This window comes from Vipera berus, assembly GCF_964194415.1.
Source record: "Vipera berus genome assembly, chromosome: Z".
NCBI classification, from domain to species: Eukaryota; Metazoa; Chordata; class Lepidosauria; order Squamata; family Viperidae; genus Vipera; species Vipera berus.
The window spans coordinates 41186738-41258116 of NC_138205.1; the positions used below are offsets into that span (position 1 = coordinate 41186738).

At 38.7% G+C, this 71379-nt stretch overlaps 2 protein-coding genes across 4 annotated transcripts; both read left to right on the forward strand.

The window, feature by feature from the left end:
* The first annotated feature begins 788 nt into the window (after positions 1–788).
* On the forward strand, positions 789–15064 carry GOSR2 (golgi SNAP receptor complex member 2). Of its 3 annotated transcripts, XR_014028646.1 has the most exons (8): positions 789–891; positions 4738–4802; positions 5541–5649; positions 6179–6311; positions 6615–6755; positions 10191–11693; positions 12721–12790; positions 13994–15064. XR_014028646.1 is itself a non-coding variant. In XM_081345532.1 (6 exons), the coding sequence occupies exons 1-6, from the start codon at positions 863–865 to the stop codon at positions 10350–10352; spliced, it is 639 nt and encodes a 212-aa protein (XP_081201658.1). In that variant the 5' UTR covers positions 789–862; the 3' UTR covers positions 10353–15064. The 3 variants fall into 3 exon arrangements, 2 of the variants coding, with proteins under 2 accessions (XP_081201658.1, XP_081201659.1); XM_081345532.1 differs by having other exon boundaries at positions 10191–15064; XM_081345533.1 differs by lacking the exon at positions 6615–6755 and having other exon boundaries at positions 10191–15064.
* Positions 15065–33098: 18034 nt separating this feature from the next.
* LOC308678959 (la-related protein 6-like) lies at positions 33099–37148 on the forward strand (the record flags this gene model as incomplete). Its single annotated transcript, XM_081346190.1, has 3 exons — positions 33099–33232; positions 35283–35493; positions 36138–37148. The coding sequence occupies 3 exons, from the start codon at positions 33099–33101 to the stop codon at positions 37146–37148; spliced, it is 1356 nt and encodes a 451-aa protein (XP_081202316.1).
* Between the last annotated feature and the right edge of the window lie 34231 nt (positions 37149–71379).

A 71379-nucleotide genomic window follows, 5' to 3' on the forward strand; every position in this document is an offset into this window, starting at 1 on the left:
GGAGTCAAGCTATTTTCAAAAGCACCTGAAGGCAATAACGTTGCCCTAAAGGTGGGCTATTAGTCCGACCAATGTGCAGGAAAGCTTCAATGAGGGCTAAAGGTAACCCAGTTACAGTAATAGTTACAGTAGCAGAATAGAGTTGGAAAGGACATTGGAAGTTTTCTGGTCCAACCTCCTGCTTAACCAGGGTACCCTATACCAGGGGTAAGCAACCTTGGCTCTTTTATGACTCGTGGACTTCAACTCCCAGACTTCCTGAGCCAGCCATGCTGGCAGTTGAAGTCCACGAGTCATAAAAGAGCCAAGGTTGCCCACCCCCGCCCTATACCATTTCAGACAAGAAGTTGTCCTATGTCTTCTTAGAAGCCTCACGTGATGAAGCACCCACAGCTTCTGAAGGCAAAGCGGTTCCACTGATTTTTTTTTTCACTGACAGGCCATTTCTCCTTAGTTCTAGGTTGCTTCTCTTTAACGAGCGTATCGCAAATACAATGCGCTCGACTAGCCTTATTTATAGAGAAAGGCAGAAGATCAGTATACTGTAACTTAAATTTAAACTTAAGAAGCAAAATGCCGCATCGACTAAACTTTATTGAGATCGGGGGCCACTACGTGTGACGCATTCACACCCTAAATCAAGACAAGTCAAAACGCCACGTGTAACAACAGCAGCGCAAATCCGCCGCGTTGCCCTGGTGGCAAACGTTCACTCAGGCAAGAGCGTAGACAGCCGGCTGCGGAGGCGTGACACCATACGAAGGACTTCCCTTCACAGGAAGCCGGAAGTCCCGGCCTTGAACCAGCTGACGTGTTATAAGAGGCGCTCCGATGGTCCCAGAGTGGCGGAGGAATAGTCGGCATGGAGGTTCTTTATCATCAGACCAACAAGTGGGTGTGAGAGGGGCAAGCGTGGAAAGCTCTCCGGAGCGGGGAACAAACGCGGAAATAAATTGGGAAGCGACGGGAAGGCTCTGGAAGAGGAAAGGAGCGGGAGGCGGGGGAACAGAAGGCGAACGAGGACAGTTGCCAGCAGGCACCAGCGCCAATAGTCACGCTTTTATAACTTTTTAGATATTTACGTAACATCTCCACGATCTTACAACCTTCCCCGTGGGAATGGGGGACTCGGCACCTCCATATGTTCTTGATTGCCTTTCTCGGTATCCCCCGTTGGCCGTAGGCTCCTGTGGGGCTGTGGTGCAGCAATTCAGAACCGGGAGGACCCCTGCTTCTTCCGCTCTTTTAGGGGAAAGAGCCTTCTGGATGAACAACAGCAGCTTTCGTAAAGCCAGTTACTGAATTTATGATCGAAGAGGGATTTCAGTTTGAGTAAATGGTGTCTTGTTTAATCATCCTGGCTATCCAATAAGCGAACCCTTGCTTAATTTGACAGACTAATAATTGGAATGAAACTCGCTTTGATGTCCAAAGGGTGGCTTTGATTAATTTCATGCTGAAACGGTGGACCAATACAATATATTAATTACAATAAAACTCTCCTTGCTGTAGAAAGGAGGCTTTGTTTAATTTCATACTGTTACAATTGAACAGCACAATATAGTCAAACAATACAGTTCAATCAAAAGATTAACCAATAACAGGAACTACCCTGAAGTGAGATGTAATTCATAAAAATAATACTTGGTCATTGGATTTCTAATGTTTTTTAAGTCATATGTTCTAGTTACAGCAAATTGGATATTTCAGCCCAACATTCTGTACTGAGAATTTTCAGTTGAGGCTCGGGCAAGAGCCTCTGAATTCTTGCTTTGTTTGAGCAATACAAGGCATCTATGATTTCTCATTTAAAAAAATTAATTTTACGTTTTCTTAGTGATATTCTATCTACAGAGGACTTTTAACCCTCAAGATAATTAAAGATTTCGAAAAAATTTCAATATGTTAAATAAACTTCATAATTAAGAAAATTATGAAGTAGATTAAGAAGATTAGTTCTGTTTGATTTTTCATTGGAAGAAATTTGATAATTTCAGGTGAAAATTTCAGGTGAAAAAGCCTTGCAATTTGTCTCTTCATCCTCGTAAAACTTCAATTAGATAATCCACTCCTGCTACTAGGAAACAGAGGTTGAAATAGAGTGAGTCCTTTTTCAATAATATCATGAATTGATCTGAACTTTGGTCTCCCTCGTCCAGCTATATACTTGAACCAAGGTGCAAATTTCCCTCATATTGTATTACATATGCCTACACATATGGCTCTCTTGTGAAACTATGATCCTAAAATTTAACAAGATGGGTTCTGATTTGAAAGTGAAAGAAACTGTATGAGAGGTATGGGAAACTGAAACAATATTGATAAGTCAGTCGTAGCAGTATGAAGAAGTCTAATGGACCAACTACATGAATTCATTTTAGCTATGATGTGTTCTTCTTGTCTAAATGTAGCCTTTGCTTTTTCCAATCCAAGGACAAGCACTAACTTTATGTACCAAGTTTTGATTGCCTAGTTCTGACACTACTTAATTTTGAAAAGGTCAAAATGATAACTTTGTGTCTGATTAAAATACTATTCACTGTCACATCCAACCCTGGCTGAGCTTAGTTTTTGTTCACTAATGGTCTGGTATGTGTTTAGATTCTTTCTTAGCCAATCCTAACCCTTGCAGAAATGTGTTAGTTTTTATAAAATAAAATGAGAGTAATATAAAACATCATATAATACATATTGAAATTAACAGCATCAAATATTAGTTAAGTCTCTTGCTTCATAACTTGGTAAAGTGAGATTGGATTTATCTGTTCGATTCATCCATATTGTAGTTGAGAAGACACTGATGAATGTGGTGACACTACTACATCCATCAGAAACAAACACAGATACACTATCCAACAATAATAATTATGCATGATCAAATTGATTTTAATAACCACATAAATGTATTTTTCTCCATGAATATAATAATAATAATAATAGATGAAACCTGGCATATATAACACAATTACAGATGATGTCAACTCCTAAATCAAAGATATTCTGAAAAAATGTTAATTGTGAAAAAGCATATCAACTTCTGATGGGAGGGGATTTTATTTGAAACTGCAGGCATCCCATCAAAAAAATAGTGCCTGCAGACCTCTCCCCTCCCCCTCTGACATAGGAGAATTGGGGGCCTATTACTACTACATGCTGGCTAGATCAATACTAGCTCAAAGAAATGTTCCTGTTAGGACCTTGGATTGCATTCCTCTTCTTTTTCCTTTTCTATTTTTTTTCATTCTATCATTTTCCTGACTTTCTGAAAAATAAAGCTTGCTGTGTTATTCTTATTATTCCTAGCTTATGTAATATATTAAAATTGTAAATCACCGGGTCAGTTGGCTGGGATGAGCAACTATAGAAATCGTATAAATAAATAAATAAATAATTTTTCTCTAGTATAGACCAATTTTTTGGTATCTAGTTTATAAATGATTTAAAATGAAATATTAAATATTCCAAATTTATTCTTTTGCATTTTCAGTTGGATGGAGAATAATACCATACTCCGCCCTATCTTCTTACCAGTGGTCGTTTTTTTTTTTTTACAGATCTGCTCCATTCTTTCCCTACTTTCTAATTGCCTTTTCTCTCTCGTGGTGTGATGCCATCATTTTTGTGCCATATATTCATTTCCAGGAGATGTTGTGGGGCAGAGCATTCTTCCCCTCCTTTCTCCACTGGATCTCCAGTGTCCTGTCACATTTTCTGTGCCTCTGGCATGATTTGTTCTGTTTCCAAAACAGGTCTTCCGGTTGGCAAGGCTGTTTGTTTTGGAGATGGTCCTTAGGAAATGTGCCAGATAATTAATGAAAGCATCACAACTCCCAGTTTAAGATAAACTAGAAAGCACAGACCCATCAACGTTCTCATTTTATTAGGAATGTGAAAGTTTTGAGAAACTGCTTGAAGTGGAAAGTCTCCTATGCTTAAATTGATTTAGGTTTTTCTTGTAGCTAAGATAGTTAAATTAAAATATTGAAGTAAAAACCGTGTGAAGTGCTGTATTCTAGCAAAGATTGGGTTGAAATCTGCTTTTTAAGAATATTAAATAGACAACTCACTATTAAGACTGTTTAGACTGGAATTTATTTGGTTGAGTGCACAACTTTTGAGGAAGACTGATTTAGCATTTCGTGATGTGGGATAGGAGGGGTAGGAGCATTAAATCTATGTAGGGGAATATAAAAGTTTAATATATGCTGATTTTATAATTTCTTGATTTATTCTTTCAATTGCCTGATGTAACCAATGACAATTCAGAACACCATGAATTTTAAACAATTGTTTATAAAAAGGAGAAAATGACACTTTTTCCCCCTTTTCTATAACTCTTGTCATCTCAGTTTTGCAAGTAAGGCAGTGATAGTTGGTAGACTATAAGGCTACTGTATTTACTCATGTCTGATGTGAAAAGAATCAGTTTGACTTTCTTGGTCATCTGCAGATGGTGCTTAGTCTCTATAATTGGGGAGACAAATGGCTGCTTATAATCCTGCTTTGAGGTTGTATAAAAACTTACCTAAACCTTTATGGGGAAAAACTTTAATGCTTATGGAAAGTAATGTATCGATATTAAGAAGTGTAGTTTAACAACCTTATAATATTCTTTTAGTTGAACAAAAAATTATTTGGAGAATCTCTTACTCTGCTTTAGTGTCTGTTCTTGAAAAATTCACTTTTTCTTTTGGAATAGCTAGTAGATTTCCTGCTTTCCTGCTTTCTTTTTAATAGGCAGATCCACGAAGTTCAGTCGTACATGGGCCGCCTGGAAACCTCAGACAAGGAGTCTGTTCACTGTGAGTAATTGGCGTATAAAAGTAACATGTCTGTTGGTTTAATCTAATGCCACAAGCATTTTGTCCTCTAATAATATCTGAGCCTCTTTTTGTTCAATTCAGTGAAAAATAGATAAAAAAACATGATATAAGAAATTTACTATGACTTATCAGTTTGTTTAAAATGCTTCAATGGACTTTAAAATCTGTATCAATTGTGAAGCCATACCATTTGGATCACAGTACAATACAATACAGAATAACGCAAATACTACTTTATTTGGCCAAGTGGCCTTGTGACATACAAGGAAGCTCTCAGTGTACATGCAAAGCAACAGATCATAAAATCATAATCATAAAAATAATAATAGCAGTTAGAGGGGGTAATAAAGAAGATAATAAGGATAGTGATAATGCTACAGCCATATTACATGGGTAAGTATATCTAGACATTAGTCCTGTGAGAATTATTACATAAATTCTCCAAGATATTTGAGACTCATAGTTCCTGTTCCTTTTTGTATTATGAAACTATGGTTATTTTGACTTCCTAGCTCCTTTTCGTCTCATATGAAGAGAGGAGCAAAGTAGGTTTAAAAAAGGGCTGCTGTAGATTGGTGCCTTTTAAAGCAATAGCTGATGATGTTAACTTGACCAGCATAGACGGCTGGCTCACAAAAGCAGGCATCGGGTCAGAAAGAAAATGTTGTGCATCTTAAAGCAGCGAAGAGAACTTCTTTTATTTGTCTCCCTCTGTAGTGGTGGAAAATGAAATCCAAGCACGAATAGACAGAATTTTTAGCAATCTAGACCGGTTGGAAATCTTCTGCAACAAGGAACCTCCAAACAAACGACAAAATGCCAAACTGTGAGTGATTATCCTTCTTAATGTTACCTTAAGACATTTAATGTGTTACTTTTATGCTGACATTATCAGATGTTTCCCAAACCAAATGAAAAGTGAGAATAAATGCTCCGATTCAGGTAGATTTCTTTGTTTCTGTAAAGTTGTAACTAGCATTGAGAAAGGCTTTTTGCAGTTATCCTTGTCTTTTTTTTCTATGAGTGTTTTCTCAGCAGATCTCCTGGACTGGATACTATGGGAATAATAAGTCCAATTGGAAATCTTGGTAGAAAGAATATTGGAAAAAATTCCCACCTGAATCATGAAGAGCTGATTTTCAGCTAAAATATAATATAATGGCAACTAAAGAGCTGCTTTGTACATCTATATGTATGTGGCCAAAGGTATACCACTGCTAGAGCACAGATTTTCTATAATTACATGCAGTGTTTCACTGAACAAAGAGAGGTTTGCTTTAGAACACTCCTGCAGTCTTTTCTCATTAATTATTATCTTATTTGGGGAGAGCTTATTATCTATTGCCTCTTTTCAGCCGGGTTGACCAGTTGAAATACGACATTCAGCACCTGCAGACAGGATTGCGAAATTTCCAGCATCGTCGCTATGCACGGGAGCAGCAGGAAAGACAACGTGAGGAGCTTCTGACTCGAACATTTACCACTAATGTAAGTCCTGCCCTTAAAACCAGAGAACTTAGGCTTAAATTCGCTTGCTTTCTGATTTTGGTCCTCAAAATTTTATAGCCACATTTTTTTTTAAACTAGTTGTTGTTCACATAGTTTTTTACCCAAAAATTAAGTGAACAATACACTTGAGAATGCACTGGGGCTGCCTGGGGACTGAGGTGGGAAAGAATTTGGGAGGGCAGGAAGTTTGAATTTCATGGCCATGGCTCATTGTTGACTCTGCAGAGGCTTTGGGTGAAGAATGTTGAGGAAAGATAACCATTTCCTTCCCTCCCCCTGCAGGATTCTGACACCACCATTCCAATTGATGAAACTTTACAATTTAATGAATCCCTTCAAAATGCACACCGTGGCATGGATGATCTTATTGGCAGCGGAACCAGCATCCTACAGGGCCTGAGGGATCAGAGAGTGACATTAAAGGTGGGCATAGGGTGGGACCTTCACCTTTTTTGTTTATGGTGACTAGGCATCCACTATATTTGAAATTTGAATATCAGAAATTTGTCAGAACAGTTCAAGTCCCCCAATTCAGTCATTCTGGCTATGAATTACATGAAATCTAAATCTATTCTTGTTATATCTTTGCTCTCCAAGCTAGCTGCAGTACTTGCATCTTTGGAAGGAATTGGATGTTTTCTTAATATAAATAATTCAATTATTTGAAGATACCTGTTATTAAAAAATAAACACAACCATAGAAATAAAAGAGAATTTTACAAGTCTGCTTCTGGAAGAAGCTCTTGTGGCTCTTACGACTTGGACTGTTCACGTAGCAAGTGCTTTGCATAGAAGAGATGATGATTCTCCAGTTTCCCAGTTACAACTTTCCAGTGATCATTGATGGGAAAGACTCATGAATCCATAGAGAGAGATGATCAGTTGGATTCAGCAACAAACTGGGTTAGATAGGCAAACAGTCTTTTAAGCTGTGTGGCAACTTCCTTGAGTAAAGTAATTGAGCTTAAAAAAAACCCCACCCCAATCTGATGGTTGTCTCTTCCATTCTAAACTATTGAAAGTGGATCCTCCATGCCAGTGGTACCTAAGGAAAATATTTGCATGAGATTTACTTCAGCTTTGTTTTCTTTTTAGCTCTTCCTTTTTTCCTCTTCCTTGCTTCTTTGCTGTTCCTAAGAGGTCCTGCTTATAATCATTGCTGGCTCTGGTCTCATTTCTCCAGTCATGCCTTGTGTATTTGTTCTTCTCCACTTTTCAAGACTGTCTTAATATTTTCCTGTGTGATCTACTTTTACTGTGTATTCTACTGTTATCAGCATGTTATATCCTTAGTACAAAGCCCTTGCTGTTTCTAAATTATGTAAACCTTTTCTCCTCACCTTATCCTCAAACGTCCCACAGCTTCTTCTGTAGTGGTTAAAAAAATAGCAGTGCTTACTGGTTGCTGATGCAAAGAACAGTTTGGAACCTGATGCCTGTTTTTATTCTAACCCTACTCTGTTCTTCAGGTAATACTTGGAAGAGACTAGGTTGGGCAAGGGATGTGGGCCTTGTGGATATAGCAGTTTTCCATGTTTTGGAAGTAGAAATATCTTGGAATGCAAGTAGCCAATTCCAGAAATCTTTGACAGATAAATAAAGTGCCTCTATTAAAGAAAAAAAATAATTGACTGAATATTTACAAATATTCTTTTTCCTAATTTCATAGTAAAAATACTCAAATACTGGTTTTTGTTCATTGTTTAACTACACAGTGCTGCTTTGTAGTTAGGTATGTGCGTAGCATACCGTTCTGGAGAAGTCTACAGCATTCCATTTGTCCTCTTGCCCACATAGACTGCCTAACTATCACCAGAATAGCCAGATCTGTGAGATCTGGAAGATGGCAGGAACATTCCAGACTTCTCCAGAATGTTCTGTACGTGGGACAGTGAGTTTTACACATTCCAGTTGCATTACTACTGTTCTGATAGCTTCAGGCATATTCTTCCTTGCTGTTAAGTGGTTCTTATTAGCTGTGTCTTATTAACTTGGTATGTTTTCAGCTTAAGGATCTGACCTTGATATACTCAGTATATGTCAAGGTATTTATATTGTTTAACTACACAGTGCTGCTTTGTAGTTAGGTATGTGCGTAGCATACCGTTCTGGAGAAGTCTACAGCATTCCATTTGTCCTCTTGCCCACATAGACTGCCTAACTATCACCAGAATAGCCAGATCTGTGAGATCTGGAAGATGGCAGGAACATTCCAGACTTCTCCAGAATGTTCTGTACGTGGGACAGTGAGTTTTACACATTCCAGTTGCATTACTACTGTTCTGATAGCTTCAGGCATATTCTTCCTTGCTGTTAAGTGGTTCTTATTAGCTGTGTCTTATTAACTTGGTATGTTTTCAGCTTAAGGATCTGACCTTGATATACTCAGTATATGTCAAGGTATTTATATATCTGTGGTTTTGGCCATTTTTTGCTACCTTGCATATGCATAAAATTGTGGATAGGCTTCCATGACTATGTAAAGTTTTTTTTTCATATAAAGAGTTAGGTTGTCCATATAAATGTATTTGCTTCTCCTGTAATTGTGGTGGATCTATTTGGATCAGTCTAGCCACATAGTTCATGTGACTTCCTTCTGGTTGCTGGACTTAATGCAGTGTGATTTGCTTAATTGGCAATGGAGAAAATTGTATCAGTGTGATGTGGCTTATGCTAGGGTTCTCTGCTGTTCACAGAGGAGGGAGGGCTATCCAGATAGTAAGCATCATATTGCCAGCAGAGCAAGCCCCAAATAATCTGTAGACAGCAGTGGAATCCAGTGGTGCACAAGTAGTGAAACAGCCCTAAGGAAGACAGACACCAAGAGAGTTATGTGGTTCTAATGGGACAGCTTCTTTAATCACCACCAAGCAACTTAGTCAAAGAATAAAAAGACTAACTGCCACAAGGAAGTCACCTTTGAAGTGGGTGAACTGAGGAAAAAATACATTGCTGAGATGATCTCTGTAGCAGAAAAGAGCAAGTGCTTGTGAGAGAAAGATAATGACCATAGGTTCAAGATGGGCTCACTTGCCCACCCCATTTCATGGTCACATTATTTTTTATTTTGTTAGTTATAGTTTCCTGGAACAGAACCCTTGCAAATAACAAAGACGACCTATATTGCTTTATGGCTGGGCAGATTTACATGGGAAATGTACAAAATATGGAGCCTAAAGCTTATTATCAAAAATAGTTTCTTAGTTTGTGATTGCAAACTGTATATAGGGAAGTTATGTAGAACAGTCAAGAGTAGCCTGTGTTTTCCAGTAGCAAAATAAGCCCCTCTGTGGTGAGTAAATCATGATCCACAAATATATTGCCATTTGACCTCATTTTATTTGCAAGAGAGCTGATAATGCCATTTCAACAGTATACATTTTAAAATATCCTTCTATTGGATTGACCAGTGATAGGGGATAATTTTGCAAGCAGAAAGCTTACTGCTAAGCTTGTAAGCCGCCCTGAGTCTTTGGAGAAGGGCGGGATATAAATGGAATTAAAATAAATAAATAAAATAGAAAGGAAATATTAAATAAAAATAGAAATTACCACTATTCGGGTCCCCTCCTCCCAAATTATTTTTTAAATTTTTAGGTGACCTCAGACACTTACAGAAGGCATAAGAATTACAATTTCTGAAGAGCAAAAGATTGGTTGGAAAGTGAGAGTGGGTGAGGAAAAAATGGATATGTAAAATAAAGTGATTCACATGTCATTGTAAACTATGCATGCTGTTTCTGGAGAGACTGAAGGCTCTGTAGGAAATATCTGAAGAGGAGTACCTTGAAAGTCAAAAGACCCTCTCTGACAACTTTTTAAAAAACTAATATTGTCACTTTTTTCTGTTACTTTCAGGGCACCCACAAGAAAATAATGGATATTGCCAACATGCTCGGTTTATCTAATACAGTCATGCGTCTCATTGAGAAACGTGCCTTCCAGGATAAGTACTTCATGATTGGAGGCATGCTTGTGACATGCATAATCATGTTCCTCGTAGTGCAGTATCTTACTTGAAAGGCTGAAGAACACACTACCAGACTGAGTTAGCGTTCCTTTCTACACTGATTTCCAGCATAACTGTGAATCTCCTGGATTGGCTACAGCTGCCGTGTGACTCATATGATGCTCAAGTTGAGTGGCTTATATAGATTCTGCCGTTGGTGTGCAGGGATGCTTATCCACACAGCACTCATAATTTTTCAGTCATATAGTGGGCATGTTGCCCAGGTGACTCTCAGGCTTAGTTGACAAGGACAGGAGCTGTCTCCTTTAGTTCTCTGAGTAATCCTGGTATAAGTTACAAAGCCTCTCAACAAAGTGCCCAATAAAGTATTACTATTGGATCTATAGATTTCATAGTTCCTCAAGATCAAGATATATACGTCTACAAACACTGTAATTACTAGTGAAAATGAAGCAGCCTGGCTTAACTTATTGCAGGTGTGGGACATAGGGAGACTGTCTTGTTCCCAGGATTGATTAAAATAAATAGAAATCCTTTAGTCCATGTGCAGTGGAGATGGTTTTTGTTAATTATAGATTCTGCATCTATCATGTATCTAGAGTAAACAGACTGTGAAAACTAGCTGAACTACAGTGTAGTAACTCATTTTAAAGTAAATAATAGATGTGTTAGGGACCATGATAATTTAGATACATGGGCTAATGTAACCTGTAGCAGAATCCTACTTTTAGTATTGGGAAAGAAGTGTGGAACATGCTGCTTACCATTCAGGGGAATAACAAACTTCCTTACAAAATGGATTTATATGTGTATTTTTAAAAATTTGTATGTAGAATCACTGGTTCACAGTGTACCCATTGTGTTTGTCACAGCAGTGTCATCTTTTAATCCCCTAGCTTTTGTGTATTCAGTTACTTCTACTTTTCATGAATGCAAAATTTATTATTTCTGCAATTTTATGCTGCACGGTTCCAAAAAACATTTATACAGTGAGATTTAACAAGATGAATTTAGCCACTTTTGAGTCTAAAGTATATAATTCTTAATGGATTTTGGGAGGGGGAGGGGGGATTTGAAATCTTGTGCAGATCTCCTAAAGAACAGAGTTAAGTTAAAAACTTCCAGGTAAATGCATATAAACCTGTCATTTGATATCTCAGACCTATTGTCCTTTGTTCCAACTGGACCAGTATTATTGTTTTGTTTGAAAAACCTGATTGTGAATAGATGAATAGCATAGATGTTATTCCATATTACAACAAATTATGTGTGCTGTTCTATACTGTAAATCTCCAAGATTTCAAGAAATCCTTACAGCTGATATAACTTGTGTTATGAATTTTCTGTTTGCAAATGGTGCCTGGCTGTCCAACTATGCTGGGTCAACTAAGGTATAGTATCAAAGTTTAATTGTCTTTTTCTACATCCCCAAATTCATTAATACAACCATATGCTGAAATAGACATCCAAGCATCATGTACAAATTCCAATCTGGCTATGTTCCTGATAACAGTTTATTTGATTCTTGCTTCATTTTTACTGATAAGGATAATGTTTCAGTAAGTTTAATTGGATTAAAAATTCTTCCAAAGCAGATACGGAAAATATTCAACAGTAATTATAGTTTCATTCTGTTTGGGTTTCTCCCCCCCCCCTCTTCTGTTGTATTGACCTACTCCTCCAAATTAAAGTTCCCTTTTTCCTTTAAGGAGTCACATGCTTTGCTTTAGAGGAGGTATTTAATTGAAATAATGGCTAGATGTTAAGTTTATTGTCATGCTATACCATACATTTTTAAAAGTTAGAATGTGAAGCAGGGGTTTACATGGTGAAAGGCATTTTTTTAGGATGTACATCCTAAAAATCTCATAGGGATACTCTGAGAACAAATTATATTAGATATTGGGAAGCCCTTGAATCATAATTTTCAAATTAATGTCTCTTTAGAAGCATTCAGTCTGCCTTCCCAAGCCCTTAGTGTTGGCAGGTATAATACAGTATATATGTCCTCTCCCCAGTAGTTCCTAGAGTACACATTTTAAGGTGCAAGCAGTCTGTTTTAGATTGACAAGATTTCTTTCTATAAGTGAGGAACAATAAGAAAATTACTTAGAAGGATCTCAACTTATCTTTCTTTCTTGGAGCCTGACAAAGACCTATTCCATATCAAGAAATTCTCAGTATACTTTACAGGATTGTGGTGGGGAAAAATAGAAGAAAGTGCTATATATGTTGCTAAATGAAAGACATAAATGAAGACATAAATAACTTCCATACCCAACAACACTTTGATTTAATGGATCTTTCTGGGAGGAAACAACCCCTGATTGTCAATGAAATCCAATTCATATCAAGTTGCCTTTTTAAAAATGTTTGTAATGATGTGCAAATTATATGGGAATATTTCATTTCACCAAGGAAGCAGAAATCAGTGTCTTTGGATCTGTCTGATGACAAAATAGAAGATTGCTACTTGGAATATAAAAAAGTAAGTGGATTAAGGAGCATGAATTAATGAATGGAACTAAGGGAAAAAAACAGGTAAGTTGTATGTCTTTGGAATCAAGAGAATAAACTGGAATGGAGTCTACAGTGGACCTGGAGGATGGTGACCTAATCTTGTAAAGGGGAGTTGAGAATATATGCAGGGGAGTGTAGTTATAGTTCGTGGTCTTTTCCTCATTCCCACCCATCCATTCATGCCATCTAACAGACTTATTTTCCCCCATGAATATTCACTCATAATGTTCTATAATATTTCCCAAGTCTCATCTTTTTATTTATTTATCACAGTTCACTGGAGCGTAACATACCAATATCAGCAGCTGGCAAATCCTACTTTTCATTTATATACTCAGTAACCAAGATAACACAAATTCATTCTGATAACTGCACATTTTTATCTTTTCATCCACAATGGGCTATATTTTGAGCTTTTCAGAGATGTAAAGATGATGTTTGATGAGTATTTGTTTAGAAAAATAACCATTTTAGGTAAATGTGAAGTTTAATAATGTCTAGTTATGCAGAGTAAAAGAAATTACAAGTTCAAAACCATGACTGATTTGATGGTTTATGATGAAAGGTAGAGAATTAAGGAATAATACAAGAACAATGAGCAACTAGGGAGAAACACTTTTTTGATGGGGTTGATACTAATACTATGTGAAAGTAGATTTTGGGGGGAAATGAACCTGGAAAGTGAAAAAAAGTGAGGGAAATACAAAAAGGATGAAATGAAAGGCTAGATGAGAAAAATGTGCACGAGAAAATCTTGCTGCAAATAAGGATGAGAGTAATTATGTATATGGAAGAGTAGCAAAGAATGACGTCAAAGCAAGGTCTGGTTAAGATTAAAAATTGAAGAAAAGGCAGGATGAGTTGGAAATTTTAAGAAATGTGAGAAATAGTTTGAACAAGGAGTCTCCAGTTAAGTGACAAAATAAAATGGAAGTGGAAGAAACCAACATGAGGAAAAATGGGAGTATTTTAGAAATTATATGGGGTTGATACTAATACTGTGTGAAAGTGAAACAAAAATTGTAAATGACAATGTCCAAAGGAAAAAGAAACCACATGAAATAAATGCTGTGAGAATGTTGGAAAATAATAAAGCTATTAGTGTATATATAACTGCAGAAATGCTAAGAGGTGATTTGCTTATGGAAGTGGCTGTACATCATGTTTACAGTGTGTTCTGAAGAGTGCATCTATATCTAACAATTGGAAGATTCTGTTTCCCTACAACAAGATGAAGGTGGATTCCTTTATTAAAAGTGCTCGGAAGATATTTGGCAAAATTGTTCTGGGAAGGTACAAGAGGTAAATATTAGCAACATTTCAGAAGTACAGGGCAGTTTTTCTTTTTTCAATCTATATGCTAGCCATCTTCCCAGCTTGTTTGCATTTTCAAAGAAATTCTGTTTAGCCCATTTAATCTGGAAAAAATTATGGGATAGAAATATTAGATTAACTAAAGCTGTATCATATAAAGAAAATTTGTATAAAATGTTTTATAGATGGCACATGACACCAGTGAGACTAGCAAAAATGTTTAAAAATACTTCAAATGTTTGTTGGAAATGCAGCCAAAGACCAGGTACCTATTATCATCTCTGGTGGACATGTTCTAAAGCTAAAAGGTTTTGGCTTAAGATACATTTATGGTTGGAGAAGATGGTTAAAAACAAATAGAATTTAAACCTGAATTGTTTTTGTTAGGAATGATAGATCCCAATTATGATAAAGAAACTGGGTATTTAATACTACATGTATTAACAGCAGTGAGAATTATGTATGCCCAATACTGGAAAAATGAGAGTGTACCAACTGAAGAAATGCTTATCAAGAAAATACTAGATTGTGCAGAAATGGATAGATTAACTTTAGAGATTAAAGAAAAAGAGCATTTAGTTTATTATAGAACTTGGAATAAATTTTATCAATGGCTAGACAAACGAATTAGAGAGAAAGGAAGGTGATACTTATTTTTTTGACCTTATTTTACTAAGAAAAATATTATAGATTGAAAATTTAACATTGTTTACTATAATTTGCTATGTCTATTATTGTTATCAATCATTCTTACAACTTCTATTGATGTATATCAACCCAGACAATATGCTATTTGCTAAATATTGAATGTAATTGGGGGAAACCCCAACCCCTCCCTCAACTTTTCCTCTATCTCAACCCCGTACCCCATCCCTGCATTTTCCTCCCCACCCTTATAAGAACCAATAAAATTTACATTAAAAAAGTACAGTGCAGTTTGGAGTGGAGCACTTAGTGAATAAAATGGGAGGGAATAAAACATGGATGTGTGATATCCCCCTGCATAATACTTTTCAGGGGAACAAATATGCAAATACTTTTACATGTAAACAGTGTCATGTTGGTATAGGACTCAAATGATGTGCAGTAAATGTGTGGTAGGGAAATAGAGTGAATAATTGCAAATTATAAGTGGTTAAAATGAGATATATAAATGAACAGTTTGTAAAGATGGGGAAATAAATTTATTTATTAATTAAATTGACATAGCTATCCATCTTGCTACTGTGACTCTGGGCAGGGTACAAAGTAAAGAATCCAGAAAACAATGCAAAGTCAACCAAAGAATAACTATAAAAATCACTACAAACAATAAAACTATTAAAGCATTAATCAGTGAGAGAGCGCTATTCATTTTCTTAAAAGTTTGACCACTTAGCAAGCTTTCCACTAACCTCCCTGGATCCAAAGGGCAGATGATAGTCATCTAAGACTTCTTGAAGCCTACTAAGGTCCAGGCCAATCTCATCTTTGGAGTTACGATGCTCCAAGCATTGTGGTAGAAAAGGGTCTCCTTGGTCTTATCAAATAACATTCCTTCATAGATAGGTTGCCCAACCTACCCTTTTTGCTGGGTTTCATAGGATACTGTAGGTAGATATACAAGTAGTCTCAACAATTTTTTAATTTAGTAACCAAAGTTCACTACGGGCACTGAACAAAGTGACTTATGACCATTTTTCACACAACCACCATTGTAGCGTTCCCATAGTCACATGATCAAAATTTGGAGGCTTAGCAACTGGAACATATGATGGTTTCAGGGTCTCAGTGTCACATGGTCACCTTTTATTTTTATTTTAATCCCATTTATATCCCGCCCTTCTCCGAAGACTCAGGGCGGCTTACAATTTAAAGCACAAATCAATGTGCTTAGCATTAGCCTTCATTCTATGTATATGCCTGCTTATTAGGGCTTTCGCCCCCCCCCCCAAGCGGCATTATTACAAAGTCAGCTTATTGCCCCCAACAATCTGGGTCCTCATTTTACCTACCTCGGAAGGATGGAAGGCTGAGTCAACCTTGAGCCTGGCGAACCTGCACTAATTGCAGGCAGCTGGTGACAAGCAAAATCAATGGAGAAACCAGATTTACTTTACAACCCTATTACTAACTTAATGCAGTGATTCACTTAACAACCGTTGCAAGAAAGGTCAAAAAATGGGCAAAATTCACTTAACAACTTTCTTGCTTAGCAACAATACCAACAATTGCAGTTGTTAGTTGAGGACTACTTGTAATTTGGAGCAGGACATAAGGCGAGTGTGTGTGTGTGTGTGTGTGTGTGTGTGTGTGTGTATGCGCCTCTGTGTATGTTTCTTTGAGTAAGTTTTTTAAAAAATCCTGACAATTGTCTGGATTAGTCTCTGCAGTTTTCTTGGCAAAGTTCCAGAAATGGTTTGCCATCATTTCTTTTCTAGGGCAAGAGAACTGGCCCAAGATCACCCAGCTGGCTTTGTTCCTAAAGCAGGATTAGAACTCTCACCTGAAATCTCATCATCTACCTAATTAACCAGTGCAGTTCAAACCATGCTATTACAGAGGATACAGCAGATAACATGTTTCTGCAGAGCAGTACCATCTTTATGGCATTCCTCCATGGCCATGGCCATAGATCGCCAGCTATCTCTTTAGAAGGACATGCCACTGGAATGGAGCACTAAATATCCTTTCTATGGCAACCTTGGCTTGTCTGTCTCAGGCCAACTCACCTGACAGGGTTGTTTGTGGGGAAAATAGGAGGAAGAAGGTTGTTAGATATGTTTGCCACCCTTTAGTTATTTGTAAAAATTATAAAGGTGGGATACAAAATAATAAAAAGGAAATGGAAGTACATTTTTTGATCTCCATAAAAGGTAAAGGTTCCCCCGCACATGCGTGCTAGTCGTTTCCAACTCTAGGGGTTGGTGCTCATCTCTGTTTCAAAGCCGAAGAGCCAGCGCTTGTCTGAGGATGTCTCCGTGGTCATGTGGCCGGCATGAATGGACGCCAAAGTCGCACAGAACGCTGTTACCTTCCCACCGTAGTGGTCCCTATTTTTCTACTTGCATTTTTACGTGCTTTTGAACTGCTAGGTTGGCAGAAGCTGGGACGAGTAAGAGGCGCTCACTCTGTTACGTGGCACTTGGGATTCGACCTGCCAAACTGCTGACCTTCTGATTGACAAGCTCAGTGTCCTAACCCACTGACCCACCGCGTCCCTTGATCTCCATAGACTATAACAATAAAACCTCTAAGGTTGAATCTGATCATGGCCTTAATAAATATACCCAATTTTTACTAAACGTTCAGGCTTACAGTAGTTCCTTAGACAGCTCAGGAACTGTTGGAATCCTAACTTCTGGAACAAGGAAAGTTAAAAAGTAAACAAAATAGTGCCAAATGGTTAATTATTCCTGAATTAAACACATGCCTCTAGTTTTCTAATCCATGGACAGCATGGAAACAACATTTATCATGTAGTTTTATATTCAGCAGATTCAGAGCACAAAAGAAGTGGACACCCCTCTCTTAATGCTCCAAGCACACTTGGTGTTATACAGCCAGGCAAAGTTTGATTTTGCTTCCTCTTTCAGTAGCTTACTAGCTCCTGGCCTTATACCCAGAGACTGTCAAGCCCCCGTTTTATTTTATATTATAAGCAAAGGTTGTCCTCTAGTGGTGATAGATGTTAAGTTTGCTCTGTAACTACTGTATGTAAATTCTGCTCCCTATACAGGTGAAACTCGAAAAATTAAGACTATCGTGCAAAAGTTCATTTATTTCAGTAATGCAACTTAAAAGGGGAAACTAATATATGAGATAGACTCATTACATGCAAAGCAAGATAGTTCAAGCCGTCATTTGTCATAATTGTGATGATTATGGCGTAGAACTCATGAAATCCCCAAATCCACAATCTCAGAAAATTAGAATATTACATGGAATCAATAAAACAAGGAGTGTACATAGAACAATATCGGACCTCTGAAAAGTATAAGCATGCATATGTACTCAGTACTTGGTTTGGGCCCCTTTTGCAGCAATTACTGCCTCAATGCGGCGTGGCATGGAAGCTATCAGCCTGTGGCACTGCTGAGGTGTTATGGAAGACCAGGATGCTTCAATAGCGGCCTTCAGTTCTTCTGCATTGTTCGGTCTCATGTCTCTCATCTTTCTCTTGGCAATGCCCCATAGATTCTCTATGGGGTTCAGGTCAGGCGAGTTTGCTGGCCAATCAAGCACAGTAATCCCACGGTCATTGAGCCAGGTTTTGGTGCTTTTGGCAGTGTGGGCAGGTGCCAAGTCCTGCTGGAAAATGAAGTCAGCATCCCCATAAAGCTCGTCTGCAGAAGGAAGCATGAAGTGCTTCAAAATCTCCTGGTAGACGGCTGCGTTGACCCTGGACTTAATGAAGCACAGTGGACCAACACCAGCAGATGACATAGCTCCCCAAATCAACACAGACTGTGGAAACTTCACACCGGACTTCAAGCATCTTACACTGTGTGCCTCTCCATTCTTCCTCCAGACTCTGGGTCCTTGGTTTCCAAATGAGATGCAAAAGTTGCTCTCATCAGAAAAGAGGACTTTGGACCACTGAGCAACAGACCAGGTCTGTTTTTCTTTAGCCCAGGTAAGACACTTCTGACGTTGTTTGTTGTTCAGGAGTGGCTTGACAAGAGGAATGCGACATTTGAAGCCCATGTCCAGGATCCGTCTGTGTGTGGTGGCTCTTAATGCACTGACTCCAGCCTCAGTCCACTCCTTGTGAAAGTCCCCAACACTTTTGAATGGCCTTTTCCTGACAATCCTCTCCAGGCTGCGATCATCCCTGCTGCTTGTGCACCTTTTTCTTCCACACTTTTCCCTTCCACATAATTTTCTATTAATGTGCTTTGATACAGCACTTTGGGAACATCCAACTTCTTTTGCAATTACTTTTTGAGGCTTTCCCTCCTTATGGAGGGTGTCAATGATGGTTTTCTGCACAACTGTCAGGTCAGCAGTCTTCCCCATGATTGTGATTTCTACTGAACCAGACTGAGAGACCATTTAAAGGCTCAGGAAGCCTTTGCAGGTGTTATGGCTTAATTAGCTGATTAGAGTGGGACACTTTGAGCCTAAAATATTGCACCTTTTCACAATATTCTAATTTTCTGAGATTGTGGATTTGGGGTTTTCATGAGCTGTATGCCATAATCATCACAATTATGACAAATGACGGCTTGAACTATGTTGCTTTGCATGTAATGAGTCTATCTCTTAGTTTCCCTTTAAGTTGCATTACTGAAATAAATGAACGTTTGCACGATATTCTAATTTTTTGAGTTTCACCTGTATCTCAATAGAAATTTGATAAGAATGTTTGCTGGAAATTTTCTTTTAATTTTCGCTATTTGATCTCCAGAATGGCATAGAAAACTGATGACAGAAAAAAGATCTACTGATTCATTGAGCCTATCTTTGAAAATTTTGTTTTCTTTTTAATTTATTTATTGTCCCAAAGGTGCTTTTCAAAAGGCAATTGGACTTCCATGGGTTTTTTTCCCCTTGAAAACATTTTGCTTCTCATCCAAGAAGCTTCTTCAGTTCTTATTCATTTATCATCTTTAATTATTATTATTATTATTATTATTATTATTATTATTATTATTATTATTATTATTATTATTATTATTATTATTATTATTATATTAATAATAATAATAATAATAATAATAATAATAATAATAATAATAATAATAATAATAATAATAATAATAATAATAATAATAATAATAATAATAATAATAATAATTTTCATCTTATGTTAGACATGTGTTTATCCCAAGCATGTTTGAACTCAGTTACTGATGACTGATCCACTACCTCTGCTGGAAGTTGCTTCCCAGTTTCAACTCTTCATTCTGTGAAGTAATACTTTCTAATATTACTTTTGAATTTCCCTCCTGTCAGTTTAAATTATGTCCCTGTGTTTTTGATTTTTGCTTAATATTGAAAATACTGCCTTCTAGAACTTATTCACATCCTTAATATATTTAAAAGTTTCAATCATGTCCTTCCTCAGCCGATTTCTGTCGGACAAAATCGCTCGGATCCGGACCGGTTTGGACTCCGACTGGGCAGAGTCTGACAAAGAGGATACGAGCGGCCTTGATTTAATCTGGGAAGAGTTCGATCCTGTGACTCCTGAAGAAGTGGACAAGATCATGGGGAAGCTGAGCTCCACCACGTGTTTGTTGGACCCGTGCCCATCCTGGCTGACTTATGCAGCCCGGGATGGGACACGAGGCTGGCTCCAGGCAGTGATTACTGCCTCTTTGAGTCAGGGTAGTTTTCCCTCCGCCTTGAAGGAGGCGGTGGTGAGACCCCTCCTCAAGAAGCCTGCCTTGGACCCAGCAATTTTAAACAACTATCGTCCGGTCTCCAACCTTCGCTTTTTGGCGAAGGTTGTTGAGAGCGTGGTGGCACAGCAGCTCCCTTTGTTCTTGGATGAAGCTGACTACCTAGACCCGTACCAATCGGGTTTCAGGCCCGGGTACAGCACGGAGACGGCATTGGTCGCGCTGGCGAATGATCTCTGGCGGGCTCGGGACAGAGGTTGCTCCTCTGTCCTAGTCCTTTTAGACCTCTCAGCGGCTTTTGATACCATCGACCATGGTATCCTGCTGCGGCGTCTCAGAGGGTTAGGAGTGGGAGGCACAGTTCTCCAGTGGTTCTCCTCTTACCTTCTGGGACGTTCGCAGTCGGTGTTGGCAGGGGGGCAGAGATTGACCTTGAGACCTCTCATTTGTGGAGTTCCTCAGGGATCGGTTCTCTCGCCTCTCCTGTTCAACATCTATATGAAGCCGCTGGGTGAGATCATTCGTGGTTTTGGAGTTGGGTATCACCAATATGCTGATGATACCCAACTTTTTATTTCTACCCCAAACCACCCCAGCGATGCCCTCGACGTGATGTCCCGTTGCCTGGAGGCGGTCCGGGTCTGGATGGGGAGGAACAGGCTTCGACTCAACCCTGACAAGACTGAGTGTCTGTTCGTGCCGGCATCCCGGGAAATTCCGATTATCCCATCATTGGCCATGGGGGGTTAGCTATTACCCCCCGTAGATAGGGCCCGCAACTTGGGGGTCCTTCTAGATTCACAGCTCTCTTTGGAAGAGCATATTGGAGCTGTGACTAGGGGGGCCTTTGCCCAGGTTCGCCTGGTGCGCCAGTTGCGGCCCTATCTAAACCGGGATGCCTTGCGCACAGTCACTCATGCGCTCGTGACCTCTCGTCTAGACTACTGTAATGCTCTCTACATGGGGCTGCCCTTGAGGTCCACCCGGAGACTCCAGCTGGTACAGAATGCAGCCGCGCGAGTTGTCTTGGGAGTTTCCCGATACTCCCATGTTACACCTTTGCTCCGCGAGCTGCATTGGCTACCGGTTGCTCTCCGGGTGAGGTTCAAGGTGTTAGTGATGACTTACAAAGCCCTTCATGGCATGGGTCCAGATTACCTACGGCAACACCTGCGGCCGGCGTCAACTTCCCTCCGTCCAGTGCGCTCCCACAGAGAGGGCCTCCTCAGGGTGCCGCCGATCAAAGAATGCCGATTGGTGACCCCCAGGGGGAGAGCGTTCTCTGTGGGCGCGCCAGACCTTTGGAACAGCTTACCGGTTGAGCTCCGGACGGCCCCCGACCTTCGCTCCTTCCGGCGCGATCTCAAAACTTTCTTTTTCGAACAAGCTGGCCTGGTCTGACGGGATGGGGTTGGGTTTTTATAAATAGTTTTAATTGTAATATGTATTAATTTTAAGGGCATAATGTTTAATGGCTTTTTAATTTTTGTATAATATTTTTATTGTGTATTGCCCTGTTCACCGCCCTGAGTCCTTCGGGAGAAGGGCGGTATAGAAATCAAATTATTAAATTAAATTAAATTAAATTAAATAATACTAAAATTGCTTTGTTGGGCCAAGTAAAGAGGGTTTTTGGGGTCCAATTGTCTACTGATTTTTGCAATCAAATGGATGTCTCTACTGAAAAGTCCACCATGGAAATGGTTGGAATCCCAATCCTTTAATTCCCAAGAGACCAACTGTCTCTCTATATGGAGATTCTGTCTGAGGATTAGTCATGAAAATTATTTATAAGCATTCTATGAATTTGACAGGTAGTTAAGAATACTTCATTTTGTTGATATTACTAAACGATCCAGCAGAGGGCAGAAAAACGCTAGCAAAAAGACCAAAGTAATCCCACCAGGCTCAAAGTATCCTTGTTTAATGTGAAAATACACCATTTATACTTCCTCAGTGCTACAACATCAAATGTTTAGTTCAGGAAACAATGAAAATTAAAGGACACACTTCAAACAGCCTCTTTCTATAATGTGTTAATCAGACTATGAGGAAAATAAAACAGGGAATAAAACTTCCCAATAATTAAAATTTCCTAAAAGCAAAGTAGATCCATTGTTTACACAAAGTCTGCTCCACTGGAAGTTAGACAGTCAGTTGTCTGAGATGCTGTAGGTTCTCCTACTTGAGCAGGGGGCTGGACTAGAAGACCTCTAAGGTCCCTTCCATATTCTATTCTATTCTATTCTATTCTATTCTATTCTATTCTATTCTATTCTATTCTATTCTATTCTATTCTATTCTATTCTATTCTATTCTATTCTTTCAGTTCACATGTTGAAAAGCTACTGAAATTGATTGATTGATTATGCACCATCCACTTGTTATTAACTATTATTGAGAATTTCTCTATGACAATCTGACCCTAACTTGATCTTTCTGGTCTTCCAATGGTGCATTGCCATTGTAAGCGAATCCATCTATGTTGGTCATCATCTTCTACATTTCCCAGCATTAGAGTTTCTCCAGAGAGCTAGGCTTTTGCATAATGTACCTCTTACCAAATTAATGCAAATATTGTCATTTGGGTTTTCATGTTTCGGAATCTTACAAAACTCTTCTTCAAGCAACTGAAAAAAGAATATAAGATATTGACATAAGATATTGAAATACTAGAACACTGCTGTCTTTTGGATCTATCACTAATAGCAGCAAAGGAAAAAAGCAATCAAGAAATAATCTGCAAACTAGCACTGGGTAGGGTAGTAATAAAGGCCTCTGAAAAATATTCAGGTGTCATGTGTCTATGCTTGCACAGATGGAACTGTGCACACAATATTTTCCCCACGATGTTCAATACAAACAGCAGTTGGATTTTGAAAGTACAATAGAAAGAGTATTGACACTTTTGAATTTTGGTGATCGATAAAACTCCTGAGAATATCATAAATAGCCCCCCAACCTCTGCCAACAAACAAATAAATATATCACTAAAAAAAATCAGTTCAGATTTTTTATTTGAGACACAAATAATTAGGCCCAAATTATCATATTTTGAACACATGATGTGAAATCTGAGCTCCATTGAGAAGAAGAGGACAACCAGTAATGGGATGGCTGGACTCAATTACAGTGGTGATAGGTACCAGATTAGTTACAGATCAGAAAATGGATCTGTATGGTCACAAAGGGTCAACACTGAGGTGATGGCATATACACAAACTAAAATTCAGTATAAATGTGAGTTTAGAGTACAGAAATGGATGGAAGACTTTGTCTGGCTTTTCTAAAAAGTCAAAAATTGGTGTACAAATAGCCCAGAATGAAAACTAGATTCTGAAACTTTTTTCTTGCTTTCTAGAATCAATATAAGAACTTAAAATATCTGAACCTACTGTGATTCCTGTACTATTTTTGAATTGGATAACAAATCTTTTTGCATTCACTTTATGCATTGTTGGCCATTAAAATAAGACCACGGGTATATTTCATATTGAGAAGCTTTTACAATACAGTAGTTTCAGTTACAAATTCCAGTCCAAAGAAAGGCATTCACTGACGTCAGGTAGTAATTTTTTAAAATTATCTGTGCCCTGAAGTAATTTTGTTTAGCCTTTCAGACAGATGATGTTGCAGATGATAGATACTTCTTGAAAGTTCATTTGGGTACACTTTCAATGGTATAATGCACCAATTGATTTTCATGAATCCTTCATAAAGAATGCATGGGCTGCATGTGTAGAAAGTCTATCTGTCTTTGGTGTAAAAAGTTGGCAAAGTACTGCATTTCTAAGAGATTTGGAGCTCACTCTGCTACATTGGCTGGGTTACTACCTCAAATTGCTCAAGGCCTGCTTTTTACTATCCCAGGTTTTCAAGAAATAACATGCTGTGTGGAAGCTGGTTGTGATTCAGATATCTGCTTTTTGTCTCAATAGAGATGTATTACTAATGATCAAACAGTGAACATTAGTAGGCTGGATTTGGCCCACAGGCAACCAGTTGATAAACAAATCATGTAAAGAATTTGGATGAATATGAAAAGGCCATTAAAACTGAAGCTTAGCCAGCAATGTGAGAAAACGCGTGGATGGTTGTTAATTAAACCTTTTGTTTTGCAACAATGCCAAAGCAGCTGGGAGTTGGCTAAAATGCAGACTCCAGCCTGAAGGGGTAGCCTACTTTTCGACTACCCTTTCCTCAAACTGTAATTAGGAAAGTCCAAAGTGGGATGGAGAAGTACATCCATTTACTCACCCACTCAGTTTGCGTTTCTTTTGAAAGTGAAACTCTTTTCAGCACCTGGACAGCTCCGATTTGTCTACAAATGCCTAAAGGAAGCAAGTTTTTATGTACGAATACTTTTTTTTTGAGAAAAGATTTGGGGAAGGCTTTCCTTTTTGGGGACCAATTTACATATCCATTATTATTGAAGAGGTCTTGGAAAACCACAGATGAAAGCTATAGTGCTTTCTTTACAATTTTATAACCTATGGTTGGGTTCAATTCAATTCTATAACAGGGAGGTATCATCAGCCCATCAACTAAAGATTGTCCCCTAAATCAAAGTGCATATCTACAGAGGGTATATAGGATGATGTTGCAGAAGAGAGGAAAGATCTGTACTAAAGCAGTAAACAGATAAATGGGGCTTAAGCCCATATAAAGAGTTGTATATAAACAACTCCACTCCCATTTTTTAAGATAAAAAGCGGAAAGCACATTCATACTTGCAAGATTATATTTACTACAGCCATTCTAATACTAATAGAATAGTTTTAAGCCTATGTAGTAACTGCTCTACCTTATAGGGATGGCATAAGACATTCTTGAATGAATGATCTGACTACAGTAGTTTTATCAACTACCAAGGAAGGCTTTGCATGAATAAAATATGTTCCAGTGTAAAATAATCAGTGATCCTATGTATGGGATGGGAGGAATCATTAGGCTTATTATCTCAACAGAACATGGAATATGGATTCTCAAATCTCCAGATTACTCATCATTTCTATTCCTTTCCCCCCATGTCTTCCCCCCTGGGCTATATAGTTTTTCTTCTGTGGCCAGCAACACAAAAGTTTCCATCAATACCATTCCTTCAACTCCTTTTCCAGATCTCTGCCACCATCCTCTGGTGCTCTTTTATTAAGTCATTATTGTTTTCCAACCTGCAGTCCTCCAGATGCCTTGGACTAGAATTCTGTTATATTACAGGATCTTGGCCAATCACCAAATGAAGTTTATTAAAGAACCAACATATTTTATCCTATAATAAAAAAGTTGTGGACCAAGACAATGAAGAGGGAAAAACTATAGTGCAGCATTCCATTATCTGATACCATCCAAGAATGTTGAATTACAGCTTCCATCATTCCCCATACTAGTTGGCCAATGGTTAAATAAGACCGATTCCTGAAAATTTTAGCTTATTCTTTCTCCTCATTATCTTGGATTGAAGAAACATCTTGCAGGCATTTGCCAAGTACTTGGCTGATATTTTGTCTGGTATTCCCCTGCTCCCCCCTAAATTGCTTAGAAACTCAACTTTTTAAACCTAAGCAATGTCAACTACATGTCTTAGGCTGGCTCATTACGTGGTTTTTGCAGACCCCATGTGCCCCACCCCTGCTGCTAGCATCTCTCTGCAATAGTACTACTAATGAAGCCCTGGTGCTCCTCAAGATTTTTTGAGGGCTGAGCTGTCTTAAACAATGGATTTACAGATATGAAAGCAGTACTACCTGTCTTTTGATTAGTGGCTTATAGTAGCTGAAAGACAAGTCAGAAGAACTGTAAGAATCTATGACAAGCAGGCTTCTCCCTTGTTAGTGTTAGTTAGCTCAAGGGTTTCACACAGTAATTCATATAGTCTGATTTGCCCATATCAGGAAACAGCTGGAGACCACTTAATTTTTACAATGCGAAGTATTAGGCCATAGAGGCCATGGCCTCAGGCAGCAATCCCATATTTTGAGCCTGGGAGCAGAAATTTCAGTTAGGCAATTTGGAGGGAGAAATTCTTCCCCCTTGAAAAGGACTCTCAGAATGACTTCCTCTTTCCCAACTTCTGTCCTATGGCCCAAAAAGACAAGTTACAAAATATAGAGATAAATGTAAATAAATTATTTAGCAGACAAGAGAAAGGAAAAGTACCAAAATGCTGGGCTGGACCTTTAAGGATTGCTGTTCCTCAACCATGACTGAAGAAGGAAAAACCATTTGCCATACTTGGAAGGATATAAAGTGTGTCATTTGTGGCTTGGATGCAGGGCAAGGACCTTGCATCCAGTGACCTGCCTGAGCTTTTACTCATCTTTTACCTGATTGTTTGCTTTATTTATTTATTTATTTAGTTACATTTATATACCGCCCTATTCCCTGAGGACTCAGGGCGGTTTACAGGAAATTAAAAAATCCACCATACAAAAGTTAAAAAAACCAAATTAAAAAATATTAAATTGACCCTGTATACTTAAAACCCCAATTAAAATTTCTCCTCAGCCTGGGCCCGAGAGCTCAAAGAGCCAGGTCTTCAGGCCCCGGCGGAAACAAAAATACACATTATATAAATTAAATAAATAAATAAATAAATAAATAAATAAATAAATTATTAAATGTGTATGCTGCTGCGAGTTGTGATGGGAGTTAATAATTTAATTTAATATTTGCATTTGTATACCGCCCTTTCCCTGAGGACTCAGGGCGGTTTACAGGGAATTAAAAATCAAAACATACAAAAGTTAAAACCAATTAAAAAGCATTAAATTCACCCTGTACATTAAAACCCCAGTTAAAATTTTCTCCTCAGCCTGGGCCCGAGAGCTCAAAGAGCCAGGTCTTCAGGCCCCGGCGGAATGATCGGAGGTCGGGAGCAGTCCTCAACTCTACCGGCAGCTGGTTCGAGAGGGCAGGCGCTCCCACTGAGAAGGCCCTATCCCTGGGTGTCACCCGCCGGCAATCTTTCACCGGCGGAACCCTGAGCAGACCCTCCCTGTGAGAGCGCACTGGGCGAAGGGCATTTGATGCCGGCAGCAGGTGTTCCCTCAAATAACCCGATACTCCCGTGTAACACCTCTTCTCCGCGAGCTGCATTGGCTTCCGGTTGCCTTCCGAGTGAGATTCAAGGTGCTGGTGATGACCTATAAAGCCCTAAATGGCTTGGGTCCGGATTATCTGAGGGAACACCTGCTGCCGGCATCAACTTCCAATCGTCCTGTGCGCTCCCACAGGGAGGGCCTTCTTAGGGTGCCGCCGGTGAAAGATTGCTGGCGGGTGACTCCCGGAGAGACAGCCTTCTCTGTGGGTGCGCCTGCCCTCTGGAACCAACTTCAGATGGAACTTAGGACTGCCTCCGACCTCCGCTCATTCTGCCAGGACCTGAAAACTTGGCTCTTTGAGCTGTCGGGCCTAGACTGAGGGGTTTTAATTGGGTTTTAATGTTTTAACTTTTTAAATTTTGGGCTCTAAATTTAATTAACTGTTTTAATTAACTGTTTTAAATGTTTTAACTTTTGTATGGTATGATTTTAATTGCCCTGTAAACCGCCCTGAGTCCTACAGGAATAGGGCGGTATATAAGTTAAAATAATAAATAAATAAATAAATAAATAAATAAATAAATAAATAAATAAATAAATAAATAAATAAATAAATCACACTTTCAAGTGACTCTGAGTTTGTACCAGTATTGTACCAACCTGTTCTTCCTCACTGGTCCTGATCTTATTGGCAGCACATATTGTTGAATTTGCTGTCTAAAAAAGAAAATAACAGGATATAAATCTTAAGATGCATTTGGACAACAGAATGAAGTACAAAGCAGTCAACTACATTTTAACCGGGCATCTAATTTATGGGTACAAAGAAGCCCACAGTTACGTCTCTACCATCATGTAGTGGACAGGTGCTATTTTACAGCCTAAACAGCCTAAGCTTGTAGCCTAAGTGCCATCAAACCTCTACAGGGCTTCATTCCATAAAAGTGTAGAAGACAAGAGTCTGGCTTCCAGCAGCCTATACGTATAATTTGCAATGTTATTTATTTTGCTGGCTATCTATTTTCTGTGCTTCTTGGGAACAGAAGTTATATTTCTGGTAACAATACTAGACAAAGTAGAAGTCCCATTGCCACAGGAGTACACTGCAGAAAGTAAAAAAATAAATAAATCACAGTCACAAAAACTCAGCATGTACCTTTTATTTACACAGTGGACTCATTTACTACCTTTATCACTCCCACCAGTCTGGCAGTTTCTAAGCATTGTTTGAGAACCAATTTGAAGTAATGGTTAAGACATCAGACTAGAAAATGGGAGACTGTGAATTCTAGTGCCACCTTAGGCATAAAGCCATAGGATGACCTATGGTCAGTCACTTTCTGTCAACCTAGGTAGGGAGCAATGACCAACTACTTCTCATAAAACTTTGCTAAGAAAACTGCAGGAACGTGTTCAGGCAATATCTGAGGATTGGACACAACTGAATGAGATAAAAAAACCAATTGACTGAGTATGATGGGGGTTGCATTCTACCATATTTTGAGAATACCAGTTTAGAAAAGTTGGCATTATTAAATTTATATATTACATTCATTACATTTCCAGTAGATTCATTGTGGATATTCTGTTTTCCTATGAGAATTGCCATGGCTAAATCAGGGCACAAACCTATTTTGCTAGTTATACTAAAATTTAGTACAGATTTTGTAAAATTTTAAAAAAAACAGATGGTAATTCATACTCCAAATTTGTGAATCTGAATTTGCATTTCATTTTCATCAGTCCAATTTAGCTCTCTTTTGTTTCACATTTAAATATGATCTTTTCATGAAGTCAGTAGGGTTTCTTTCATAGTTTATTTTTATAGAAAACCCATTGGTCAAGTTAAAACATTATCTTAATGTGGTTCAGTTTTTGCTTAGCAACTTATGTGAACCCAGACACAGTGAGGTAATGTATGAATCACACTACTGTGGTTTGTTTAGCAAAACATGAAACAAACCATAATTTAGGTTAGCACTGAGTGAAAACCCAACCACTGAAATCAGTGGGAGTTAACTTAGTCACAATTGATGTAAGTTCCAGGCACCTTATCTGGCCAAATGGGGTTCAGCTGGGAGCACAGCTTCCATGCTGCGCAGTATGAAAGGCAATTTGGAGAGGTGGAATATAAATGTTTCAAAATAAATAAGAAAAAAGTACCGGTATGTAAATTCAGATACATTCATCTCCTACCTACCCACCCCCATAAAATATTCAGTATGTCCAGCAAAAACAAAAACATCAGCTTATGCCTGTCCTTATAATAATTATTCTGGGGCTTTTTTTCCTGTTTGGGAGGGTGGGGTGAGGGGAGTGGGTTATTTTTTAATCTTGCATCTTTAATGAAAGAACAGCATTTCAGAATCAACAGATGGAGCTGACAGAAGGAAGACTATATCTTTTTGTGGGTGCACAAACACACACACACACACACACACACACACACACTGACACATACACACACATATTTGCAAGAGACAACACCCAGCACCAACACAGACCAAGCTTGAGACCACAATAACTCCAGCAACAGTATCTATGGTAACATAAGCTCCCATATAACTCCAGCGAGTCACAGTTAATGAAAACCTTTGAAATGGTAGCTGTTTAATTCTTTCTTTCTTTTAATTTTAGAATTCTCTAAAAAAATCATTGGCATTTAAATAATGTATGAAAAAAGCTATAATTGTATCTGCCAAAGCCCAAATTCCTACAGGAACCTCAAAGGCAACTATAGCTGAAAAGATAAAATTAAGGAGAAAAAGAGGAACCACAATTTACTATAGGAGAGCAGAAGCAATGCTGTCATCTTGACTCTTTTTGAGCCCCCAGGAGTCCCCTGTAGAAACAACACAGTTTCATATGCCTCAATGTAGGGTTTCTGGGTGTGCAGGGGGAGGGCTGTGATGGCAAAAACATGACTTCCTAGGTCCTCTGTGTGTGTGTGTGTGTGTGTGTGTGTGTCTACAATCAGGCAAGAACAGAATGAAGGCTTTTGATTCTCCCACTTTTCAATGTTTTTCGTCTCTTTTTAGAATTTTACTAATTCCTTATATATTAAAAAAATAAATCCACAAATATCAACACCAGAGGTCATGACTAATCACTTACTGTGATGGCATAGTTTCTCTCCTTGATCAGAGCCGATAGTGTGGGTAGGGTTATGTATTAGATTCAATGAGTTCATCACATGTACTCCCAAAATGCCTTTACAAGTAGTCTTCAATCTACAACCATTCATTTAACAACCATTCAGAGTTACAACAGTACTGAGAAAAGTGACTTATGACCAGTCCTCACATTTACAACCTGTTGCAGCATTCCCATATTATATGCTCAAAATTTGGGTGCTTGGAAATTGGCACGTATTTATTATGTTTGCAGCATGTTGGTGTTATTCCCCTCTTACTATGATTGGAGAAGTATCCATATAGCTTTCTAATCCTACAACTGGAGACCTCAGAGTGATTTACTTCTCTATTGGCAGACCTGTCTCCCTGTGGCAGACAAAGAAAGTCTGGAATCGTCTCTCAGTTTCATGGGGAGAAGGAAAGCACAACATGGCTGTATTTAGCCATCAGCCTAGCCATACTATGGTTTGTTTGATTTTGGCTTGTGACATGCAATGTTCAATTGCTCTATGTTGCTTGAGCCCATGGTGGTCATAGAGTGACATGCCAATGATCTCCTAAAAGTCTCTGACTGTGGGCAGATACCAGATTTTACACAAGCACTACTGAATGCTAGATTTAGGTAGCATAATGGGGTCATTTGTGGACTGTCCATTTTTGGGACTATGCAATCTGCAGATTGTCCACCCCTGGGAGTGTGATGTGGTAATCCAATCAGGAGGAGGGGAAGAGAGGCAAGAGAAAGGAGGAATAGCTGTGCTTTCACACCAAACACAAGTTCTATGACTGCATGGCATGCTTACCAGTGGCTAGCTGAACTATATTTTACTAATAAGCCCAATTCTTATCTAGGCTCAGAAGCTCAGCAGAATCAGCTTTTAAGAAAAAAAAACTTATAGAAGGGAGTGGTAAACCACTTTTTTAACACTGCCAAGTTAAGTGTATGTCTGTGTCCCTGCAACTGAGGTTGACTTCTAGAACATTTTAGTTTTTTAACCTCATGGTAGTTTTACTTTGATGATTCAGATTAATCTACTTTGAAAGTACTTCACAATGATGTATGTAAGTATGACATTCAAAAATATTATTCTGATAAGTTATTCTAAACACAAACACTAGACTTTTATCATATGATCACTTGAACTGCAGACTCAATGAAGTCAACTTAGTAGCTTCACCTAATGCTAACTCCTATTCACAGACAAAAAAGGATATATGGGAGAGAGTTTAATGTGTGATCTCTTTCAACATAGCTGTCTAATTGCAAGCAAAGCTAAATCAACAAATCAATTTGTCTAATCAAGTGTCTTGGGGCAGGAAGAGTTAGGAATCCATTCTCTGCTTAAAGAAAAATAAGTTTAATCCAGTTTCTAAAGGTATTGTGTTTACCCATCAACCTAAACAGGATGCTTAATCAGAGTTGTTGAATAAACAATACTGGTTGGATGCCCAGAACATATTTAGATTAGAACTATATTGAAGAAGCCCAAAAGTTATGGCTAGGTTCATGAAACATACAGAATACATCCATGATGTGTAAACCAAAACAAGACTAGACACAGTGTTTTGGTATAATGTTTAGTGAATTCAGGATTTTTTTTAAAAAAAATTGCTGTGACTAAGCCTCAATCAACTATAGTTTATTAGTTTGGTTGATGCCACTCATTCTATGTTCCTTGATGCAACTCTTTGCCCTTAAGATGGAAACTGGCTTCAGCTGTAGGCTTCAGCTGATTGCTTTAATATTCAAACGAGAGCAGCTGACAGTCCCTTTCTGAAAACTTCTCTTAAGAACTCAACAGGTTAGCATTTTCTCAGTCTTTTGTTTTTTTTCCAAGATGACTTTTGTAAAAGGCCAACCAACACTATCTGGAGTGAGTAGTTGAAGGGCATTTTTCAAATTCAGATGAACTAGTGGAATAGTTAGAACCTTCGTAGCTATAACAGTGGTGTGGGTAGCTGGAAAGTGTACTTCAGATAATCTTCTAAAATGTATTTCTTGACAGAAGATGTTCATTATTTCTATTTTCCCCTTCCCCCTGTCCTTAACAGGGCAGAGGAATATTATGAAAAAAGACCAGTTGTGATTCTGCTCCAACCTAGATTGGGGAAACAAATAGAATTCTGAAGTTGCAAGGGAACCTTGACTTAATAATCTGTCTCTGTACCTGGGGGCAAAATAATAAAAATTCAACTTCTAAACATTTAGGATTTTGCTGCAACAATTTCTTAATTAAAAGTTACTTTGGTTGATGCTTGTTTATTTGTAGTTTTCTTCTGAGTCTTCTTAAGAGTTCCTTTTGAGCTTCCTTGAATGTCTGGCTGGATTCATTCATTATGTCAAACCATAATGTGCTTTATTTGAATTGGATCAGTTTGCAACTAATAGTAATAAAAGAAATACTGTCTTTCTACAGGGCTTCTCTTGTGTTACCTTCACAGAGGAAGCAGTCTATCTTACAATGGCTTTTAGGTGTGATTCCCAGCTGAAACATTTTTCTCCATTTCCAAACCAGTCCCCCAGATATTGTCCTCTCCCTCCCTTTTCTCAAGCTACAAGGAACTCTTTTATGCAACGAGAGGAAATAGTGGCTAGGTGAGGAACACTTTCCACTTATATCTATGGGTAAAATTAAGTAAATGGTGAGTGATAAAAACATTATTTTAAGCAAAGAAGAAAAAATGAGAGTAGATGGGCCAGGCTTATCTGGTGGTGAAATGTTTTCCATGCGTCAAGGGAAACATTCCAAATTGAGAAAACCAACCTTTTATTTCAATCTTCCCTGACATTCTTCAAAGGTTTTGGGAGCACAGATCCCAAAATTCCTAATCAATAGTCAGCAGATATACACGGCTTTCTTGGGTTTTGGCTGAGTGTGTGTGTAACATAAGCCATATATCATGGTTTATAAACTCATTGTAGTTTATAAATCATGTTTTATGGTTTATGTTAATACAATCAATTATGCTTTAACCATTGCTAAGCAAATAATAATTTAGCATGACATTTGGACCCAGTCCTATTATGTCCATCACTAATCCTGAAGAAGTTTTAATTAAGTAGTTTGTTATATAGCCTCAACATGACAACAACTTAGCAATCCAGGTTCTCCTGGCCAGAGTTCTCTAAACTTAAAACCTTAAAAAAAATATTGTTTTTACACTGTAGCTTTATTTGCTTATTACATCAGTCTGAGTCACTTCTGTGAGATTAAAACCTGTATAAATTTGCTTAATAATATAAATCATAAATAGTTGAATTCCATTATAGATAAAATGCTGCAGACATAATTCATCTTAAATATCACTTTAAGAATATCATCTTGCATGATATTCGATGAAGAATGAATTAAGAATATCATCTTAAAGTGCAATGGCCTTTCAGGAGGCATTGTTTTAAACCTTCCAGAGCCAGTTAGTTGAGATGGCAACGTAAAAGCTGAATAAAATGATTTTTTTCCAAAATAAATAGAGCATTTGTTGGAATGTCTAAGTCAGGGCTTTTCAACCTTTTCACCCATTGTACCACTTTTAGGATATGGCAACATGTGAGTACCACCAGTCACCTAGCAAGGTGTCAAAAACTTGATGACAAAAAAAAGGAAAAAAGGAAAAAAGTGATGAAGTACAGGTAGTCCTTACAACAGTTCACTTAGTGACTGTTCAAAGTTACAATGGCACTCTAAAAAGTGTCCCGCAAGCCACAGCTGCTCAAGACACCTGCCTGCCTGCCCGGTGGCACTCTTCCTCCAGTCTGAGGTTTTCACTGTTGTGAGCATTTCTGTTGAGGATTGGCACCAGGGGTGGGGGGTGTTTGGTTTTTACTCCCCCTGTCTGCTGAGTGGTTGCAGCAGGTTTTGGTCACTTCACATGACTCTGGGACACTGTGACCATCATAAATATGATTCAGCATCTGAATGTAAATCATAAAACCCTGGAGATTCTGCAACATTCCAGCTGATCGGCACTTCTTCTGGGCTCAGAAGTGCCAGGATCAGCACCGAGCTTCAGCTGGAGTCTGGCGCTGATCCTGGTGCTTCCGCTGAGCCCTGACAGCCCTGCAGCTCCAGCCATCTCTCGCTCAGGCTTGTGCTGTGCTGCCACCGCTCCCCCGCTACCACTTTTCTAGGATGGTCGTGTACCCACCTGCCAGGTGCCAATGTACTACAGGTGGTACCCGTACCACTGGTTGAAAAGCCCTGGTCTAAGTTATTCAGGTTTGTGTGTGTGCATGAGGAATTTAGTGTCTGCAGATGGTATAAGACTGTACCCCTTCCTCAGTCCTTTAAACTGATTCTAGCCCTAGTTTTCAAATATTGTGTGGTCAATGCCGTATATTGTCAGCCAATACAATATCACATTCTTTTGATGGTCTTTCAAAAACTGCCCCATTTCTGTACCAGATTCAGAGGAAGAACATACTACCCTAAGCTTGCAAGCCACAATCACTGCATTCATACAACACCAAAGCCAGTCAGATCAAATTATAGCATGCTCCCATGTGTTAACTTACAATACTGTACAACAGGAGCAAACAGCAGATATGCAATAAAATTCTATCCACATTTGATCTAAGTTCCTGCATTTCTAAGACACTGGCTTTAATTCTTTTGTATGTCTTGGTCTTTTTCCTTATCCCTGAGTAGGACTCCGAACAACTTGAATGACCTCAGCTCAAGCACCTCTGAGAGCAGCGGTTTCACTATCCCAGATTCATTCCTTATCAAAAGAATCGTGTCGCAAGTGGAGTTCTACTTTTCGGATGATAACTTGTCCAGAGATGTATTCCTCCTGAGGCATATGCAAAGGAACAAGATGGGATTTGTGAGCATTAAACTTCTGACAACTTTCAAAAAGGTTGGTGTTTTTTTTAAATGCTTGTCTGTAAAAAGACATGTTAGGCATATTCTTGGATCCAAGGATGTGAACATCTTTGCTTTTAGACCATGCTCTCCCAATCTGATGCCCTTCCATATCTAGTCACAATAACTTTTGAATGGTCTATCCATAGACCATGGTTTATCTAATCAAGGCTTAAATGGGATGTGTTGTCACTTCTAACCATTTGTGAATTTTCTCTGACACCAGGACTGAAAAGATATTTTATAGATTTGTTTATAGATAAGAGATGGCATATGGGATGAAGATACCTTTGCCATCTTAGAGAGACGAAATTTATTTGTGATAAATATAAAAGGTCACTTCTGGAAGTCACTTCTTTATTTGTTTTCTCTTTTTTATAATGTTCTTTTCTTTTTCCTCTTTTCCCTTTTCTCTTGCACTTTTTATATTTCCATACTTTTTTTGCTAAGTTTGAATTAGATTTTACTATTATAATTTTAATAAAATTTGGGAATTAGGGAGGTTTGAACTACTACTGAATATTATCTATATGTTCTGAACTTAAAATATGTTTTATCTCTTGTCAAGAAAGCTTGCATACCTTTTTCAAGGTAATCTTACTACTGATGTTTCTCTTTTTAAAAAAAATAAATAACTAGATGAAATGTTTAACTCGGAACTGGCGAGTGACCCTTTATGCTCTGCAATTCTCGAAGTTGCTGGAACTCAGTGAAGATGGGACCAAGGTGAGGAGAAAAGACCCTGTCCCAGAATCCTTGGTAAGCATCCCTCTAAGCAAGACACTCCTTGCCTGGAATGTCCTTTCATGTGAAGAATCCGGTTCTTCTTCACTCCTGCTTCAAGAAACGTTTCTGGATACAATCACAAAGCTGTTTGGGCCTTTTGGTGACATTGCCTGCATACGCATCTTCAGACCAGGCAAAAAACTCCCCTCAGCGGTGACGAAATCTACCTCTTCCTATCCTGAGCTTTTGACCAGATGGTGTGCATTGGTGGAATATGAAAGGCTGAAGAGTGCCCGAAAGGCTTTTGGAGGGCTTAGCCACAAGCAGTTCTCTTCTCCTGGGCAAAGCATCAAAGTAATCAACCTCTCTACTCTCAGAAAGATGAATGTGGTCAGTCAAGAAGATAGTGAGAAGATTGAAGAGGTACCAAATCCTTTTAGAAAATGGTCCAACGAGTTGTCAAAAGGCCTTCAACATATCCTTGAAGACTCCTCCCCCTGCAGTTCATCTACAGAACCAGATAGTATCCCAGTTTCTACTCCTATCATTCCTCGGAATTTCTTGTCTACTCCAGTCATGTCTACAACTAAGCCCTGCAACTCATCAGGTCAAGCCTTCAAACCAAATTCATCCAGCATATCACATGCAAACCCTCTTCAACTACGCAAACCATTGGTATGGAAACCATCCAACTCCTGCTGGGGCAATAGAGTAGGTCTAGAAAACTTGGGGACACCAAAGAGGCATGGACTACCCTACAGTCAACCATTCATACAGAAACCAGAGTCCTTGGGTTCACGACCTACTTCCACAATCTTCTGTAAACCAGTAGGTGTCTGTCCCACATTGATCCGCCTACCTCAAGGGCCTGATGGAACCAGGGGTTTCCACAATACGAGAGGGAGAGCTCTCTTAAAACACTAAACTTTGTGATTTCTTGGCAGGGGGAATAATCTTTATGTATGGTGATTGGGCACATACAACATTTTTTGGAATGAGTTCAATTCCAAGAAATCCAGAAGTCCAAGGAATAAGAAGGCTCTGGAGAAAAAGAGAGTGATAGCCTGCACAGTGTAAAACTGCCTTTTATGAATCGGCAGATACTTTTCATTTCTCTTTTTTGACTTCCTCCTCTAGTCTCTCTCTCTGTCCTTTCCTCATATCCTCCAAAGATATTTCCAACTTACAGTATACTGCTTGCAATCTTTGCTTTTCCAACCCCAACTGCAAGATTTGGTAGGTCTCTTGGCTTTCCCTTGCCACTACTTTTTTTTCCTTTTCTTTTTGACCCTTTGCATTAATGTTCTATTATCAATGGATAAGGTGTCTAAATGATCGACACTTACAATTGCCATTTAAGTTGTGCATTAATTAGACTTTGAACACTTGCCTTGTAGTGCTGTGAGAAACCAATGAAGTATGTGCTGTTTAAGAGCAGGCAATAAAAACTGATACTTCAAAGATGCCTCCCTCACTTTTTTTTGCTGCTTCTGTCTTTTCTGCACAAAGCCTTGGACAAGGACAAAAAAACAAGAGCAGTTGGGGTTACACATTGTCTCCTTGCTTCTTGGTCTACAATCTGGCCAAGTAAAGGCAGCCTAGGCACGTGCGACTGGACAAGTTAACCCAGTGATAGTGAATCCATTGGGCTAGGCATATCAAAAATTCAGAAAATGTCTTACTTGGCTCTGCTGCCCCCTCCCCTTCCCCACACCAGATACAAGCACACACAATTTGTTCTTTTATTTAGAAAAACGTTCAGTCAAATTGGGCGTGATTCCCCAGGAATCCGCCACATGCTGCTTGCCTTCAGTGCTCTTGTCTTTTGACAGCTCCTTGTAACCTACCTGTGGTAGCTCTGGATTCATGAGATTTTTGTTCTTAAAGCACCTTTGGATAATGCTGTTCTGCAGCCTCCAAAAATCACATGAAAGCAAGCCCCATTCTCACATGATTTTCAAAGGCTCAGGAAGTTGTGCAAGATCACAATCTCTCATGCAACTTCCACAGGTCATGTGAGAGCACAGCCTCCACAGCCTCCAAAAGCTGTCTGAGAATGATATGTATTTTGGGGAATATTTTTGCTGGGTGATGGGGAATCACCAAAATGTAGTGTGTCATCCTTGGTGTAGGTGTCATAGGTTCACCGTTACTGCGTTAACCAAACAGCTGTGAACTTTGAGATCACTCACATTTAGGGCTTTGGGCACAGTGACCTACTCAATGGCTCCTTCTCTGGTTCATGACTCAGTTTCTAGCATTTGTGATTTTAAAATAAAGCAAAATCCCATTGTTTTGACATGATGTAAAATTGAACATAGGAAAGAATAAGTGCTACTTCATGCAAGGCATAGTTTAGCCTGTGGAACTAGCTCCATCAGTTTGGAAAAAAACATTCAGAGGGTATTGGAATGAAAACCCCCCTCAGTGGCTGTTATCTGAAAGTCATTGGTTAAATAACAAATATGAGTGGAAGTGTGCTACTCAGTAAGAAATTAAAAGACGCTTGCTCTTCGGGAGGAAAGCCATGGCAAATCTAGACAGCACACTAAAAAGCAGAGACATCACCCTGTCAACAAAAGTGCGTATAGTCAAGGCTATGGTCTTCCCAGTTGCAATGTATGGCAGTGAAAGTTGGACCATAAAAAAGGCTGAGCGCCAAAGAATTGAAGCCTTTGAACTATGGTGCTGGAGAAGACTCTTGCGAGTCCCTTGGACTGCAAGGCGATCAAACCGGTCAGTCCTAGAGGAGATCAACCCTGACTGCTCTTTAGAAGGCCAGATCCTGAAGTTGCAACTCAAATACTTTGGCCACCTAATGAGAAGGAAGGACTCACTGGAGAAGAGCCTAATACTGGGAAAGATTGAGGGCAATAGAAGAAGGGGACGACAGAGAATGAGGTGGCTGGATGGAGTCACTGAAGCAGTAGGCATGAGCTTAAATGGACTCTGAAGATGGTAGAGGACAGGAAGGCCTGGAGGAACATTGTCCATAGGGTTGCGATGGGTTGGACACGACTTCACAGCTAACAACAGCAATAAGTGCTACTCAGTACTTGCTTCCTGAAAGTTTCATATATCCAACTTGTGGGTTTCTCATTGCATCTTGTTAGCTGTATATGAACAAGCCATTAGTTTATATGGGCTTTGGGCCTGCTCCAGTATGGTTTTTATAGGCTGTGCAAGAATGGATGCAGGGATCTAATTTTTCACAACTCACCCTTGTCAGCACAAAAATGCTAAATTGGGTGACACATTTCTGATATTCGACTTTATGGAGTGAAACAAATACATGATAATCCTAGGATAGTCAGTTTAATCAGATGGCTCTTCCCACTTCTCTGAGAAGGAGAAGATAAAGAATACATGTGCCTGGCCATTGTCATTTCATTGGAAAGAGGTTTTTTTTAAAGAGTTACATTGGCTTTTTAAGAAGCTCTGTTTGCTTATAAACATACAAACATAATACACAAAGGCCAATAACTTTATAACTGCAAACAACCACCAAGTGCCCCACGTCACAGCTTGCAGGGGATGGAATGTGGAATTCAGGTCTGGGTGATAGGCAATAAGCATTGTATTAAGCTATAATGGAAATTAAACTTTGTAATTTAGTGCAATGGGTTCAAGCATTACAGTTTGGTCAATAAAACCTGGTTAATAATTGTGGCTTAGTATAAAGTCTGAACTGCCAGGGTTGTACATCTACATTATCTTAAAATTATCTCCTTGACAAAGGTTTATATTGGTTTTCTTTGCTCAGTCACTGGTGCGAATCTTCCCCACTACCACATATCTTTCCTGGTCATTATCTGCAAATTCCACAATAGCTAAACTCACCCCCTTTCCTGTGAACTATTAAATAACATATCATCCCTAATCTTGAGTGTGCAATCTTAAAAAATATAAAGGAATTCATTGACAAATGGTATCTAGTTAACAGCACAGGGAAGAAAGGTTTTAACTCTTCAATTCCCTGCTATTGTTTTTATTTCTGGAGCTAGAACTGCACTGAGAGAAAAGCTTGATATTTTATGAATGAGGGGAAGGTTGAGAAAATTGATATATTTGGGGATTTGCTGATCCTCCTTCCCTGAAATAAAATATTACTTCAAACAACAGCAGCTTCTATGCAGTTGCATAAATGCATGCATGCAATTACTTGTATGTTACTTGATTTGATAAATAGTCTTTTCTTTCATAATTCCAAACAGGGTAGAGAGCACCCTCTATAGCACCCCGCCCATGAGATTAGCTGGACATGGAGATTGGTTCTTATCACCCAGTATATTTCTATGGCTAAGGAAACACTAGAATCTGTGTCTTCCCACTCCTATTCCAACATTTTCACTGCATTGTTCCAAACCCTTGCAACATACATGTCTGTTATGCTAGCTGCATTCAAAAAAATAGCCCTTTGATAATACGACTGAGGCCAGTATGTGGCATACCTCCTTCTACTCTGCTTTGTGTTCAAAGACAGCAGATTAATACTGGTATACTACCTCCAGGTACCTGGGTATGTATTCATCCAAACTGTACATAGTATTTTTTTAAAGTTTATTTAATAAGGGATTAACTTTTGATATTCATAGTCAAGTAATGCATCAGATGAGGGCCTTTTCTTTTTTTTCTTCCAATTTCAACTTCCCGTTTTTATCTTTCTCACTCAGAAAACCGACTGATTTCCTTGAAGGAAGGGTGTCACAGGGTCATTTGAATTCTAACAGTATTTGCATAGCATCATAGCCCATTTTACATCTTTCATATCAAGCTAGATTACGTTTTATGTATACAAACATACACAGAGGTAGTCCTCATTTAGCATATAACTTAGAAGCATGCAAATGTGAGTAGATAACTAGGTACCACTTTGGTGGCAAGGTAACAGCATTCCATAGGTCTTGGTACATAGTCATGCTGGCCAACTGATGACCGAAATGTCTTCATGTAACACTGGCTCCCCCAGCTAAGAAAGGGAATGAACAGTGCTCCCTAGAGTGAGGAACCTGGGATAGTGGCAGTTCGTAATTATGACGATGATGAAAAAGTAATTTTAGGCCAAATGCCTCCATTTACTATAAGAAAGCCCTGCAGTGTAAAATTGATTAACCTGTGGTCACCTTCAGGCTGTAGCTGCAGCTGACCAAAGGGTTCTAATGAAGATCACAGAACTGAGCTGTATATACACACAAATGCTTGTACTGAAGCATATGATAATTGAGGAAAGCCATTGAGCAAAAGGAAAGTAACTGAAGACATCAAATGAGATATTTAGCCTTGTTTCCTGTTGCATTTCTTGTAATCTGCCGTCATTTGCAAATTAGTAAAACATAAGTGTGTCTTTTATCACACAAACATCCTTAATTTAAGTCATAAATCCTAGCGTGGAATTTATTCCATATTCTCTATTTGGTCCTAACATAATACATAATCCAAAGGCAGTATTCACGTAAAAATAATGCAACCTTAAATTAACCAACCACAATTTAGGGCAGTTCCTGTTTCATAGCTCAGGTTATGTGAACTTGATTCAATTATTTCTGCTAATGGAGAAGTATGTTGTGTGAACATAGCCAAGTCTGTATAGAAACAGACTATATAGAAATATCCTTTCTCATCTACAGTATTAGTTTATTCATGCAAGTGCATATTAATCTCAAAACAGTACAGTTTTTAATACCAGCATATAAATAAAGGTTTCCTGGAATATCTTGATCAATACGTGGTTGGATTGTTTGTGTAAACTTGTAAAGGGGGTCCTATATCCATAGATTATGACATCAATGTGCATGATATCCTTGCCATCCATTAAAAAGTTCCTATTACATTGACATAGTCAAAAATGGATGTGGAATACAGGTAGTCCTTGACTTACAAGTTCATTTAGTGACTGTTCAAAGTTACAATTACGGGCCAGGTGGAAAGAAGATCAGAAAACTGGTTTTGCAATGACTGATGAAAATTTGATAAAGCAAATTAGAAACCAGGGTCCAGCACATATCAAACGGATATATCTTGCATTGATAGAAATTGATTCAGAAACAGAACTGGTTAAAGATTGTATGATAAAATGGGCCCAGAACATCCAAGAAGTTATTACAATGGACACGTGGGAAAAGATCTGGGTGAGGAACGTAAAATTTACACAAGCTCAAAACCTAAGAGAGAACTTTTATAAAATGTTTTATAGATGGCATTTAGATCCTAAAAAGCTTGCAAGTATGTATCCGAATTATCAGCCAAAATGCTGGAGGTGTGGTGGTGAAGATGCAACATATTTTCACATATGGTGGACTTGTAAAAAGGTTAAGGCCTTTTGGATAAAAATTTGGTGGAATATGCAGAAGATCTTCAAGCAAAAGATAAAGTTTTGTCCGCAATTCTTTTTGTTGGGTATAATTACAGATGCTACTGTTGTGGACACTAAGTTGATGTTAAATTTAGTTACAGCAGCAAGACTTTTAATAGGTCAGTATTGGAAGAAGGAGGAACTGCCGACTATAGAAGAATGGACTTTAAAGGTTTCTGACCTGGCAGAAATGGCAAAGATTTCGGCTTATTTGAAAGATCATTCGCAAGAACGTTATATTATGGAGTGGAAAAAATGGATTGAATATATCCAGAAGAAATACGGGACTAAAAAGTTTCACTTAGCATTTGAATAAGTCTTCCTTTCTATTTTCTTTTTTTTCTCTCTCTCTCTATATGAAATATTAGTATTGTTTGTAGTTATCTTATATGAGCTAGAGAGTGATAGATTTAAGAATTTATTGTTGGTAGCATATGGATGTTTATGATTGTTCTTTGTTTTTATACCCTGTACTTAGCTCTGGGAAGTCGGGGGGGGGAGAGGGGGGAAAGGGGGGGAGGGGTAGGGAGGGATAGGTAGGGGAGGGGGAGGGGGGGATTGTTAAAGATAAAATGTATTTTAAAACTTTTCAATAAAAAAAAAGTTACAACAGCATTGAAAAATGAGACTTATGACCATTTTTCACATTTACAACCATTGCAGCATCCCCATGGGCACGTGATTAACATTCGGACACATGGCAACTAGCATGTGACAGGTTGCAGTGTCCCAGGATCATGTGATCACCTTTTACACCTTCTGACAAGCAAACTCAATGGGGAAACCAGATTCACTTAACAACCGGGCTACTAACTGCAGTGATTCACTATGGCAAGAAAGATTGTAAAAAGAGGCAAAACTCACTTAACAAATGTTTCATTTAATACCAGAAATGTTGGGCTCAATTGTGGTCATAAGTCAAGGACCACCTGTATTACATTGGCTTCATCTAGGCCACAGAATAGGCAACCTGACATCTTCTATGTGGACTGAATCGTAACTTTCATAACCCCTTGCCATTGGAAATACTAATTAAGACTCTATTGCAAAAAATACCAGGTTTACAAACTTGGTGTTAAGTATACTACTGGTAGTACTGTAGTAAGTGTGATCATGCCAAGTTACAACTAATATAAGTTGGAGGGAGATCAAAAGAGCTGAAACATCTGTGCATTCATTTCCAGCCTTTGGTTTTAAAACTACGGTATGTTTTACAAGATTACATATAATTGCTGTCCACCAAATTATTTCCTTCACGGTGTAGAATAGAGGAAATTATTCTATTTTCCATCTCCATTTTATTGCCATTATGTAGGGGGGAAAAGGTTAAAGATCAATTAACCTTTGGGACCTTCCATATTAATTATCACACAGGATTGTTTTGGATGGTTCTGAAAAGTTCTCTGTTCTTTTGAATTAGCTATATAGTTAATTTAAGTTCTTGCTTGTTGCTCATGTTTCTCTCTCTTCTTGCCTTTTTTCCTGTATTTTACCAGTTAATTGTTTTGATTTTTGCTGATATTTAATATGTAAACATCAGACTTTATTTTTGTTCACTCTATGAAATAGCATGTGTGTTTGCTCCAATTTAAAGATAGAGATTGGCTGGTAATACGCTGGAGGCAAATAAATTTGGAAATTATCCAGAGTAATTTTCCAATAATCTCACCAGCTGATACCAGGAGTTGATAGTTGAATCAGAATTCATATGCTGAGTATGGCTATCTTTGTGACTGAGCACTGAAGCTCTGATCCATCCAATTCCATGTTAACTTTAGAGAAAGAACCTCCCATGTAAAAGACAACAAACTTAAAATTTGCATTAGGAAAAAGAACTGACATGATTTAGCCAAACAGAGACAATTTATTATATTATCTCTGAGTTTAAATAATGTGTATCAGATCTCAACCTCTCTGAATTAAAGATGAGGAAACATATGGGGTGGGGGTGGGGAGGAAAAACATAGTTACCAAATGAGAAATCTGAGGCAGGCATTGCTATTTTTAGAGTGCTGCACACTTGAAATGAAATTATAGCAATTAAAATCACGATTTCCTATTTCCCACTTGCAGCAATGCATGATGACAGGTACAACATGTATATGAAGACATGGAGGGGGTGCATGTGCACATTCCCCCTCCCCAACTTCTCTCCTTATCCCATGATTGTGAAACCTTTCCTTTGATGACTTCTAAAAAAGAGGGTTAAAAATAAGGAATGACTATTGTAGTTAACATTTCTATTTTCCTTTAAAAAAAGGTATAATTTCTGTTTATGAAAATGAACTTCTTTGCAAAAAGTCTAAGTTAGCTTTGCAAAGGGTGATAGAAATATGTATGGATGCTAATGTTTGGGAAGGACTTTTTCAGAGCCTACTTGACCATTAGGTAGCATGAAGCAGTGTTGCTGACGGGCAAAATTGAGGATAGAATTGCAGACAAGTGCAGTGCATGGCTTACCTTTTTAGTACTGAAAGAAGTGGAATTGCCTGTTCAACTGGAATGGGAGTCAGCTGCTGCTATACCTGGAAGAAAGAGGGTGGGAAATATTTTTTTCCTTTATGTTGTCGGCTGGCACGGGAGCTTTGCATTTTACAAGAAGAAAGTGCCAATGCAGCCACTAGCATCTCTGCTTTAAAAAAGCATTTTGAGTCCTTGAAAGATGCTACCAAGAAGTTCATCAATATGGGCCAAAGAACAAAGTAAATGAACAAGAAAAGACACATACATCTAAAGTTAAAATATTCTGTAACACCCATCCCTTCCTTTTCTTTTCTTTAAAATCACCTGGTGTGCTCTGAAGATTATACTCTCAAATTAGTTGTGATGCCAAATCTGGGGTCGTTTTGAAATCTATAACCAGCAGTGTAATGACACAGCAGGTTTCATCTGCAATAAGTGAGGTGCCTTGCAGTAAGGACTTAGCCAAGAAGAGTAGGAGCATTGTAGAGCTTTCTCTCTGTGTCAAAGGTGAACTAGTCAGACACAACTATTTCAATTATTTCTTGTATTGAGCAGAACAGAAATCCTAGTTATTAGTGTTCTGTTCCACCAAAATAATCAGTCCACATTGAGGCAATATTAGGGTTACAGTTAGGGTACTCCAATAAAACCATAGATAGCTACAAATGGGATATTGCACCTTATCTTGCGTTTCCTTATCTTGGCTATGGTCCATCAAAAACAAAAAATTACCTTAAGCTTGGACCTAGTACAAAATATGTCCTGCTCTTCATCTTTAGGAGACAGCTAAAATAATTCATTAAAAATAGCTTCTTTCATATCAGCAATGCCCCTATGCCCATCACCATGGAAGTCAAATCCATGTCAGAACATATTAAAAGAGGTTGAAGCGGTGCACCCAACCCTTTATTTCCTTCATGGGCAACCATTGTGCCTTCTGAGTTTTACACAAAATATTTCCTCCAATAACTTGTAAAGGATGGCCCACTATCCACCTCTCCCCCCACCCCACCACGATATATTCTTTTTTAGATTCATACAGCAATTACAAATATTCGCAGATAATAACAATACAGTCAGCTTAGCCAAACTAGTTATCTATGACGTTCAGGGATAAACTGTTTTCAGCACCAGTAAAAATAATTGCAGTGAGACTGGTTGGAGAAGGATTAACTGGGCTTCTTGTAGGATATTACTAGGCAGACCTCCTTGCTCCTTCTGCCTCTGTCCCTCTATTTGAACATTATCTTCAGTTTCATAGAACATGAAGACTAATTGAAAGCTATCTTGTTTGGAAAAGTTTATTTATTTATCTGTACTGATTTATATGGCTGCTTGTTTCATTGCTGCAACTCTGCTTGGCCTAATCTAAAATTTCCTAGAGATTAAATGTAATAAATTACACTTATTAGAATGATAGACATAATTTAGTTTTTTCTCAATTGTACCACTGTATAAATGGGATTTTAAGGGAGGGAGAAGTTGAATTCCTTTTATTTAGGCCTCTGAGCATGGGACCAATGCAGCTGATGCTTCAGGGAGCATTTTTGTGCCACACCACAAACCACAAATACTTCAAAATGATTGTTGCAAGCCTTAAAATTAAAACCCTATTCTTCCTCCTTCTTAGTTGAACTTGAAAAGAAATAACCTAACTCTACTTATGTAAGAGTAATCTTTGCTGAGCTTAATAGGGCTTAGTTCTCAATAGATATGTATAGGAATATGCTGCATGTTATCATTTTTTCTCAGAGTCCTGCAAGATGTGTGTGTGTGTTTAAATGGCAAGAAGCAGAATGCATTTTTCTCAAAGCCCCATCCCTATGCTTTTTTGTGTAATAAGAATTGCATGTAGGTTGCTCAAGAGAAGGAGGGAGAATAGGTTATTGCTTTTAGAGGCGGTTGCTGCAGACCTTTCTGCATAGAATGCCGTAAAATTGTTCTGAATGTCAGAATATTTATTGATCTGGCATATTTATGGAACTGGCATTTAATTCTTCTGCAGGCAGGGATATTTGCAGCAAATGGTAAAAAAAAGCAGAGTGCAGAGTACATCATTGTCACTGCCATTTTTACTTTTTTTTTTTTTTTGAATACCACTGCTAATGCCATGCTTAAATTGTGCATCCCATGAACAATTTAGTTCCAGCATCCTAGGATTCACTGATGAATGGGGGACAGAGAAATGATTAAAAGCAAAATTATCTTTATAAAATAAACCTGAGATTGAGAGAGGAATTCATTTATTACCTCACTGTTTGGCCCATTCTGCTAACAACACAGGGAAAGATTTCACATGACGGCAAATAATTTAGTAGGTACATGCAGAATGGGGGTATTGGTAACAGTATAATTGGATTTCATGTTCTAATGTGTTTTAGTAATTTAGTAAGCCACTTTACAGTGATTTGTAAAGAAAAACACTTAAATAGCAGCACTAATCTACTCATTCTATTAGATCTGCTGCCAGGTTGCTAATTAGGTGTGTTCCCTAGGTTACTTTGAATCTATATACCACTAATATTCCCATGTCTGATTGTTTCTAACCTGGGTGAAATGTTGCATCAAAGGTCAACAACTTTCGAATCAACATACTTCAATTTACAGGATGGATTTAAAATCTGGGACCCATGACTGCCATAAGATTGAAATTTGGTAAAATTGTTGCCACTTCAGTGTTACTGCACTGCTGAAGTCAGCCGCAGTCGTGGGAATGTCATTTCCAACACTCCCTGCCATCTTTTAAAAGGAAAGTCAATGGGAAAACCAGCAGGAAATTGAAATTCATTGCTCCTCCACTTTTTTGTTTGTTTTTTGCTTGACTGTAATCTTTCTTAGTTAGGTGAAGAAATATCTCTGAAATGCTGACACAAAGGGTCATATTATATAAAAAATTAAAGATATGTATCATACACACACACACACACACACACACCCCTCTTTAAAATAGTGGTCCAAGATACTCTCCTTCTTGGCCATTTGCTCATTAATGATTTAATGATAATGACTGAGGAATTCTGAGAGTTGAAGTCCATAAGTTGCCAAGTTTGGAGACCCCTGACTTCTACCATCTTCTTGCATTACCCAGTCAATGATGAAAAAAGTGGCAGAAAATGCATTGTGATTTTTGATACAAGCTGCCAAATTCTTAGAGTGTGTTATTTTTTTTATTTTTTAATTCCATTTATATCCCGCCCTTCTCCGAAGACTCAGGGCGGCTTACAAGCTTAGCAGTAGCCTTCATTCTATGTATGTGCCTGCTTATTAGGGCTTTCACACACACCCCCAAGCGGCATTATTACAAAGTCAGCTTAATTGCCCCCAACAATCTGGGTCCTCATTTTACCTACCTCGGAAGGATGGAAGGCTGAGTCAACCTTGAGCCTGGTGGGATGCGAACCTGCACTAATTGCAGGCAGCTGGTGTTACTTAAGGAGGCATTAGCCCACACTGCTCCACCAAGGCTCTTATGATGTATATTCCATCATTTTCTCCCCTCTTTCCCCCTCTTACTTAAGCACTGACATAATAAAGTTTCTCTGCATTATTATTATTATTATTATTATTATTATTATTATTATTATTATTATTATTATCATTATTATTATTATCATTATTTTGGCTGGGGGCTAGTGAGATGATTTTGGAAGATGCTGTAAATTGCTATGAGATAATGATTCTTATTTTAATGTTAGTGCTTGCAATACATGTTTTGAATCATGGAAGAATGCACTAAATCATTCAAACCATGTAGTATAGCCAATAAAAGAGCAGGTGAAGAAACTGGAATTATTTTAGTTATTGTAAGATGATAGACTGATAGAGCAATATAAGAGAAAGAGAGAGAGAGATGATAGACAGGCACAGACAGACAGACAGACAGAAGCTGCATATGCTTACATGCCCATTCTTATACATACCAAATGCCAAACACAAAATGAATCCTATATTTTGAATACTTGACTGTAATATTATTGACTAAGATATAAAAAATAATTTTGTAAACCAATATTAATGAATGTGTACTTGTAATTTATTTTTCTTAAATGGACTCCAGAAGATGGTAGAGGACAGGAAGGCCTGGAGGAACGTTGCCCATAGGGTCGCGATGGGTCTGACACGACTTCGCAGCTAACAACAACAATTTATTTTTCCTGTTCTGTATTTTGTCTTATTTTAGTTTATCCACTGAAGTTAATCTTGAGCATGTTTAACTGTCTGTGTTTTATAAAATGCCTAATGTTTGCCAAAAAATAAGATGAAAATTGCATAGTGTTGTGATTACTGCATTTTTTTTTCAGAATTTCAAAGCAGGCTGTTTGATCTGCAATGGTATTATTGCGAATGCTGTGCCACCCACAAGCCTCTCACTTCTCTAACAATCTTGTCCATATTTTGTGAGGATGTGGGAAGAAAAGACAGCCTAAATTAAGTGTTCTTGCCTGTATGCTCTGTGATTTCCCCCCAAAAGGGATGTAAATTCATTTAGTTGTTTAGTTATTTAGTTCGCCAATATAAGTACACAAGATCAGAGATGGTAGATTTTTTTAAAAATGGCCATTTTTAGTTATTTATGTATCCAATTTCTTATAGCTGCCCATGTCAGACAAGTAACTATGGTGAACATATGACAAAAAATAATTTTAAAGTGAAACTGGCCTAATTTATACTTCCCAGCCTACTAAGTGGAACAAAATACAGTTAATCTTCTAGCAGTGCTGTGAGCATCTGTATGATGCAGTTCTTATTTCCAAAAATGCACACCAATATATGTAGATTTGGAAAAGTGGAATACGAAAATAATATGCTTCCTCCACTTCCAGAATGATACAAAATATGACTTAGATATATACCGAATTCATTGATTGCTGATAAATAGGGGGGAAATGTCCTGAGTAGCATATAATAAGGCTATATAAATACTGTAATTAAAAAATCTGATGTTTGAAAAAACAGGTTGTTATTAATTAATTTTTAATTAATCTTACTTTCTTTTTTAAAATATCCATCTCTCTCTCTCTCTCACACAAACATCATTTATCTAAAATATAACAGTGTGCTTTCCACTTGAAAAACAGTGAGGCAATAAAAATGCTGCAGGTACATTGGAATGTACCAGCCTAGAACACTATTCCAATGTATGTGAGAGTAATTCTGGACCTCACAATTTCCATTAGGAACCATTGTTTTAACACCATATTTGCTAGGAACAACATTCTGAGAAAAATAACTGAGCACAAGATGTGGCACCCAACCACACACGTTAAAAACTTCTTCATTAGCCCTATGTTACATTGTGGGAGAATACAGGGTATCTAAAACTGACCCAAATACAAAAGGTGCATTACTTAGCTGGTATCCCCCTCCAGGGAAGTGCTTCCCAGAAAGAGTGGGTTAAAAGAATATCTACAGAAACCACACCTATTATATGGCCATCAAGACTGAGATTGAAGAACAGTTTCCTCAAAACGTCCGCCCTTCTTAACAACCAGCCACCACAGATCACCATGGAACAATGGAAGGTGAGTAAGGAGCTGTCAGGCGAAGGTCAAGGATAACTTTGGTCTGTATGGAAATCACTAAATAGACTGCAGTTTGGATAGGAAAATCAAGGGACAATCTAAAACAATGGGGTTTCCAATACAAGATACTCTGGGACCAGGGAGAAGAACAATTCCTCTTACATATGTCATGGTTCATACAATGTCAACCTGAATGGAGGAAGACCTCATGCTGGTGAGAGAAAATGTTGTCAATGTGCAATATTGGGCAAATGTCAATTTAATCTTAATCCTTTTTTACACACTTTTTACATGTCCTATATTTTTATTTTTTATATCTATCTTATTTGCTGTGTTGAATGTTATGGGTTTATAATTTGAAGGTGCTTATGACATGAATAAAGAACATTTATCTTTTTTTTTCAGCCAAAAAATGCTCACAGCTCAGTTTCTCACATAATCCCTGGCTAAAGAAATTGTCCCTAACTAAAGTTTATGCTATAAAAGACGTGGCATAGGAAGAAAAAAGGAATAAAGAGAGATAGGAAAAAGGGAAAATCTAAATAATGATAGCTGGATTATTCTAGAAGGGATAAGATTTATGGAACTGATCCTTCATCAAGATTGATGAATTGACTCTCCTTTTTACTTTCTTTTAATAAGCTGTTAGTTGAAGAAATAGTTGGTATTTTAATTCAAAAGGAATGAATGTGTTCTTGGGTTTTCAACAGCTATAAACTAATAATTAGAAGGAAACTTGTAGCTCCCCATCTGTGGTATTTAAAATGGTGTCGAAGGGAAATTGCCAGTGAATTTCAGTCTTCCTAGGAAGTCTCTGGTGTCTCTTATGTTAGAATGGAGTACTTATTTGGCATTAGTACAGAATCCATAAAATCTGTTACCCCAACTATAATTGTTCTAGTCAGTGGTGGAATTCAAATATGTGAACAACCAGTTTTCTGTGTGGATGCCACTTCCGGAAGTCCATTCTGGGCCTGGGCAACAAACGTTAGCTACCAGTTCTGCCAAAGTGGTGCGAACCGGCTGAATCCCACCACTGGTTCTAGTGCTTAAGACAATGGAATAGCCTATTTTGTGTACTTTGGGAATAAGTTTAAAAATGCCTGTTTGGAGCTTCTGGGCATCTTTATGCAAATGTAGTTGTGCATGCTTGAGAAATTCTTTCATCAGATTTTGTATTCCTTTCTGATATGTTGCTATGGAATCTGAGGATAGATATTAGTAGAATGTAATGTTGTGGAGATGTTTTTCAACATGGTTGACATAATCCACTTTATTCATAAGGACAACTATTCATCTTTATCAACATACAGTATTTGATCATGATTTTGAAGTCTTGGACGGCATCTCATTCTGCCCTGAGCTTGTTAAGAGATGCTTTTAAATTGGTCGTTGTGGCTTGAGCCTGTTGGCGAATATAATGTACCATCTCCAACTAGCATAAGGTAAAGGTAAAGGTTCCCCCGCACATGCGTGCTAGTCATTTCCGACTCTAGGGGCTGGTGCTCATCTCCGTTTCAAAGCCGAAGAGCCAGTGCTTGTCCGAGGACGTCTCCGTGGTCATGTGGCCAGCATGACTAGACACCAAAGGCGCACGGAACGCTGTTACCTTCCCACTGTAGTGGTCCCTATTTTTCTACTTGCATTTTTACATGCTTTCGAACTGCTAGGTTGGCAGAAGCTGGGGCGAGTAACAGGCGCTCACTCTATTATACGGCACTCAGGATTCAACCCGCCAAACTGCCGACCTTCTGATCGACAAGTTCAGCATCCTAACCCACTTATATGGTCTCTTTCATTATAAAATTAGTACTGATGCCCAGTTCTGACAAACCAGCATCCTGGAGAGTGCTCCATTAGCCTGGGAGTAGGGAAATCTACACCTGTCACCAGAGCCACTTCCTCCAAGACTTCACAGTTTCCTAGTAAAAGGGAAAGTACAATCATAGAAGAACTGGAGTGATTTGGCCTATTGCCATATTTCAGCCTGCAGCTCCATAATTACATTCTGAATCAACTGAAGCCTTCATGATGTCTTCAAGGACATTAAAATAATTGTTGCTGGAGATTAATGATGCATGCTTAATAATGGGAAGAGAAGAGGACAGGTTGCAGCTGGTTTACCCAGTGAAGTTGGCAAAAAATGTTCCTGGGCGTAGAGAATCAAGTATCAAACCCAGACCAGAAGCAACTCTACAGTACATTACCTACTTGATCAGCAGAAATAATGGTTCTTCTCTTGTACTGCAAATAACCTCAGTTCTATTGCCAGATTTGCTAATTGTCAACAGTTCTGAGCAAAACTGAGTATGACATTAAAATACAATGGCTGAATGAAAATGAAATGAAATGCATCTTGATCATTTTTTCCCATTTAAATAACCATTTGAAAAGAGCCTGATCACAATTGTGTCATGTGGGAAGAGGGTGTTCACAGTTTCTGTTTCTTCATAGGTCAGATGAAAAATGCCCCAAAGCTGCAATTAGTCCCTATAGGACTAGGCTAATATCATGAGTAGTCAGACTATCCAGGAGCAATTTTCATCAGAACCACACTGGGATAGAAAAAAAAATCAACCCCCCACCTCTGCATCATTGTCTCTGTCCTTCCCTCGTGATGATTATTTTTAATATATATATATATATATCAGGATTTCTTGTTAACTTATGGGCTCTCACTCTGCCTACTAAAACATGCACAGAAGTATTAAAGCTCCTACTCTAAACTGAATATAAACTGAATATTATTAGCAAACTGAAGATAAATTGATTGCTTTGATAATATGTGAGAGGCTAAACCAAGTATAAAATGAAAAATGTAAAATTGACAGATTGTACTGTAACCTTTTCAAAGAAGCTCACATGTTTTTGCTGTTATTTATGGTGATTAACACTAGTCACCGTGGTCCCCGTGATTTCCTAAATAGCCTTCATTAATATATCAGGCATTCAGAAACAGATAAGAGAACAAAGCTGGCAATCAACCTGTCTTGATAACAGCGTTTCATTATCCTATGTGACTTTAGTAAACAGAGGGAGTTAATTAAAACAATGGTAACACTGAATGAATAAGAGTGCAAATACACCAGATTCCAAGTAACTTTTGGTTTTATGACAATGACATCAGGTAATAATCACGTGACAAGTTTCTGTCACAGAAATTCTGCTTAGATGTACCTTATGGCATATAGTTGTCTTCAGCGTTTTTCTACCACATCTAGCCAGCCTGAGGCATCTGGCTAGTTCTGATTAATGATAAGTTTGGTTCTGCTAGAGTGTTGGCATTGAAAATATTTCATCAATTTACAGAAAAAGTTTTATTTTAAAGAACAGATTGTCCTTCCTATTTTTAATTTGTGGGTTTGACAAACTCAAAACATGGAGTGTGATTTATCATGAAAAGATTAAAATGCTACAGTTTTTATTACTGGTTTCATATTTATATTTCAAAATTTTTAGGGGTTTTTTTTGTTGTTGAAGAAACTGTTGTGTAATCGCTTTGAAATCAATCTCAATGTTTTCATTGTACAATGCAGTTGGGTGGGCATCTTGATTCAGTGTGGAAAAGGAAATTTTTGGGTTGAAGGGTTGACAGTAATTATTGTGTCATTATTTTCACCCACTTTGCATGCACACGTGTGCTCAGTGCAAAATCATCCTTTGCTCAGAAGCAAGTAAAGGTAAAGGTAAAGGTTCCCCTGCACATGCATGCTAGTCATTTCCAACTCTAGGGGCTGGTGCTCATCTCCGTTTCCAAGCCGAAGAGCCAGCCCTTGTCCAAGGACATCTCTGTGGTCATGTGGCCGGCATGACTAGACGCCAAAGGCGCACGGAACGCTGTTACCTTCCCACCGTAGTGGTCCCTATTTTTCTACTTGCATTTTTACGTGCTTTCGAACTGCTAGGTTGGCAGAAGCTGGGACAAGTAAGAGGCGCTCCCTCTGCTATGCGGCACTTGGGATTTGACCCGCCAAACTGCCGATCTTCTGATCGACAAGCTCAGAGTCCTAACCCACTGAGCCACCACGTCCCTATTCAGAAAGCAAACATTTTACTAAATAAAAGTTCTTTTACAAAAAAACCAACAACACACAAATTACTGGTTTCATATTTATATTTCAAAATTTTTAGGGGTTTTTTTTGTTGTTGAAGAAACTGTTGTGTAATCGCTTTGAAATCAATCTCAATGTTTTCATTGTACAATGCAGTTGGGTGGGCATCTTGATTCAGTGTGGAAAAGGAAATTTTTGGGTTGAAGGGTTGACAGTAATTATTGTGTCATTATTTTCACCCACTTTGCATGCACACGTGTGCTCAGTGCAAAATCATCCTTTGCTCAGAAGCAAGTAAAGGTAAAGGTAAAGGTTCCCCTGCACATGCATGCTAGTCATTTCCAACTCTAGGGGCTGGTGCTCATCTCCGTTTCCAAGCCGAAGAGCCAGCCCTTGTCCAAGGACATCTCTGTGGTCATGTGGCCGGCATGACTAGACGCCAAAGGCGCACGGAACGCTGTTACCTTCCCACCGTAGTGGTCCCTATTTTTCTACTTGCATTTTTACGTGCTTTCGAACTGCTAGGTTGGCAGAAGCTGGGACAAGTAAGAGGCGCTCCCTCTGCTATGCGGCACTTGGGATTTGACCCGCCAAACTGCCGATCTTCTGATCGACAAGCTCAGAGTCCTAACCCACTGAGCCACCACGTCCCTATTCAGAAAGCAAACATTTTACTAAATAAAAGTTCTTTTACAAAAAAACCAACAACACACAAATATAATTGAAAAGGAAATGATGAAAAAAGTACACTGATCAAATTCTAACACTTTTAGACCAGAATTAGACAATTAGATATTTCTCTACCAAACAGAGACACTGAATGATGAAGGCTGGGCCAAAAAGAAGTGGGAGAGGGAAGGGCCAATTTCCTGTTCTCCACTGAGTTTCCTTATGGAAGCATTGGGAGCATTGGAAATCTACTTCCCTTCCCTTGCCTTCCAAGTTAAAGGTCAGGAGAATGAGACCTTTAATAATACAGAGATATATAATTCAACCTTTGGAACCTGGAGAATGTCCAAGGAATTAGGGAGTTGAAAATCAGTCCACTTAGTGAGGGCACAAGATTGGGGAAAGCTGGAATAATATCTCAGTTTTTGTAAATAAAAAAATTAAGAAAAAGTGAAAAAATGAAAAAACATCAGTGCAAAATACACTACTGATTCCTCAATCACCTTTTCTCCTCCTGTTTTTATGACAATGCCTTATACTTTGAAAAAGTATTTTTTTAAAAAAACAACAAAAACAAAACACTGTCCTTTTCCTCCAAAAGATAAAATTAATTTTTTTAAAACAACTTTGTCCTATGCTCTTAAAGTGAGAGGTCTCTCAGCTCACAAACTTTGAAAGTGACAGTGTTTTCAGCTGAATCCAAAGTGTAGGAAGGAGGAATGTTTGGGTGGGAAGATCATTAGTTTCAAGCTCAGCTAGAAACAACACATGACAGGTCCTCCCTGAAGAGATGTCGAAAACTGAGAGTCAGTTGTGAAAGTAGTCATTTGGCAAGCAAACAGGTTCACAGATTTGACGTCTTTAAGGTTCCAAGAACAGCCACAAACAAAGATGACATATGCGTGCTTAGAAAGTCGCCCACAGCCCAGTAGGCAGCCAAATTAAACATGAAGAAGATATCAAAAGGCTTTTTTAACCCCACCCCCCACCTCCATCTGTTGAGCCGACAATGCTATTTCTGCAAATAGATTAAAGCTAGGGAGTGAATATTTTAATGTTTAGAAGACACTTGAGTTATTCTGGGCTGACTTCAGTTCTGTCGCTTGAAGACTATCGTTCTTTCAAGTTGCAATCCTCTAGAAGTCAATCTTTGAGGACTGAATGGAAGTTATTGCAAAGTGGGAAATGGAGAGAAAAGTGCTCTAGGATCTCAAAATGCTTTGCATCTTGTTGTGTATTTAACAGGCCAATCAGATAAGTTGCAAATCAATCAATGCTGTCTGTAATTTAATTTTCTGATATTTTTTGGAGCAGGAGAAGAATGAGGGTGACATTTAGTCCTGGATCAATAAATTATTTACATGCCTACACATTCTAGGCTATATCATTGAGTCTTTTCTTTTCATATTATGCTTTCCATTGTTAGCTCCAGGCAAATGTGCGAATTTATTGTTATGGTGGAAAATTGGTCACAAACTTTAAAAGAAGAGTGGGAGGAAGTAACATACCAACTTACTTACATGCTTAGGAACTTTGGCAGAAGATCAGTGGTGAATCAGCTCCAAAGAAAGGTCACATAGAAAAGGTCAGGTGTATAAATATTTCCCAATTTCTAGAAATAGATCTATTCTCAGGTTCAGCAAGAAGAATGGCCCTGATGCAAGCAAGAGTACCAATCAGAGGGGGGGGAAAGAGTACCTGTGTAAATACGTTGTGCCTGAAGGAAGGATGCTTTTTCAGAAGGTTTAGGAAAGGAGGAAGCTCAGACTACAAAAGTCATGAAACAAAAGGAAGAGACTGTCTTCAACCTAGGCTGCCAATTTCTAGTTTTCTGGCCTGAGAACCCAAGGATGCTTCTAAGCTTCCTGGGTCACCCTTATCAGATGCCTCAATAGCTAAGATCAAGAGCAATAGGAATCACATAAAGAGTTGCTAATACAATATCTTACCATACAATGGCATTCGTTTCACATACTAACAAGGCCATGGTCAAAATCCTACAAGCTAGGTTTCAGCAATATGTGAACCAAGAATTATCAGGTTTTGAAGAGGCAGAGGAACTAAAGATCAAATTGCCAGCATTTGCTGGATTATGGAGAAAGCAAGGCAGTTCCTGAAAAACATCTGCTTCATTGACTACGCTAAAGCCTATGATTGTGTAGATCACAACAAACTGTGGCAAGTTCTTAAAGAGATGGAAGTACCAGACCACCTTATCTGTCTCCTGAAAAAACTGTATGTAGGCCAGGAAGCAACAGTACAGACATGTCAAACACAAGGCGCGGGGGCCAGATCCGGCCCGCGAAGTGGTTTCATGCGGCCCGCAAAGCCATCCTGGAAACAGTGAGGGAATGGCCCCCCCTGCCTTGGCCCTGGCCCAGAGACCCTCCTCCTGCCAGAGACCCTCAGATCTGTCCCACTCCTGCCCAGGCCCCCATAGGCACCCTTGATGCGAATGATGTAGAGCTGGCCATGCCCACCCAGTAGGCCATACGCGCACTAGCCACACCCACCCAGTAAGCCACGCCCACCTAGGCCATAACCACCCGGCCCCCTGAGGGCAACCACAATGCTGATGTGGCCCTCGATGAAATTGAGTTTGACACCCCTGAGTTAGAAGCAGACATGAAACAATTGACTGGTTCAAAATAGGGAAAGCAATAGGACAAGGCTGTATATTGTCACACTGCTTATTTAACTTATATGCAGAATATATCATAAAATGCCAGGCAGGATGAATCACAAGCTAGAATTAAGATTGCCAGGAGAAATATCAACAACCTCAGATATGGAGACAGTACCACTCTAATGGCAGAAAGTGAAGAGAAACTAAAGAGCCTCTCAATGATGTTGAAGGAGGAGAGTACAAAAGTTGGTTTGAAAACCAACATTTAAAAAAAACCTAAGATCATGGCATCAGATTTTATTTTCTTAGGTTCCAAGATCACTGCAAAATGGCAACTACAGTCCTGAAATTAAAAGATGTTTGCTCCTTGGGAGGAAAGCTATGAGAAATCTAGACTTCATATTAAAAAGGAGAGACATCAACCTTGCCGACAAACATCTGTGTAGTCAAAGCTATGGTTTTCCCAGGAGCAGGGCTTTTTTTCTCATAGAACGCTCAGAACGGAGTTCCGGCACCTTTTTTGGATGGAACCTTGTAGGGTAGGCAAGTGTGACATGTGTGAGTTCCGGCACCTTTTTCTTTTACAAAAAAAGCACTGCCCAGGAGTAACATATGGCTGTGAGAGTTGGACCATAAGGAAGGCTGAGGTTGAAGAATTGATGCTTTCAAATTGTGGTGTTGTAGAAGAGTCTTGAGCATCCCTTGGACTGCAAGGAGATCCATCCAAAAGGAAATCAACCCTCACTTTTCTTTGGAAGGACAGATACCGAAACTGAAGCTCAAATACTTTGGCCACCAAATGAGAAAATATGAGCTTTGGAAAAGATCCTGATATTGGGAATGATTAAAGGCAAAAGGAGAAAGGGGAAGCAGAGTACGTGATGGTTAGATAGTATCATGAATTTGGGCAAACTCTCAGAGACAGTGGAGGACAGGAGAGCCTGGCATGCTGTGGTCCATGGGGTCATGAAGAGTCCGACATGACTTAGCAATTGAACAACAATATAATATCTAACTACGCATAATTCTTTGCTATTAATTTTCCCTTTGTTTTCTTTTCTGTTATTAACTGGCAATTAAGGAAATACATAATTTGCCTTATCAATGCACTTCACATTGTCTTGCAAGCTTGAGCTATACACTCAGTTGCCCAAAGGGGCTTTAGTACATGGGCCAGGCATGTACAAAAGCCTCTTCTGCAATCCGCAAAGCTATTGGAAATATTGGCTGAGGCAATGGAGAAAGCAAAGTGATTCAACATGTCTGCTTTGAATCACTTTTAGTAGTAGTACAGATCATATAAAACTTTGGTGAAAAAATAGGCCTTTGCAGAGGCCTGTTTGTGACACTGTCTGCCTCTGTCCCTAAAATGCTTCTTATACAGCTAGACAGAAAGCCTGGGCAGAAACAAGGGTGCCTGAAGCAGGGGATTCAGAGTGGGTGTCCACTCTTATTTTTCCCCCAATTATCTGGAAGAACAATGTGGCTAATTGAGGTCTAATTACATTCCTCCTGTTCTATCAGCTGTCTCATCCCATTAGATCTGCCATTTGAGACTTAGGGTGATGGGTACATAGCACCAAAGAACTTGTGCAAATGGGAGAGATTCTTGTGCTAACCCCTTCCCCCTAAGAAAAATCTGAACTTAACTCCATGGTTCCTACAGTCCTTCTGGTTTAATTGAAAGCTGACATAAATTTTAGACTTCTGCAGTTTTTAATATTGCCTTGGAGTATTTCTCCAGTGGTATCTTTCCTATAGAATGTGATGAGAGAAAACTATATGCTGCCATCCCATTTATCTCACTGAAATTCTTAGAATCTCATGCATTCCAGTTTCAAAGGCAGAAGGTTTTTATTTATATCACCTATAACCTTTAACTTCAGAACAAGAGAAAATCGCCAGTGAAACATTTCGCATGGCAGCATATCTATTTCAGGTGAATAATTATTTAATCATTTTTGCCCTTTTTGTAGCTGACAGCACAGTATTTAGATATTTGGCAGAAAATATACTTTAATGATATTATGATGTTGGAAAGGGGGACAATCCTGTCACTCTTTTGCATCTGGTTACCTAATAATTTCATTTTGTTCTAGGCTTATTCATTCTGAGGATATACCATGTATTACAAAAAGTACAAGTACTGTTGTAAGAATGGGAAGGCTTGGACAAAGTGCATATGTGCACCTTCAAGTCATTGTTGAGTCCTGGAAACTGCCCAGTCTAGTCCCTGAAGTTTTCTTGGCAAAATTTCAGAACTTGCTTGCCATTACCTGCTTTTTAGGGCTGAGAGAGGATGATTGGCCCAACATCACCCAGCTGGCTTTGTGCCTAAAGCAGGATTAGAACTGACAGTCTTCTCATTTCTAGCCTGGTGTCACTATACCAGACTGGCTCTGGACAAAACTATGCACTGGAATTGGAAGCTTACTTGACTCTTCTTAAAAATATCAAGCCTAAAGACATGGCTTTACCATCTGGCATGAGGATCCAGTAATAGTGGTGTTCAGCCCTATAAGGTGGCTGCATTGCTAGGAAAACTGTACTCTTCCACCCATTATATTTTTATAGGTTTTTCAAATAGTTTTTATTGTTTTAATTTTTGTTGTTCCATTTCTAGTTCTAGTTGTTCCATTTATATTGTTTTTGTATTTTTAATTTAAGAAACTCAGAGTCATGGATGTGAGATGAATGGTAAATAAATATAACAAATAAATAAACGTCATTGCTGCTCTCTGAGCTTGCATTACTTGCCGATGTTTCACTGCTTGCTTAGGTCACATCATTTTATTTATTTATTAAACAGATTGATAAGGCTGCCAAACACACACACAGTGACTCTAGATAGCATACAATATTAAAATCAACAATATAAAAACCACAGAAGCTCCTACCAAATCATGATGGCAACAAGGACAATCATACTAGCCACTTTAAGGAGGGAGGGGTTGAGGCTGTGAGACTGAGGCTGTGGGTGTTTGGATGGGGGGATAAAAGACTTTGGCTTAACCCTGGTAAGAATGAGTGGCTTTGGATGTGTGGAGCTTTGGGATCTGGGACTTTAATGTCTTTAGTTCTGGATGGGATTGAACTCAGTGCACAACTTGGGCATTATGATGGATTCGTATGTCCTGCTCAAACAGCAGGTAGCAGTCATGACTAGGAAAGCCTTTGTGCTGTTTTGGGTGCCAGTTGCTCCCTTTCCTGGATAGGAGTCCCAGCACTCAGTCATTCAATAGTCATCTCACAGTTGGACTATTGCAATGTGCTCTACATGAGGCTACCCTTGAAGAATATTTGGAAGCTACACCTAGCATAAAAAGCATCTACCACCAAATCATAAATGAATGAAATTTTGTTACTGACAGACATAGTATTAACCATTAACATCTTGAGGCCCAATGTGCCAGTAATGTGACCACTGAAACATACTGTAGGTATGAGTAAATTAAGCCAGAAGAGGTCATCAGAACTAGATTGCCCACCTCTCTGCCCCCTGAAACAGTGAATTCAATGCCCTTCACTATACTCCCAATTTATCTCCTTCTGCAATATCCAAGGTCTCAGCCAGACATTCAAATAATTACAATCTCACAATCATCACACAACATAAGCCAGGTGTCAGAGATTTGACAATGCCACAGGCAGAACACCATGTAAGTCTATACCACTTGAGAAGCTTCATCACTTCATGGAAGTCTAATTTCATTGCAGATTTAGATCCATGCTGAGAAGAAAAACAAAAGGAAGTTATAGGTACTTTAAAAAGAAATTCAGTAAATATTCCACTGCATTGACCAATGAATATATTCTGATAAATCTATGAAGATTTCCATAGATTTCAATAGATTCTTGGCATTAGTAAAGGAATGGCATCTATTGTCCTCATTGGGGAAGTTGCTTGATTTCTAGTCAAATTTACAGCTCAGTTTTTCTCTAATGTACTCCAATCTAAGTACTAGCTAAGTCTGATCCTGCTTAGGTTTCACGCCTAAAAAGGATCATAGGTGCATTTAGGTGTTATATTTTCCATATATAATTAATAGGAAGCAGAGTCATCTCCACAAGGAGGGGACACACTTAGTTTGATCCAAGGTGCAAGATGGGGGTATTTCAATAGTTGAAAATCCAGCTAGAAATTAAGATTGGTCCTATAAATCAATTCTGGAAATGTCTCTCTTGGAGAGTCTGTGGAATAGCTTTTTTTAAAAAAAATGTTCTTGCTATCACATGGGAATTTGCTGTTTGTTTTTTTTTAAAAATATATGGTTTTGGAACAAGACATTTTGTAACATCTTTTTTTTTTATTGAAAAGTTTTAACATACAGTTTATCTTTAACAGTCCCCCCTCCCCCTCCCCTCTCCCTCCCTCCCTACCCCTCCCCCCCTCCCCCCCCCCGACTTCCCAGAGCTAAATACAAGGTATAGAAAAAAAACAAAAACAATCATAAACAACCATATACTAACAACCATAAACTCTAAAATCCATCACTCTCTAGCTTATACAGGATAATACAAACCTTAATGATATTAAATATATATAGAAAAGAAAAAAAGAAAAAAAAGGAAATAAAGAAAGAAAAAGCGAAGGAAGACTTATTCAAATGCTACATGAAACTTCTTAACCCTATATTTGTTCTGGATATACTCAACCCATTTTCTCCATTCCATAATATAACGTTCTTGCGAGTGATCTTTCAAGTAAGCCGAAATCTTTGCCATCTCTGCCAGGTCGGAAACCTTTAAAGTCCATTCTTCTATAGTCGGCAATTCCTCTTTCTTCCAATACTGACCTATTAAAAGTCTTGCTGCCGTGATTAAATTCAACATCAGCTTAGTGTCCACAACCGTAGCATCTGTAATTATTCCCAACAAGAAGAGTTGCGGACAAAACTTTATCCTTTGCTTGAAAATCTTCTGCATATTCCACCAAATTTTTATCCAAAAGGCCTTAACCTTTTTACAAGTCCACCATACATGAAAATATGTTGCATCTTCATCACCACACCTCCAACATTTTGGTTGATAATTCGGATACATACTTGCAAGCTTTTTAGGATCTAAATGCCATCTATAAAACATTTTATAAAAGTTCTCTCTTAGATTTTGAGCTTGTGTAAATTTTACATTCCTCACCCAAATCTTTTCCCACGTGTCCATTGTAATAGCTTCTTGAATATTTTGGGCCCATTTTATCATACAATCTTTAACAAGTTCTGTTTCTGAGTCAATCTCTATCAATGCAAGATATATCCGTTTAATATGTGCTGGACCCTGATTTCTGATTTGCTTTATCAGATTTTCATCAGTCATTGTAAAACCATTTTTCTGATCTTCTTTCCACCTGGCCCGTAGCTGAGTATATTGAAACCAATTCTGAACAAAAAAGACATTTTGTAGCATCTTGATGTAACAGTTCAAACTATTCTAGGTAATTATGCTTGAAACATTCAACCCTCTCAAGGGCACGACCCTTGAGAACTGATTAAGAAACTTTAATATATTAAAATACAGGTACTTGCCTTTAGATGAAATTTACAGCTGGGTTGCTGTATTTGTACCCTTAAACAATTATAATTGCTATGGTAATTACGAGCCAATCTGGATTACCATGGTAACTGGTTTTAAACATTTGCACCTGAATAATAAAAAAATATACATTTTGTCCTTTTTATTCAGTCTTCAGCCATTTTGTAACTATTTCTCCTTAGGGCCTAGAAGTGTACAACAGATATGGACAGATTTCCAAGTGAGATAAAAAGCCTGTGGGAACTGATGGGCAGAATTGAATGACACAACTTTTACACTCCTATGGTAAATATAAAGATGCTTAACAATTTATATTCTATAGGATGTTGTAATTCATACACATACAGTTCCTTCTAATTCCTCTTCCAAAGGGTAGCTCAGTATTATTACTGAAGGTTGTTCCTGAGACTGCTTACTGAATTAATGACAAAAATGGCATATTTGAAGTAACATTATGCCATGACTGATGGGTTAGATTTCTGCAATGTTCTCCAAATGAAGCTGCCTTTGGAGACCATCTGGAATTTGCAGCTGGTCCAGAATGCAGTGACCTATGCATTCTGCTCACTCCATGGTTTGCCTTCATTACACCACTGTTACATGAATTGCACTGGCTCCTAATTGCTTTTTGGGTGCAATTCAAGATACTGGTTATTACTGTTAAAGCTCAACAGGGACAGGCCAGGTTATATCATGTCAACTGATACAACCTTGGAGGCATGCCTTCTCTGTAGCTAATGTGGTCATTAAGCAAGACATCATGGGACTGTTCATGTAATTGCTTTGCTGAATGACCACAGTCCCATCACTGCCAATTGGGATTGTTAAGTGATTGCGCAGGTAGTATAGCCCTGGGCTGTGGACTGGTACTGGTCTGCGGCCCGTTGGGAACCAAGCTGCACAAGTGGTGGACAAGCACATGAAGCTTCCTTTGCACATGCATAGGAGCTAGGTTGTGTGCATGAAACTGTCCCTTCCCCATTACCACCAAACCCTCAGATTGTGATCGTGTGACTGGGGGGAAGTGGGGGATAAAATGTTACAATGGCCAGAACTGCCATAAAACACTCTTTACGAGATCATCATAATTTTGAGAGGTTGTTGAGCAACTGGCCATAAGTCAAAGACTACCTGTAGAGAGCTTCCTTCTTTCTGAGGAGAAGACACAGGAAAGGTCACCTGGTTTTGGAATGAAAACTAGTCAATATCTTTGCTAGTCTCCTTTATTGCCAACTCTCCTGGTTTGTCTCTACAGTCTAAACTATTTTTGGCAAAGCTTTGATTTCTTTGCCCTGGGTAGATCTTTGCAGTTCTTCTAATTTTTCTTCTGTGAATACCTTATTATAAATTAATATTGATCTGCTATCCTCTATTCTGTTGTTTCTGATTCTGGATGTTGTTTTTTCTAGAACTGGTGTATCTTCTTTTCAGATATTCTCGTCTCATTGTGTTGGATTTGACTTGTAATAACAGATCACTATCTGAGGGGTCCTAGTGCTCTCTGAGCACTACCCTTCCTGGATATTCTGATCAGAAGAGACTACCATGGCAAACCTGAAGCACAAGTGTACTGAAAAACCACTCACACTAATCAAATGCTCCACTGCGAAAGCAATAACCCAACCTCCCACAAGAGAAGCTGAGTAAGAACTCTACTTAGATTAGCACTAACACACTGCAGCAACCCTGAACAACAGAAAAAAGAAACAGAGCATCTGTATAACAAAATGAATATATCCCTGCAACTTCATCAAAAAGTCTCTGACCACTCAACCCAATATAGCACAAGCATCATAATTTGTAAGAAAAATAACAATGCCATACATCAAAAATATCTCAGAAATGCATGGAATCAGTGTAGCACACAAGCCAACTAAAATCTCCAAGACATTCTAAGCAAACCAAAAGACCCAGTAGCTCCAGAAGAAACAGCATCATCATCTGCAACATACAGTATAATAACTGCAATAGTCCCTACATGGGACAAATAGGCAGAAGATTAGCAAAGTGCATTCATGAACACTAAAAAGCAGTCAGAAGACATTATGAAAACTCTAATTTCATAACATATGGGCAGACGTAATCATAGTTTCAGCTGGGAAACTGTGATCAGCCTAGACCAAGCTAAGTCCAATAATGCTAGAGAATTTCTAGAAGCCTGGCATCCTGACCAATTAGCCATCCATAAATACATAATCTATATATTTATAAAATAACAGAGATGGAAGGGACCTTGGAGGTCTTCTAGACCAACCCCCTTGCTCAAGCAGGAAATCCTATAACATTTCAGAAAAATGGTTGTCCAATCTCTTCTTAAAAACCTCCAGTATGCAAAAGAAATAATCAACAAGCCAAAAAGGAAACAAAAAAACCAAAACATCTTCCCAGCAACAATCAATATATAGATAAGCATAGATTGTCTCCAAGATTATGATCAGACCATCAATCAAGAAGTAAACAATACCCAAATCAACAAAACAAGCTAAACAGTCAGTGAAGCACACAGAAAACCACTTCCATTAACAATGACAAGGCAAGCCAGAGAATATAAACCAAGAGCAAACCCCACTCCTTACTAGTTTATGATGTTACCTAGTTTGGGTAATGAAATATTTGCATAAAAACAACCAGCTCAGAGACCCCCCTCATTTCAACCCTGAGCTACAAATATTCTCCTTTATCGAGATCATGGTTTCCTTATTGGCGTCAGTCTTGGTATATTTGCAACTGGTAAACATTTTTTCTTCCAGTAGTCCTGCAGCTACTCAGTCCTGTATTTTGGAGCAATCCCATTGCATGTACAGGAAACCCAAAACTTAGCATGATCCTTGTTGATCCAGGCAACTGATGACTGATACAGTGTGGGTTTCCATAAATTACGCATCACCATATTGTCCTTGGGAGAGACACTTTTCATTTGGCTCCTCTAAAGAGACCTGTCCATTATGATTGAACCTCTGGCAGAGCTCTCATCTCCTTGTTGCACCTAAGCCATACAATCTTGTCAAGGTTGGGATTATCATTACATCTATCAGTGTTGGGTACTCCCAAAAGAAGATATGAGGAATTGCTCCCAGATTCATTATAACCGAATTCCCAAGTCTCATTTTTTTTAAAAAAAACATAGTCCTCAATCTTCCTAGAAAACAAGACATAAAGTGTGCATCCCCTAATCCACATATGTTGCAAGAACACATTCTTGCTTTTTAAATGCTTTTAGCCAGAGAATAAAACCTGCCCTGTAAAAAAAAACAGTTTAGCAGTCTGTACAGCTGTGACTATGGCCTTCCTGATTTTTGTTTTGTTTTGAGCCTAGATCTCATTCTTAAAAGTGGGCGAATTTGGTGAGGGTCAAATGAGACAATGTGGGTGGACAGAACCATGTAATCAAAGCCACACAGGGTTATTGGTACCACCTAGATTTAATTGGGCCCATCTCTATGGATACCCTTTGTTCACACATCAGGCTGGATTAGATGTTGGTGTGTGGGTTTCAACAGTATACATGTAGCCTGATAGTTATGACAGCCTTGTAAGATAGAATCATAGAATTATAAGGCTGAAAGGGACTTTGGAGGTCTTCTAGTCCAACCCCCTGCTCAAGGCAGGAACCTTATATCATCCCAAATACTTGTCCAGTCTATTTTTGAAAACCCACGGTGGTGAAGCATAACCCCAGGAGGAAAGCTATTCCACTAAATAATTGCTCTCACTATCAGAAATTTCTTCCTTATTTCTAGGTTGGAATTCTCTTTAATAAGCTTCCACCCAATACATCTTGCCCTGCCCTCTTCTTTGTGACAGCCCCTCAAGTACTGAAGGGCACCTATCATATTCCCTACAATCCTTCTCTTTAATATGCTGGACATACCTAGCTCCCTCAATTGTTTGTCATATGAAGGGCTGTTGCTCTTTGCATTCTTTCCAGGATCTCACATCTTTTTTGTATTGGCTGAAGAGAACTGGAGACCAAAAGTGTGGTTTCACCAGCACAGTGTAAAGCAGTACTATTGCTTCTTGTTGTCTTGATTATATCTCTCTGATGATACAGCCTATGACTTCTTTGGCTTTTTTTGGCAGATGCAGCACACTAGCACACTTGGATCTCTCTCACAGTAATTACTGTTGAGCCAGGTGTCGTACTTTCCTCATCACTTAAATGCATCTTGTTGGATAGCCTGCATAGTTCAAGTTTGTCAAAATTCTTCTGGATCCTGACCCTATCTTCTAAAATGTTGGTTATTCCCCCAGCTTGCTATCATCTGCAAATTTGATGAGATCCCCTCATTTTGATCATTTTTGAAAATATTGAAAAGTACTGGGCCCAAGACTGAATCTTGAGGTACCCCCTGCATGGTAGTTTCATTGAGGACTACAAATTGTGTGTGATTGGTCAGCCAATTGTGAATCCATCTGGTTAACTCATGATTGCTGGAACCACTGGAGGGGAAACAAGTATATGACAACCCAGTGGGGTAGTATTATGTTGTTATCTAGTCTTCTGGTATGTTGTGTTTTCTGGATGCTGGGTTGGGAGGAACTGAGGTGATTGTAATAGCAATTACAGTAACGATATATATGCATGACAGTTTGTTAAGGGTGTATATTTGCCTTGGCTTATTTCCAGGATGAAGCATCTTCCTCTCTTAAAACCATTCTTGTGCTAAGATAATTTAACATGTGACTTGTCCAAAATTAGTATCTTCTTACATATTATTTTTTAAAAATTATTGTGAATATATCTGAGTCTCTCTGTGCAATCTAGAGAGTAGAGCACAGTGGTATGCTGCCAGCTTGACAAGTAGCATTACGTAGTCAAAGGAAGCCTAGAAAAGTATGTATTTATTAAATTTCTCTCACACATTTTCTCCACAAGTTAGCTATTGCTGGATTCGCCTTTTCGTTGACCAAGAATTCTTTTTCTAATCAGGATGTTTTGTAACCCACTTGTTTTTCTACATCCAACCTCTAATAATATAATATCAGAGGAAACCTGACAAGATTTCAAGACTTGAATTATTTCTTGGATTTCAGCTCTTGAGAAATTTAGTCACATGTGGCTTACCTTGGCTGACTTCAAAAAGCTTAATGGGATCAGACCTGGAGGGGAGACCACCAGGATATCCCATAAACACAGGCAAGACTGGAAAGTTAAAAAAAACACCAGAAGATTATAATGGCAAACCACTTCCATACTATTGCCAAGATAATGACATGGACATTTCCATGTTGAACTCAGAGGAACATTACTCTTTTTTTTTAAAGAACATTTTCAGAAATGTTGAAGTAGATTTCATTCTTTGGAAATATCTAGAAATGTTGGAAAAATATAAATATATGCAGTGCATGTAGAAATACAATACTGAAATATAAGTATGTTTGTTACATAACCCTGAAAAGTGTTTATTGTATCCTGCCTTCATTATTATTTGCTTGAGCTGAACATATCCAACACTCCTTCCTCCTCTTATTTTCCCCACTGTAACAGCCTATGACAGACATGTCAAACACAAGGCCCGGGGGCCGGATCTGGCCCGCGAAGTGGTTTCATGTGGCCCGTGAAGCCATCCTGGAAACAGTGAGGGAACGGCCTTGGCCCTGGCCCAGAGACCCTCCTTCTGCCAGAGACCCCCAGATCTGTCCCACTCCTGCCCAGGCCCCCATAGGCACCCTTGATGCGAACGATGTAGAGCTGGCCACGCCCACCCAGTAGGCCATATGCACTCTAGCCATGCCCACCCAGTAGGCCACGCCCACCCAGGCCACACCCAGCCGGCCCCCTGAGGGCAACCGCAATGCAGATGCGGCCCTCAATGAAATTTGAGTTTGACACCCCTGGCCTATGAGGTGAGTTGGGTTGGTAGAGAATGACTGATCCAAAATCACCCAGCTGGCTTTGATGGCTAAGATGGGACTTGAATTCATGGTTTTCCCACTTTCTAGCCTGGTGTCTTAACCACCAGACCAAACTGGCTATCAGGCTAAATATATTGTTATTCAAAAAATAAATAAATCTGAACTTATTATTTGAATTTATTTTAAAATGTTCTAATTGTTTGTTACAAATTTAACCATAAGCTATAGGTGATATACATCTGTTCATTTTTGCCTATTTAGGAAAATTTGATGTACAAAAAGTTGGGAAAAAGAAAAACACAGAAAACATTTAATTTTCAGAAAAAGCTGAGAAAAGGTGGGAGGTGGGAAAGAAGGCTTAAAATAATTTTGTTGACAAGTGCTGCTTAATCGATTTCATTTTCTGAATCTGAAATAATATTACCGTGCTATCAGCAATTTCAACTATTTTTCAGTCTCTATTTTTTATCACTTATTATCTTTACGGACTTAAAATCTATAGGTTTATTCTTCTGCAAAAAAAGCTTTTCTGTTCTTTCACATATTTCTGTATTTGGTATTGTGTCATTCCTAATTCCAGATATTTATTTATTTATTTATTTATTTATTTATTTTTGGGACTTATATGCCGCCCTATCTCCCGAAGGACTCAGGGCGGCTAACAACAATAAAACACAATAATACAAATGTTAAAAAAGATTAAACTAACAAGCCCCAATGATAAAATTATAAAATATTAAAAATAGTTCTTTCACAGTTCAAGCACATTTTCAAAATTGGAAAATGTTTCATTTTGTTTTTAAAAAAAACAAACCCAGAGTTCCTTCCTCATAAGGCTTTGAAAAAAGGAAAACAACTCATATTATCTGTGTTTGTTTAACACACACACACATACACACACACACAGACCCATACACACACACTCTCTTTTTTTTACATGAATAGAACAGGGGTGTCAAACTCAATTTCACTGAGGGCCACATCAGCATTGTGGTTGCCCTCAGGGGGCTGGGTGGGTATGGCCTGGGTGGACGTGGCCTACTGGGTGGGTGTGGCTAGAGTGTGTATGGTCACTGGGTGGGCGTGGCCAGCTCTACATCGTTCGCATCAAGGGTGCCTATGGGGGCCTGGGCAGGAGTGGGACAGATCTGAGGGTCTCTGGCAGAAGGAGGGTCTCTGGGCCAGGGCCAAGGCAGTGGGGGCCGTTCCCTCACTGTTTCCAGGATGGCTTCGCGGGCCACATGAAACCACTTCGCGGGCTGGATCTGGGCCCCGGGCCTTGTGTTTGACATGTCTGCTATAGAAGGAGGTTGCTGCCTGGATCTATCTTTCACCCACTGAAAAACAAAGGGTGGCATACTGATTTCTTAAGGTAAGTCATGACTTTGGAAAACTTGCTGCTAAGGCTGATAAGTCATCAGAGTTCTAGAAATAGTAAACCTATTTTCAGGCCTTTCTTAACCAGATGATCAGACTACATAGCCAAGACTGTGCTAGAAAGAGCGATGGTCTTTCCCTTTTCCCTTTCTTATTTTAAGCCATAGGATGCTTTCGTCGCAAATCATGCAAAGCAAGTTGTGAAATTTGTGAAAGCGGTAGTGTTGCCAACTGCTCCCTTTTAATTTGGTTGTGTTGGGTGATAAAATATAAATTTAAGGAAACTGCATTTTTGTGGGTCATGCTATGTATTGATATTGACCGTTATGTGTTTTTGTTTAAATATACCTCCAACTGTTTTGGAGGGAGATTGAAGTGCATATTTGAGCGGGAAAACCAGCTTTGAATTTGATTGGTCGCCGTGTAGTGGTGGCATGTATAAATATCTGTCAGTCTGCCGTTTCAACCCAGTTCTGTTATTCATGGAATAAATCATGTTGCATCAGTTCGGTCTGGTCATTGCCTACAAGAACCCACTACGCAACAGTGGTGATGAGGATGGACCTAGGCAGTTCCCCTCCTTCATACAAGAGAGGCAGTATCCAAGACCTCACCACTAATCCACCATGGCAAAGGTGGGCCGACTTAATGAGTTTGACTTCTCCCACCCAGAACAGTGGAGCTCCTACATGTCCAGGGTGGACAC

What these genes read in the sequence shown, in the direction of transcription:
- GOSR2 (XM_081345532.1), top strand. Translation starts at nt 863, where the DNA reads ATGGAGGTTCTTTATCATCAGACCAACAA. An exon ending in CTTTATCATCAGACCAACAA is followed by an intron (nt 892 to 4,737) that starts GTGGGTGTGAGA and finishes TCTTTTTAATAG; the next exon opens with GCAGATCCACGAAGTTCAGT. An exon ending in AGACAAGGAGTCTGTTCACT is followed by an intron (nt 4,803 to 5,540) that starts GTGAGTAATTGG and finishes CTCCCTCTGTAG; the next exon opens with TGGTGGAAAATGAAATCCAA.